We start from the raw sequence: 60,948 nt of genomic DNA, 5'->3' as shown, positions 1-60,948 counted from the left end.
GAAGAGGGGCTCATTTTCTATTTGGAGATTGCCTGACACCCCTGGCTTTCCCGATTTCTCTCTAGAGATAACTGGAGACAGGAGCAGCCTGCCTAAGGTAAATTGACATTAATTAATATAGCTACCGATTTGCAAGCAGCCAAAGACTTCTCTTGCTTTATTCACAGGCTCCTCTGTTATTCTACCCCAGTGTGGGTGAGACACAACTCTCTTCCTGAAGTTCACGAAGATAGAAGACAGACACAGTCACCAAATGAACTTGGATGTGATTGTTGTAATCTTTTTCCCTCTGTAGAACTGCCACTCCTGGCCAGAAATGGTACCCAAACTATTTAATTGCCTCTGGAGCTACAGCATGAAGCTAACAAGCTGCTCATTAATGCACCCATGGCTCTCTCCCTCCTTCCTGTGGCTTCTGTTCCTGGTTTAGAAGCAGAATTAACAAGTTTTTCTCCTAAGAAGCATATCTGTCCTACAACAGTCAGCTCTTTCAACATGTAGCTTCATCCTCCCATCATTACAGAGAACAGCTAACGGCTCTGCGCCCAGGCCTGACCCCTGCAGATCCCATTTGCAGTGACTGTCAAAGGCAGATGGATCGCCACCAGTAAGTCCTTTTTGTATTCGGCTTCCAAATATGGGAGCGGCTGGATAACTGTGGGTCATTAGACATTCCCAAATTAAATTGCTGCAAAGATCCATTTCACCCATGCAGTGGAGGAACACTGTGTGCCCTGATGGGTATTCTGAGCTCAGAGGGCAGAATCCATGCTCACGTGGGATATTTGTTGAGGACAGATGAGGAGACTGCCAGCAACTGGTTTCTTTTTCATCGTATTCATCATGTCCAGTGAGCATCAAAAACGATGCTCATATCTGCTGCACATTCCAGTGCAATTTACCAACCTGTTTTCAGTGAAATCAGCTGCACTGGTAATCTCCAGTTCCTGAATTAGTTTATGCTAAGGAGGCTGTCTGTGTCTCTTTGCTTTAGAACAGGGGTCCATATTTCATCATACCTCAGGATCTAGACAGTCAGTGTAGAACTATGCCTTTGCTGGCTGCAAAAGATTAGGGAACTAAAAGATTATAATGAACTGGAGCTTTCGGCCTGACCTAGAAGAAAGCAAATGTAATCGGGAAAACATATATATACTGTATTGGCCAAAGGAAAACATGTCATCTTAGGTTTTACTGAAGAGCAACCAGTCTGTGAGCTTCCCTTTAAATCAGTTCATTACATGTCTTTCCTAGAGACCGAATCGTAGAGGTTCAGGTGTGGGGTGTGGAGCCGGGCGGAGCGGCAATTACTTTTTGAAGTCCCTTGTGGTTCTGATACCCTGCCGGCCCCTTTGGTTAAAAATAATCAAGTTTAACATTAAACAGTTCTCGCATAAAATCTATTGGCATCAAGGCATGCTTGTTCCCACTTGAACTCGTGACGTGCTTCCCCACGTGGCGTGTGTATCTGCTCCTAGCTGCAGACCCAGATCACATTAATAGAAATTCAGTGTGATCTGAAAAGGAATCAGGCGGCTCCGGTTTTGCTGTTGACTGGGGACAAAGACTGCCTACCTGCTGAATTTCAAGTACTTCCAGCTACTCTCTGTGGCCTATTTTGATCACGCTGCTTTTCCTTGGGTTGGGGGTAGGAGGGAACGGTGTGAAAGCAGCCGCCCTTATTGCCACAGTACTCGGGCTTGCCTGTCACAGGCCTTCATTCTGGGAGTAAGAATGGGCAGGCTATCTTTAATTTGCTAATTTTACCTGAAAGCTGTCAACAGAAGTTGAAGAATGATTTGATTCTTTTCAGTTCACTTTCCTTTTTTTTAACTGGTTAAATGCTAAATTATTGTGGGTACGGTGAATGTTTGGGTTGTGATAAGTGAAAACAAGAGAGCTATTACAAAACTGGAATGGTAATGCATGGGGACAGATGAACTTCTATCACTTGTTCCATATGACAAAGAATGAGATCAAAGACTGAAGGCTACATCCCCCTCAGCTTGTCCTGATGCCTGTGTTCAGAGTCCACTGCGCTCCACAGTTCACCGGTGTCACAGAGTGAGAGCTCTGCATCCCATCACTTTGGAGACGGAGTTTCAGCTACTCCTTGGGGCCCCACGGGGAGTGTTTTTCATGCCCTTTTAGGTGGACCAATTCTTCTACATGAGCACTTCTCTGCAAATATCCCATCACCTCCTGACTCCAGAATCCTCATTCTCTAGCTGACATCAAGGCTCACGATTTTCTCTATCATTTAATTTCTAAAAATATGGAATTTATCTGGCTGTCTTCAGCATTAATGGTGATACTTGTTTTGAGAGAGGGATGTGAATGTAAAGTGGCCCCTAAACGCCAGAGAAGCTGAGAGATTGATGGGTGAGGTAGGCAAGTCCAGTTTGTCAGTCAGTGAGTGACAGGAGACAGTGAGGCACACACAGTCTTGGGCCTGGGACCATGTCCTCCCCCAGACACACGGTTTTGTGGCCGAAGTCACGGGCCTCTGCACCTTGAGAGGAATGTGGCCAATAGTTTGCCTTTCAATTAAAAATATCTTCCTTCCCTTTTTAAAAAAAATAGAGCAGTCCAGGTTTGAAGTTTGGTTGAGTAAGGTTGGGATTAATGAACAAAGCTTCCATAAGGTGTGAAAGGTGACTGTGATAAAAACACTCAGATTAAAAGGAGTCTGAGCCCAAGTTCAAATCTAGAGAAAATACAACTAAAGATATACTTTTAGTGTCTTTTGTCCCAAGTGTTCAATGGTCAGCTGACTGGTGACAGCAAGTCATCCCCCAATATTCTATATCTTTTATCTCCAGAATTATGGGATTTTTGAATTTTAACCAGGCCCATGGTCTCTAAGAAAAAGAAGAAATATTTCAGGCCTCTTTTGCAGCTTAGTTATGGCCATGTGACTGAATTCTGGACAGCAAGGTATCAGAAGATATAAAGAGGAACAATTTCTTGGAAATGTCCTTGAGGAGGTATGTACCTTTCCCCTTTGATTTTCCCACTGGTTGAAATTCAAGTGGTAATGGCAAGAGCTAAAGCAGCCACATTGGGCTGTGAAATTTAGGAAGGAGTACCGTGCATAATGGAGCAAAAAGAGTGGTGTTCATACTGCCCCTACCATAATGGAGGACCATGCCAGAGAATGCCTGGTTCCCCTATCTAGACAATTACCTAAAAAAGAAGCAAGCTTCTGTCCTGTTTATATGACCTGTTGAGGTGAGTTAAGAGCAGGGGAGGCAGGTTTTACCACTCACAGCCAAACCCTATTCCAAACTACTACAGGAAGTCTCAGCTGGATGCACAAAAGCAGGGCCTGGACATTCCTCACACTGTCCCTTTGAGGCACGGGTTCACACAGAATCACTATGTCGGTTGTGGGAAACACCTTCAGGAAGGCTGATCAAGTGCTTCATTCCGTCTTCCTTCTACTGGAGCCCCTGCCCCTTCTTTCCCGCCTAGGTCTCCAGCAGGTGCGGTTCTCACCTTTCATTACTCTCACCTCACAGCACTTAACTACGTTCTGCCTTTTACTCTTGTGTTTCTGTTTGCTGTCTCAGTAGACTGTGAGAACTTGGGGACAGAAAATGTCTCTTTTGTGACCCTCTCCCACTTAGAGAAAAACAAAGCATTACTTAAGTTTCCAGTTGGAGAAAGACAAGTACCTTACTATTTTACCCGTTTGTATAATCTAATGAACAAAAATGAGCTAACAAGCAAAATAGAGACAGACTTATAAATGGAGGGCAGGCTGACAGCCATGAGGGAGGAGTGATGGGAAGGGGGGAGGGGGGAGGGAAGGATTCAGCAAAAAAGAAAGGAGAGAAAGAACTCATGGACATGGTCAACAGTGTGGTGGTTGCCGGGGGAGGGGGATGGAGAAGGTGGAGGAGAGTACGGCGGCATAATTGGTGATGGATGGAGACTTGACTTGGGGTGGCGGACACACAGTGCAGTGTACAGATGATGTGTTGTGGAACTGTGCACCTGAAACCTGTAGAGTTTCGTTCACCAGTCTCACTCCAACAAATCCAATAAACAGAAAAATACATTAAAAATAAATAAATACACAAATTTCAGAATACTCTGTGAACAATTAATTTGGAGTTGGAGTGTATCTTTGAATCCCACTCACTACACCATTTCCTGTGCTTTGTCACTCTCGTCCTCAGACAACGGTGTGTTCTCCAGACGACCTTCACAGGGGAGTGAATTATAACACTTTCTAAAATAGTGATTCTTAACTTGAGAGGAAGAAACAGGGAACTTGAGGAGTCCATCACCTCTGCAAAGTTTTGTATGTAGGAATATGAGTTTTTGTCTAGAGGAAGGTCCACAGCTTTCATCAGAATTTCCAAAAAAATCATGACCCCTACTGGCCTACAGCAAAACAAACCAAACCAAACCAAAACAAAACAAAACAACACAAATCTTTAGTTAAAGGATACTTAAAGTGTGCTGTTGGGTGGGGATCAGAGAAAGAACCAAGCATGCTTAGACAATTCCATTGGTAACGAAGATCAGTCCACATACAGATCTGTGCGTTTCCTGTATCTACATCCTTCAGTGTGCAGGAAGACACTCCAACCAACCAAGCCACCCAGTCAGGGCTCTGTATCTACATTTTTTTAAGGTTCAGCTTTCTTTCCATGGTTTTAAGGAGTGACCTTCATCCTTAACCGCAACTGCAGAAGCAACCAACAGAAAAGGTCAACGTACACCAGGAATCAACTGAAGCAATGCTTTATTGCAACCACAAAGCACCAACCCAACAAGGCATCGACACACGGAGGTTGAACAAATGTCTCTTTGAACAGAGATGTAGCAAGCCCACTTCTTCAAGTTTTTAAAAACAAGTGCTCAAACCAGGAATCAAACAAAGCATCAGAGCAATTAAAAAAATATTACACCATCATGAAGGAATATATATAAAAATATTCTGTGCTAGCAACAAGGCTTTTTGATCTGTAACTCTTGGCAAATTTCTTCAGAAACAAATTATTATAAATACAACCATAAAGTGAAAAAATGCTTTCTCCAGAAACAAAGAACCCATTTAAAAGCCATTCTATACAGAAAATACCATTAGTCCCTGTGAAAGCTAGCTGAATATGGATGGATATCCCCAGTACACAACTAAGTTTTTCTTTTAGAGCTACGGTTTTCTCCTGAAGGGGCCAAGATGCATGTTCATTCCACACATCGCGGCATATCCCAGTGAAACCTTAATAAGGTCAAGTGGAGGACCCTCTATAAAAAAGGGTGTCAGCAATTCCATCCCAATAACACAAGCTCTAAGGAGCAGAGGGAATCAAGGGAGACAGCAATCTTTTTCTCTTTTTCCTCCTTCCCAAGTCTAACCAAAAGATGTTCATTCCATTAAATTTTTAAATGAATTTTGGGAAAGCCATCTACGAAGAAATGAAGAAAATCCTTATGACTTCAAAGCTTTTCTGGGGAAGGGTATCTAATCATGTCAAAGACTGATTTCTTTCACTCTCTTTGACAAACCCCACAAGGAAAACTATCCTGTCCACGTGTTCTCATGTTCTCCTTGCTCCTCCTAACTGAATTCAGGTCAGCTGATGGATTGCCTAGTCTATCCAATAGGATAACGTTTCATTTGGTTGAAATTCTTTACATATACACATGTATGTATTCTGTTTACAAAGTTTCATCACATGAAACTGAATTATGTCTTTGTGCATTTTTTGAGGTCTGAGACCCCAACTGGACCATACTACGAGGAGTTGTTCTTTAAATGCTTTGACTGAAGAGGTTTTACATGGTACTCGTAGATCTTCAGAGCAGGCCCCAGTTTTAACTGAAGTCCTGTCAACACATCATTTCTTGTCATCAATAGCAGGGATTTTCCATCAATTTCCTATAATGGAAGCAGAGGGTAAAGCCAACATGTAAGTACAAAGCCTCAAGAATAAAAAAGAAGGAAGTTCAAAGGAAAAAAGTCACACTGATTATCTCCAAGCTAAAATCATTACTTTTCCACTTAGCCAAAATGAAAACTTCTATTTTTATCTTGCATCTTCTACTTTTATTCTCAGATTAAATACATTTCATAGTTGCTCTTTTTTTTAAGATCACACCACAAATGTCTTAAAAAACTGACAGCAAGTTTGGAGTATGTACCCTTAAGTATACATACCCAAAGATATTGCTTCCAAAAAGAATGACACTTCCCATTTATAAAATATCAATAATTTGTGCAGAACTTTGTGTGCTTAGTTCCTAAAATAACTCTATAAATTAGGACAGGCAGGGATTATCATCTTAATTTACAGGCAAACCAGGAACTAGGCAAGAAGGGAGCCATCAAGAATGAAGATCAAGAAGTCAGGAAAGGATGGGACAGGGTTTGAACTCTCGTCTGCCCACAACCAAAGCCTATGATCTCTTCCTAAGTCCCTCTGTCTCTCTTGGCATGTGCAGAAGTACACGTGTGTTGTTTAGATGGACTAATGGGGACTAGAGTCTTAGTTTTCTGGAATCTTGTCACTCACATCAATGAACATTAGGAAAATGACTCACTCACTCTGAACTTTCTTCCTGCCCTTTGAAAGGAGAATCACCTGCCTCTATCTGAAAACCACCCTCTCTGTTGAAGGCCCTGCCCCGCTTCCTCTTAATGGAGCTTTGACATTCCAAATAAGGTAGTGAGGGGCAGGGCTCTGCCCACTGCAATTCTCTCCCCTTTTCTCAAGAGTCCACTCCCTACACCCTTCAGGTACCCAACCAGGCATCCTTCACTCCAACTAACCTGAGAACTACAAACCTTTTGGGCAAAATAAAACAGACTTCTCATGAAAGATACAAGGACCCTGAGTACAGAAAGTGGTTTGAAACTTCTGGAAAGCAAGCACTGAGAATGCTTCCACTTTATTTTTGTAACCACTTACTGCAGAGAGAAGCTGAGTTAGTCCTTAGGGAACATGGGTTCGAGAGATGGGCCAGTTGTGTATGCTTGGTAAACCTCAACATATCTGTTTCATCATTCTGCACACATACATGCATACCCACTCTCCCACCGAGGGAGAGAAAGGGGACCCAATGTGCAACTGTAGCTACATAAAACTGTGTCTCCCTCCTGTACCATGACCAAGGGGGCCATTCCTCCAAACTCTCTCAAGTACTTGCCAGACTGTGAAGAAAATGTGCATAGAACATCTCTGTGTGGGGGAGAAATAGCTGGGCTAAGGGGCTGAAGAAACACCCACTTTGTGACCTTAGGCAAGTTCCCTTCCTCCTCTCTCTCCTCCGTGGGTAATAGGGGGTAAGGGGATTTTGACAGGATCCCATGAGGTAACACCCTTGCAAATGCTCCCTGTCCCTGAGCAGCAAGTTATACAATCACTTGTCGTTATTCCTTGACAGGATCATGGTCCTCATTTCCCTTGTCAACACCTAATAGGAACCAGAGCAGAAGGACAAGGAATTACTTCTAACTGGTCTGTGGTATTTTTGAATGTTGGAAACCTTTATTTTGTCATCTACTAAAAACCAAAATATCTCTCATTAATATGTAGGAGACAACTATTCAAAACCATAGTGCATTAAAAAAGCAGTTGGTTAAACAGGGTAAGAGGGGAAAATTAAGGACATAGGGACTGAATTTCCAACCCTAAAGTTTTTTTTTTCTAGTTCAGCGGCTAGTAATCCCAAAGAGGGCCCATCAGTACAACCTGCAAGTCTGAGAGTTGGCAGAAGGGCTTCTGACACCTGGAAGTCACAGTGGCTATTCTGAAGGCACTGTGAGGTGACAGGAACCTGAATCACAAGCACCTTCAAAGCTCATGCTCTAGCTTACATGCTGAGATGAACTCTGACTCACTTGAAATGCTTAAAAAAGTGGCAAAGCCTTTTCCTCTCTCCATCTTTCCTTTGCTGGTATTTGCTCCTACTTACTACATATTTTAAACAGGCATCAGGAAGAGATGTCACTGCCTGCATTTCTATACAACAAGAAAACTTCCTTGATTAACTGAAAGTGAATTTTTAAACATCTTTGCTAGCGAAAAGTCCTCTACAACTCAGCATTTCTCTCAGAAGCCAAGTATGTCTACAAAAAATGCTGAAATTTGGATTTTATTTAAGACAAAATGAAAAATCATGTTCCAGGCTCCAATTAGATTTTCCCTTTCTTCTTGCGGTTCACCTCAGACTAGGGATTGTAAAAGGAAGCTCTGTTTGGAAATTGTCACTATAAAAACCCCTCATATGAGGACATACTGATGAAAGAGAAAGTCAGAGAGAGATACAGAGAGTCAGAGACATCACTCAGTTGCCCCCCACACACGTCCCAACTAGGAATCGAACCCACAAAGTGTGGATATAGGGATGATGCTCCAACTAACTGAGCCATCAGTCCAGGGTTGGAACTCCTTATTTAAAAAATTTGAAATGCATAGTGCTCATACGTACAACAAAACTTTCCTATTACATCGTGACTGGTAGTTCAGGCAAACAGGAGCATATTGGAAACTAAGCTTCCAGGTCAAGCAAATCACAGGCTGACCCTTGTTCTCCACAACTTGTTGTGTGACCCCTGGTAAGAGATTTAACTTCCTTGAGCCCCAGTTTCATCACTTGTAAAATGGAGATAAACCCATGAGGGATTCCGGAGATTCAATGTGACGCTGTCATGTAAGACAACTAGCATAGTGCCGGATGTATAGGAGGTTCTCCATGACTACTGAGTGGAAATGTATGGCCTTTGAAAGAAACGAGTTATGTATGTTCTCATTTCAAATCCTCCTTCTGTTTCCATTCTGGAGCAGTGCTCTGTACCTGAACGCTGCCCTCTGCCAGAGTGATGCAGGAATATTCCTGTTCAAGTTCAAAACATCTATTAAAATGTTAAAAAATTGAAAAACTACATAAAAATCACAAACACAGGAGTGTTCCTTGAATTAAGAAAGCTCCTCATTTGTTACATAATTTGTATAAAAGTCTGTGATGCAAATGAAACCCGAATTGTGCCAGTCAGCATGGTGAATGTACTAGACTGAGCCTAAGACTGGAAACTGATAGAGTGCTAATGCAGACTCTGTCAGTAACTTCCCACAAGGAACCTGGCCTATGAACCCCATTCAAATGAATGGGTTGGAGCATGACCACATCCAGTTAAACAAATAAAAAATCTCATGACTGCATGAATATCATGATTAAAGCCAAAACAAAAAGATAATTCACATCTTGGCATCCAATTTATATATCTGCATTAGGGAATAATCATTTGCTGGTTTTCACTGAAACTTTTTACATTGCTTATATCTTCTGTCTTCATGTAAAAGTAACCAAGCACCTGTTGGGCAAAAATATTCAAAATGTTTGCATACTTAATAAGTTCCAGCAAGTACTCCTGCATGGAAGTAAGATTCAGAGATGACAGGTGTAACTTTCCAGTGAGGGCAAGACCCTAAATCTAAAGATAAATGAGAGGGATCTATAGATGTAAGACACTACTTTACTGCTTATTAGATGGGGCCTGGAGCAAGATACTTAATCAAAGTCTCATTTCGTTATCTATATGATGGGGAAAGTAGTTACTATATTTCACTATGGAAGTATTACTGAGATAACATATGTGAAGTTGAATTCCTGACATCAGCTGAGTGCTCAATAAATGCTAGCTATTTAAAAAAGGTATATAAAAGTTCTTAACCCATTTACTTTTCACTCTCTCTGCTAACGATCTATATGTAGATAACTCTTTCAACCGATCTAATTGTGCTATAGTTCACTGGAAACATATAGGAAGAAAGAAGATGAGGTGGGGAGAAAAGAAACTAAGAGGAAGGCTAGAAAGAGAAAGAGTGACCACGGAGAGAGAGCGAACTGCAGGGTAGCGGGGTGGGGCAGAGTAAGCATCGAGAAGTCAGCGCTTACGGCAGCACTGACTCAGGAGGCTGTGTCTGTGGTGGCGGTCTCAGCATCCCGACATAGCACAGGGAAAAGAAGGGTCAATTTAGAATCAGAAGACCCGGTCCTAAGGGCCAAACTCTGCTGCTTTCCAGTTCCTTGTAAAACATATGGAGCACTACTCTCTTTCTCTGTAAAAGGAGATGTTTGGACTAAGCTCACCTCTGTCCGTTCCAGTTCAACACACTCTCAGATTTTGATTCTGTCTCTGGTGAGCATCAGACTCACCGGCCTCTCAGGAAAGTCTGCCTGTGAAAGAGTTCACAGCAGCTCCTTACCAGTGACGTAGAGGAATCTGACGGAATAGGCTTTCTTCTTCCACTTCAGTCTTCTATTTCACATTTTCTACAACTTTCTTTGTAACAACTCTCTTGCCATTCACTATCTGGCTACAAGTGGTGACCAGTCTGAAATTTCCCATCCCACTGCTTACATAGGGGACAAATGTCCTAGAGGAAGAAGAACTTGGTCTGGAGCCCGGGGATACAAAAGTAGAAAATCCTGTGTCCAAAATGGGGGTCACGTCAAAGAAGGAGGAGCGGGATCTGGTTCTACCCATGTAGCCGGTGGGAAAAAAATCTCCCAAGAAGAGGTCCTCATCTTCAAAGACATTTTGAAAACCACAGTGTGGCCTCTCAAACCACAGTTCCTTCTTCAAATAGTTTTTGTCTCCACCGTCTCCTCTGTTTTCCCTTTTGATGTGGTTCCCTCTGGACTTGTCATAGTTGTTGCGTTTCTTGGGATCCGACAAGACAGCATAGGCTTCAGCTACTTGTTTGAATTCCTCCTCAGCTGCCTCCTTGTTTTCCGGGTTCTTGTCTGGGTGCACCTGAAGAGCTAACTGATGATAAGCCTTCTTAATATCACAAGAGGAAGCATTTGGAGGCACCCCGAGAACTTTGTAATAATTCACCATGTTTCTTTAAAGGATCTTTCCTCACCAAGACACACAGTTTATTTTCTGAAGAATTTCCATATAGTCTTGAAAAGGAAGGTGGTGAATTATTCAAGTCTAAATAAAGACCCTCTGAATCTTATCCCATGGTTCCTGGGGACAGAGTCTATTCCGGGGGAGGAATTCCTCGTTGGTAGGGGGGCCTGGACAGTGCCTCTGCCCGCGCCTGCCCTCCCAGCATACTGTGGGCGGAGTCATTGTGACTCAACACTATCAGGCAATGACCCTCAGCTGATGCTGTGCTTGCCTTGCGTTGTTATTGGCAGAGAATTTGGGGTGGATAATATACAGAAACTAGGGAAGATTTCACCTAGTTTAAACATTCAACACTGAGCAGCTTGTTAACAGAGATAAAATATTTATGTAGCTCAAAAAGAAATCTCACTCATTTATTAAAGTAACAGTACAAAGCAAAAAGGGCCTTGCACTTAAATCAGGCACAAAATTCATTTTGGCTTATTTGTAAGGGCTAGTGACTTAATGGGTGCCTGCCGGTGTTTAATATTTGCTGCTAACACAAAATGAGTGATAAAGGGGCTCTATCATACACACAAAAATCTTGTATGCATTTCTGATGAAGGAAAAAGTATGAAAGTCAGTTCACCAAATGAGGAAACTGGGTTATAGAGATGTTTGCCTAGATTTAAAAAAGGAGTAGGTTTAAAGAATAGAATTAGAAATGAATTCTTCCCATGTATGGTCAGATAAGGCTTCTTCACTTCTTCACTTCAGTTGATTTTTTAAAGTTAGCCTTTTGAAATTTCTCTCTGGACTTAACAAAACTAAGTAGCAACTATCACAACAGCAAATGCTTTTAAAATGGCTTTAAAGCTCAATTATAGCAAGGGCTGTTGGTTGTTCTTTTTTTAAAATTTTTATTTATTTATTTATTTTTAGAGAGAGGGGAAGGGAAGGAGAAAGAGTGGGAGAGAAACATTGATGTGTGGTTGCCTCTCATGTGTCCTCTACTGGGGACCTGGCCTGCAACCCAGGCATGTGCCCTGACTGGGAATCGAACCAGTGACCCTTTGCTTCACAGGCCCATGCTCAATCCACTGAGCTACACCAGCCAGGGCTGGTTGGTTTTTTTTTTCTAGGCCACACAACTACACATTTCACAGACTTTTTTGCAATTGGGCGTGGCCATGTGACTATGTTCTGGCCAATGACATGTGAAGGGATTGGTGTGTACCTCTTTCAGGTCTGGCCAATAAAACCACCTACACGGACTGACTCCTCCTTACTACCTACCCTTACACGAAACTGTCACCCAGATGACCTTGAAAGCTTCTGGTTGACGATGACAGAGTCTCCATCCTGGGTCCTTGAATTATTGTGAAACAGACACCCCATTGACCAAACTTGGATTATTCATATAATCAAGAAATAAACCTCTACTGTAATTAAGTCATTACACACATTTTCATCTCCTTGTAATGGCAGTTAGTCTACTCTAATACACCCACCATTTCCACAATGTCACCTTCACTTTTAAAGCCTAACTCTTATGTCATCAACCAGAAGACTCTCACCTCTGCAACCCTGGTTGTTCAGGATCTATTCTCTCTCTCACATCTCACTCCCATTACACCCACTTTTCATTTCAACTCCACTTTCTCTAGGGTCATAAGTGCCCTTAGGCTCCTCTTTTGTACCAAGTCTGTGCCCGCTGGTCGGCCCTCTCAGGCCATGAGCCCTCTATGCGCCCACATCACAAACACCGCATGCAGGGGCAATCCAGCTTTTCTGACTCCTGGACATGGTGCCGCCGGGAAAGAAAGTCAAGAAGCCGTGAAGATGAAACAGCATACATGAGCAGTGTAGCAGCATCAGCTGGGTCAGGAGAACACTTGAACAGTTAGTTCTCTTGTTTACTCTTGGTCAGCTCCTTCTTCCATTTCCCTTGGTGGCCATTCTTAACCTTCTTCACTTGCTTCTTCTTAACCTTCTGCACTTGCTCTCTCTGAGTTCCTTATTAAAGTTGTACCCACCCTGTCCACTGTAAGCAGTGGAGTTTATCCCTTGTTTAGCGAAGGAAACAGAGACTGTCACGAATTCTGTTAATGTCCTAAGGACAGAGGCAATATTCCCTGTATCTATGTACCTCCTCACCCAGAGCATTAGAAAGACAAAGGAAGATGGCGCTGTTTTGCTCAAAATTAATCCTTCATATTCTTTTTGTGAAAAAATATAAAATAGTTAAACTTTTTATTTATTGATCAAATTGAATCACCATGTATATTATGGCTGACATTACATTTTATTGTGGGAAAATATATATAACACAACATAGGCCACTTAAACTATTGTTATGTGTATAATTCAGTAGCATTAATTGCATTCACCATGTTATATAATCATCACCACTGCCAATTTTTTTAAGTTCTTCTATCACTTCTAACAGAAACTCCATTAAGCAATAACTCCCCTTCCTCCTAGCCCTTGATAACCTCTAATCTATTTTGTGCCTCTATGAACTTGCCTATTGTAGATGTTTCATATAAATGGAATCATATATTATTTGACTGGCTTATTTCATTCAGCATGCTTTTAAGGTTCATTCATGTTGCAGTGTGTGCCAGAAGTTCATCCCTTTTTATAAGCAAGTAGTACTCCAATGTCTGTATATACCATGTTTTCTTCATCCGTTCATCTGTTCGTGGACTCCTGGGTTGTTTCCATCACTTGGTTATTGTTATTAATGCTGCAATGAAGATTGTGTACATACGTCTGTTTGAGTACCTCTTTTCAGTTCTTTTGTGCAGAACTGCTGGGTCACATGGTAATTCTATGCTTAACTTTTTGAAGAACTGCCACACTGTTCTCTACAGCAGTTGCACCATTTGTATTCCCACCAGCAGTGCACGAGGGTTTCAAGTTCTCCATATCCTTACCCCTTCATACTCTTTTGATCTCATCCCTTTCCTTATCCTGAGGGAGTTTGCTTTATTTAACTGTCCTCAATTTCATTCCATTTTAACTTATCTAATTCTTTTGGTTACTTTCCTACATGTAAGTAAGTTTAAGTGTCTCCTCTCTCATGAGGAAAGAGCCCTCATGTCTATGTGGCCCTGTAGGTACTGATTCTTCCTCCACTTGCCTGTCTCCCATTCACTCCTCACCAACTCAACTGAAAGGAGGAAAGGGTCATCCATTTTCGTCCTCCCAACTCAACTGAAACTCCACTGGTACGCACGGATGTCTCTGGGCGTCACCTTTTTGCAGCATTTGATCCTGTTAATCATTGCATTTTCCCTGAAACTCTTCCCTTTATGAGTTTCTATACAACCTCTCATTACTGGTTCTCTTCCCCACTTCCCTGAGTATTCTTTCTCAGTTGCTTTTACTAGTTGCCTTTTTTTCTCCTAACAATTAAAACTTTGGTGTTCCCCAAGGTGCTGTCCTTGGCCTTTTTCTAAGATCTCCTTCTAAATGTCCCTCTCATTCTTACTCCTCCTGTGAGTGCTGATGACTCTTAAACATCCTCTGTTTCTCGGGCTCATCTGTCCCCTGAGCTGTGTACTAGATATACCCACTTGCATGACCTATAGGTCCTCAAAGTTAACATGCCCCAAACCGTGCTCATTACAGCTCTTTTAAAGCTACCTCCCACAAACATCCTGGTTAATGGCAGTACTTTACAACCAGCAAACCTGGAAACCTGGCAGTCACCCAAGCTTTCACCATCTCCCAATCGAGAGCACTGAGCTCAGTCCTGGGGCTACCCATCAGAGAACCAGAATGGGACAAATCTACAATCTTCTGTTAATGATCCAGTAAGTTGTTTTGACTGCCTTCCTAGACTCTCTAACCCATCTCTTACTGTCCATCGCCAATGGAGCCACTACAGCAGCTTTCTCACCTTTGGCCTCCTATCCTCCAAGCCACTCTCCACACTGCCACTGGACTGATCTTTTGAGAACATAAATCTCATCATGGCACTCCCTGCTTACCACGCTTCAGCCATTCCTTAGTGCTTGTCAGGTAATGTCCTCTTCTGCCAAGCAAACAAGACGGTCCCCTACATCCCTATTTACCTTTCAGTCCAATCCCTGGGTGTTCCCTGGACCACTCGTCTTACTCTAAGGTACTTGGCGTTCACAGGATAAACCATGTCATTTGCACATCCCCACGCCTTGGTATTGGATCCTCCCTCTGCCCGAAATCCTCTGTGCATCCTTCAAACGGTTCTTGTACTTATAATGGGTTCTGGTGACTTTATTCAACTGAAAGAGTACTTGTAACAATGAGCATTATTTACTAGGACAGTCTTATATTTTAATGAATGTTAGTAAAAGCTATAACAACCAATGTGGATAAACCAAAGAAGCACCACACACCTGTCTATCTTATAATGTCTTAAAACTATTCCAATTTCAAATGAATGATTTAAACAGCTTTTTAGAATTTTTGGTTTATGGAAATCTATTTCAATAAAAAAAAATCAAAAGATTCTTTTCTTATCAGTTTTGCTTTCAATTCTCTTGGCTATTTTCGTATTGCTAACATTACCCGTTTGCTTTTTAACTCTTTTCTAAATTTTTGTGGGCTGAAGAACATATCAGCAGTTAAGTTGCTATTTCCTCTGTTCACTATATGCTATATTTTAAGCATTTCAGAAGTGCTCTATTGTTAAGAAATATCAAGTATCAAAACACCTTGAATATTTTCAGTACTTAGTACTATGAAATGCTGATAAAGTAATAAAAGTTATTTCTAATTTGTGGGGTTTCAGCCAGTCTAATTCAGAGTTGGATTTGCCACGAAGCTAATGAAGCTCAAGTTTTGCCTCTGCAATTTTGTATTCATAATTTTGTAATTTTTTCCCTCGAGGCAGTCCGTTAGAACTGTGTAAGCTTTAGACCCCCCACAGCCTAGATTTCTTCTGGGTCTTATTAGGAGTTATCCATTTAAAATCAGCACAGTCGAAACCCATCCGGCTGTGATTTGGAACGCGTGCTTCGGGCGGCTCCAAAGGGCCTCCCTGCTCGACTGCTCTGGGTGAGAAGGCTGGTTAGTTTTACTCGGCACTCTGTAGCAGTAAGAATTTTTGCTTATATTTATTAAGTCAGTGGCCTTGGAAACATATCAAAATTTAGCAAAAAACAACCTGAAAAGAAATGCCAATTTCTGCATTTCAAATGAATGGCTTAAACACCCAGTTGGACATTTCAGAGTAAAATCCTGTTCCTAGTCATGTGGTTTGGGGAAAATAAGGAGATAAAAGAGTAAAATTAATCTGACACCTTGAGTTGCATATGATTTCATCATGATACTCTAATTAAAAGATTATGTCAGTGATACATATGTTCTAAAAACAGAATCACTGATGTCATTCACTCATAAGTTTGAGGAATCTGAACAATGTAAATTATATGACACTGATTTCATGGCAGCTCTCTGTCTTCCATCTTCTTCAGAGTATGTATTCAGTATATATATTATAAGTGTGTGAGTCAGACAAATACAGACAGAAATGAAGTGACTTCACTGCAAATGCACAGAACTGTCTTTGTGACTCGCAGTTAGGGTCCAGTTCAGGGGGTGACATTGCCACACTGCACTGCCAGAATGGTGCTCATTTAGCCTTCTGAGTTTGACAAAAATGACCTGATCCTTAATGTTCATTGTGAGGAAAATGGTGATGTTTTTGAATGAACTTAGTCAAAAGGTTCCCTGTTACAGACTAAAGCTCTTAGAAAAGTAAAATTTCTAAAGTATCTCTGACTCTTGAAAACCAGGCAACCTGTATCCATGAGCAAGTTCCAATTTTTTTATCAGCTAGTCATGAAAGTTCAACTGTGTATATACAACACCTGAAGTGGGTTTGTGCCCTACCTACGCTGTGCACTGAAAGCATACTTCATGAGGGCAAGTTCTAAAATAACACCTGACTATTAAAGCAGGAGTTTGAGTAATACTATGCTTGCTTAAGTCCACATGCACTACAGCAACCTGAGTCCTAGAAAGGCGAACTGTCCAGGACCGTCCAGTGATGATGTGTCAATTTAAGAGAAAAGAAACCAGGAGTCCTGACTCTCACTCACACCCTTCACCACAGCCTAAGTCTGTCTGCTAGAAAACACTTAGGAAAATTGCCACTGTGCCATGATGTCTCTGGGAAAGAGAGGTAGCACTAACAGTGCTGGAATCACTGCCTTGCGCAGGAAGGGCTCCCCCTGGCTCCCGCTCTTATGGGCCAGTGAATGCTCTAGAGCACAGTGCAAACGTGGCCAGGGGGCCCGAGTCCCTTGATGATACAAACCACAAGCCAACCTGAAGGAGACTAACATCACTGATCGTGAAAGGAGACTGACCAGAACAGTAACCCAACCCAACACACACACACACACACACACACACACACACACACACACACAATTAACATTAATTCGTTGGCGGGGTATAGGCTGGGGGCTGTGCAGGGGTCTTCCCTTTGACAGTTCTTTCAGCCTGTAGCTTCAGCTCACACAAAAAGCTCAGAAAAGGTTTGCCAGAAGAAAACTGAATGGAGATAACTGAACCAGAGGGAAATTTAATGGAGATAATTGTCATGTGGCAGTTTACCTGCACGGAGAAAAGGAGGTTACAGAGCAAGATCACTAGCATAATGTGGGTGCCACTCCATACCACAGGAACATGGGACACTATTCCTGCCCTTTGGATGAATGTTGCTCAGTGGCCTGACAGCTTCCAAGGGAGCATGCTGCTAGAAAGCCACATCCCAGTCTGGTTGCTAGAGCAACGTAATATTCAGTTATGTACTGGGAGACCACATACACTCTCCTGAAAGTAGCCTGTGTGGGTAGACACATCTGGCATCAGTGTCAGCATCCTGCTCAGCTCAGGCTGCTGTGACAAGCTACCATAGACTAGATAACTTAAACAGTGGAAATGTATTTCTCACAGTTCTGGGGATTGGAAGTTCAAGATCACAATGGCAACATGGTTTGATTCTCGGTGAGGACCCTCTTCCTGGCTTGCACATAGCTGCCATCTTGCTGTATGCTCACATGGTAGAGAGAGAAAGAACTCTCTGGTTCCATGCTTATGACCTCACCTAAATCTAGTTCTCTCTCAAAAGCCCCACTTCCTACTACCATCACCTTGGGAGTCAGGGTGTCAACACATACCTTTTGGGGGGACACAAACAGTCCATAAGAGATAGCATGAAACAGCTCCCCACATCACTGGCAACTGTGCTACCCTTTCTGGACTTTTCCTTTTCTAAGGTGGTTTAGGGGATGTTCTCCATCCCCACCTGCTTACATTTAAAGGCAGGACAAAGCCTTCCCTGAGGAGATCAAAGGATGCGCCTGCTGTGACCTAGAAGATATGCTCAGGAAGGTCATGTGTTTTGGGCTGGGGGTGAACTTGGTAAGTGACCGCTGACTACTTGAAGTTCATTGCCAGGAAGATCCTTGGAGGTGGAACACTAAAGGCCTCTGAACCATGGTGGAAGAGGGAGGTTAACATGTTAGATATCCTAATCTTCAGTCCCCCTAAAAATCATAGCAGCTACTTGTCTTATCAGCTGGAGCCTGTAGAGTAACTCTCTTCTCACCCTCCTTTAATGGGCAGAGGAAAGACAATGATAAATTCACAGCAGAAGGAAGTTTTGCATCACTTCTAGAGAATAATTCAAGGCAGACTATTTCCCCTGCTCAGCCACCCTTCCATGAGAATGAAGGAACTCCAGTTTCTAGACCATGCTTAAGAAACTCCAGTCCCCTGGGAATTCTTTCCCAGGCCCCTGAGTTGGCGGGTTCAACACAGTAGCAAGATGATGTTCCTTTCCCTCCACCCCTTGAAGGACTTCTGAATGAAATGCTTTGGGAAAATTTGTTCCCTTTTGTGTCTCTCAAAGGCCTCAAAGTGTCTCTAGTGCCAGAATGATGCCATCTGTGTGGAAAGGGCCTGCTCCTGGGCCAAGCTCAGAACTGGCCAGTTCCATTTCTGAGGTCCTTTTGAATTCTGCGCAGACTCCAGAAGGCCCAAAGAACAGCCCCGACCCAAACCCGAGACCTATGCCTCAGGAATCTGAGCAGAAACTCACTCTAAAAGCACTTTGGGCAGCTGGGAATGCAGCCAAGAGACCTTTTAGCCAAGTCCTTTTCTGTTTTTTGTTAACCTTTCACAATATTGTTCAAATTCAGAGGTGTAGTACTCAACTGCAATGATACAAATGAACCTTGTACCATTACAAACCAAAATCAAATATATTCCAGTTGATCAACCTTCTACTTTCCAACCTGAGCTATTTTCCCTACAATTTTATTATAAAAATTTTCAAACATAAAGAAAAGTTGCACAAATATTATAATGAACACCCCGTATTCTCAACACTTAGGTTCTATGATTAACATTTTCTTCATGTACTTTATCATGTCTATCCATCTACTCATCCCTCTATCTAATTGTGAGTCCACATGTTGATGCATTTCAGTTTTATACATCAATAAATAGTAAACTAACTACTTCAGTTTGTATGTCATTAACTGTTTAATTATTTTCATAATTCTTTTCCTTTTGAGGTAAAATGTATAGGTTATGCAATGCAGAAATCTGAGCCATTTGCATATACTTGTGCACAGGCAGTGACCAATACGCACACTTATAACCCTAAATCTTATCAAGACATAGGCACTATCATCACCAGAAAGTCCCCTCATGTTCCATCCCAGTCATTCTCCTCTCCCATCCATCCAGAGGCAACCACTGGTCCGATTTTTCCTACTACTCACACACTTTCCTGTTCTCAACCTTTATCTGAATGGAACTGCTAATGTGGGAAGGTTTGTGCCCCTCCAAATTCATATGTTAAAACCTAGCCCCAAGCCATAGTAGGGGTATTAGTAATGCTATGAATAGGTGAGGCCTTTGAGAGCTAATTAGGTCATGAAAGCAGAATCCTCCTGAATGGGATTAGTGTCCTTATAAAAGAGGCCCCAGAGAGCTCTCTCACCTCCTCCTCCATTTGAGAACATAGCAAAAGGATGGCTGTCTCAGAAGCGAGCATTTGTCAGACATGAAATCTGCAGCTGCCTGCATCCTGGACTTTCTGGCCTCCAGAATTGGGAGAAATAGTTGTTTATAAGCCATCCCATTTATGGTATTTTTGTTATAGCATCACAAAAGGACCGAGACAGGAACTATTAGTGTAAAATCTTTTGTGTAAGGCTTCTCTCATTCAGCATGATGTTTGAGACTCACCCAGACTGTTACGGATCAGTAGTTCATCCCTTTTCATTACTGGGTAGTGTTCCACTGTGTGACTATACCACAGTTTGTATATTCATTGTCTTCTTAATGGACGCCTAGGCTTCTGGTTTTAGACTATTATGGATAAAGCTACTAAGAACAATTTTGTACAAATCTTCTGTGGACATATGTTTTCATTTCCCTTTGGTAAATACTCAGGAATGAAATTACTGGATCATGGGGTAGATGTATCAATGTTTATGTTACACTCGCACCAATGATGTAACAGAGTGTGGTTGCTCCACATCCTCACCAATATTTGAGTTTATCAATCTTTCTCATTTTAGTTATTCTGGTGGGTTTGAAGTTATTTAAGCTGTTATTTTGCCAAATGTTCCAAATTAGCAAAAAAATATACAGGGATCAACTTTGAAAGAAACATTGGTTGAAGGAAACCTAGAGGTTGGCATATATGATATTAGAAAAGTTCAACTATCCAAACTCAGCTGGAGAGAGTAAGAGCGGGCGAACAGGATGTGGAAGAAGCAGCCTGATATATTCATCAGTTCACAATGTCTTCGAGTATAATACTAGATTTAATGCTAGGAAGATGGCAGCCTTTATTGACGGGGAGATAGGAACTCTGTGTTTTCTTACAGAGCTAATCTGGTGTGGACCACAATATGCTTCCCCAATTTGCTTCTTCATGGGCAAAGCACCTCAAGCACCATCCTTATTGATCCAGCCTGAAAAATGGGGCCAGGAGTCACCCAGACAGTTGGAAGATACCCCCTGCTTTTCCCTCCCTCGTTCCAATGCTAACCCTGGACCTAAGAGAAGGGAATTAACGTTTGGGGAGCATTAACATTGTGCCAGGACTATCGAAGGCACTGTGCGTACACTATCTTTGAATCCTTACAATACCACCCAATCAAGTGAGGCATTGATAGCTTCATGTTATAGATGTCAAACCAAGACTCGGAGAGATGTAATAACTTGGCTGGGTTATACAGTGTTAGAAGAACCAGGATTTAAATAAATCTTGTGCCCTTACCACTCTACTTTGCTAAGCACTTGGAAAGCAAATTGGAAGAGGCTATTCGCTCAGCTGGGGCAAAGGCCAGTAGTAGACAAGGCTGCTTGTCTCTAAGTCAGATTAGTCACTCTGTTTTCATTCTTTTCTGTTTTCTGCTTTCTAGTGTGTTTATGTTGAAGGTGGGGCTGTTGGTCTCTCAGAATTTGCAGCTGCAAATGGGCTTTAGCCCTCCTCTCTGCAGCTGTGACTGTGTCTCGGGGCCTGGGTTTTCCTCTTGCAGGAAGGAATCATTAGCTTGTCACTTTTCTTCTTCCATTCCCCACCCTCCTCTGTATCTTGGGGCTTGATATGATTAAGACCTGGACTGCAGGACAGGCAGAGAGCCTTACTGATCCCTCACTGCTCCCTGGCCCTCTTCCTCCTCATTCCTTCCTGCCTCTGTGGGGAAGGGAGGTGAGCAACTGTTGTTCATCACGTGTTTCTCTAGACTCAGTTACCTGTTCCTGAAAAGCACTAGCTTGCTCCTCAAATCCCGCTGTTCGGAAATAATTGACGACGTCCATTACAGCCCAGTCTGCAGGATCGGGTGGTCTCCCATTCTCCACCGAACTGCAAAACACAAACCCAGACTGTTGTCACGGCAGAGCATGCCAGCGTGCAGCCAGGCCCAGGACACAGGCTCCCAGTGCAGGCCAGGCCAGCCCTTGGGAACCATGGCCCTCTCTTCCCTAGAGAACCAGGTCGCTTCCCTCAGGACCTTAGTCATTCTTCAGTCTCTGGGATTCAGAACATCATTAGTTTCATTGGCTCAGTCACTGCTTTCCTAATAAACCATTAGGCCTTCAATGCAAAGTGTTTCTTCATGTGCTATTTTTTAATCCACAGATACTAAGAATGGTCCAGTGATTTCCGGCAGCCTACAGTATGATTCTCCTGAGTCAAGAACACTAGTCCTGTTACAAAACAGCCCCAACATACCTGTTTTTTTCCATCTCCTACTACCCTCCTCATTCCCGTTCCCAGACATCCTCTCTGCAGCTGTGAGACAGCAGAGCTAATGCCACTCCCCAGTGTGCCACGCCCTTTTACAGCTCTGGGCCTTTTACCTGTGCCTTTCCAGCCAATTACAATGCCCTTCCCATTCATTTCTACCTGACAAAATCCACCATTCCTACCTAGTTTATCCTAGTTCAAGTGCTTCCTCCTCTGTGAGGCATTTTCTTGCTGTACCAAGGAATTGTTTTAGTTATAACTTCTGTCCTTTGAGAATGCCACTCAAACTCCCAAGGTGGCACTTCCACGCAGGATTTCACTCTCTGCTCATCAAACACTTTCTCCCACCAGAGTGAGAGACGTGGACTGGCGATACACATGTGGACCTGGACCATTTCTCACTTTATTGTTCCCAGTGTGGAGCACATGGTTAGGAACTCAATCAATGCTCAAGTGACTAGATATGATCAAGCACTTGACTGCGAGGATCGGTGGGTAACCACCTGGGCTGGACTCAGAGAGGAGGGACAGAAATGGACTAGAGAAAGACTGGCAGTGACCTGCCACTACTGTGACTCTCTCATTTCTGTTTTGGGAGCATCTGTCTGGATTTCTCTGCACCTCATCCAAGATGATTCTTCCAAAGTGAAAATCCAATCGCTTAAAACTCCTCCAGAGACTTCCCACTGCTTTTAAGGTAAATTCCAAATAGCCTAACTTGGCTTAAAAGATCCTTCAGTACAAAGCTCCTGCTAGCTCTCCAGCTAGAACACATGGCGCCTGTGGGCCTTCGGTCCTGTGGGGAGACACTGGTCAGGAAGCACACAACCAAGTGTACAGCTGCACGTCATGGCAGGTGCAATGGACAGTTTAAGGGGCTAGAGTGGGCTTTTCTGTGGAAGTTTCCTCTGAGGTAAGGTCTAGAAAGCAGCCAAAAGTTAACCAGATGAAAATGTCAGAAGGTTAATCCCGGACCTTTGGCAGGAAGATACACTACCAAGGGAGCCATGCTGCTCTTGGAGGCCACACCGAGGACTCTGGGTTTCTGTGTGCAAACTATGGGGCCCTGCTGAATGGCCCTACACAAAGCAGGAGACCCGATCAGATTCACATTGAAAAGAGCACTGGAGAGGAGCCAGAAGGGAAGAAGAAGTGACAGTGAGAGGTCTAGTTGAGGCATCCAGGCAGGAAATCATGGTGACCAAGGCTACAGCAGTGACTATGGAAAAGGAGAGAAATGTATGGATTTAAGAGAGATTTAACCAATAAAATCAGCATGACTGAAGCAGTGCACCAGAAATTTAGCATGAGGGACATGGAACTTCATAAATAATTAATTCACTTAGATGACACCCCTGGCTAGTTGGACACGCTGAATTTGGGGTACCACCAATAATCAAGTAGAGATTTAACGTGGGACATGACTCTGAAGGTCAAAGCAGATGACTGGGCTCGAGGTACGCAACTGGGTGCCCAAAGCATTTAGATGGTAGTTGAAATCTTGGAGAGGATGAGAAGCAAGCTGGGCCTACAACTGAGCTTGGGGAGGTTCGACATTTAGTGAAAGTTGAAAAGATTCATGTTACTTTTAATGGAAATGATATTGCCTAGATATTGGGGATTCCTGAAAGTCTTCAAACATCCAGAAGTCCAGAGTCCAGCTGTACTTCTGCTGCCCTCCCAGCACAATCTTTTGCTCATAGTAGGAACTTAAAATATTTGGTGAAAAAATACAAACTTCTGTCTTAACTAAAGAAAAGGGAGTCACGAATGATGCAGGTGTGATCAATGGTTTATCAACACAGCACTTCTTTTAAAAACGTTTAGAGTGAATGCTTACTGGTTAGACGTGTTTTCTATTTGGGGTTTAGGGGTTGGGAATCTATAACCAATACATGCCCATGGACATGCACACCTGTGTGCACACATACCTTCCTACCACTCAACAGGCAATGCACATGGGAAAACACTGTCAAACATGAATGATATATATTAATATCAAAGCTACATGGGCTTAAAAAATTACCCACAAGCTGGGATTTTCTACCATGCCATTAACATAAGCAACATGAGCTGACACAGGGGACTCTCTTTAGGGTACTATTTTCCTTCTCTCTCTTGCTTAAGGTGGGCTTGGCGAATGTTCAGAAAGGAGTTTGTTGTTCTAACAAACCTTTTAAGTTTTCTAATCAGCTCACTTCCAGCAGTGGGCACAGAGTGCCTTCGGATGTACTTTTAAGTCCCCCAGAAAACATCTGAATTCACTCTCCCCATGGATGGCTTCAATTAGCTGCCTTTCCTCATAAAGAATAGTTATCTAATTATAATAGCAAAGTATGCTACATTCTAATTTTAGGGTGGGAGGCTTTCCTGATTCTTATTATGCTGGGATATGACATTATTCCATCCGTAATTCTGAAACATTCTTTAGTACTAGCAAAGGAGCGGAGAACAAGAACTTGGGAAAACTGCTGGCAGTGCACCATGAAGAACAGGAGCGATGGGGAGCTAGGTGCTCTCTCATTCTTAGGTGAGGGGTTTACACAGAAGACACCAGTCAATGCATTTAGTAAGTGATCTACCCTAGTTTAAGCCTCATAGTTCCCTCCCCCGCAAAAATAATTGGAAGGAAAATCACAATGTTAGACTACTCTCATCCTGTGAGGAGAAACCTACCCGTCCATCTTCATCTCTCCAGCTCCTAGCACAGGTCTGATGATGCATAATCAATACAGAGAAAATCTGTTACACTAATGTACTAACAACCAGAGAGTTCTTAGAGTCTACAATATACTTCACACATGACTTATTTGCAGCCTCCCAGCTATGTGCTTGTGAACTGGCTACTGTATTGGTTTTTAGGAAACTAAGGCTCAGAAAGGTTAAGATACTTACCCAAAATCACATAGTAAGGTAGATAAGCCAAGAATGGATTCCATACATGTTTGCCTCCAAATATATGCTTTCTACTCACTGATACAACAAACATTGACTGAAAGGCTACTGTCTTCTCAGGACAGCGGTAGATGCAAGGTTATAGAGCTCGGAAAGCGTGGGCAGGCCCCACTGCCCTCAAGAAGCTGGCTCTCTGGTAAGGGGAGCAGACATGTGAACGGTGAACTCTGTCGCACTGGAACTGAGGGGGAACAAATGCTAGTAAGGCCGCGTGCGCTGGAGGGCCCATACAATTCTGCCTGACTAGGACACTTAAAGATTTTCCATGGCAATTTTGAAAGATGTCCATTGCTCCAAACATACCCTAAACTTGGCCCTGAGAGAGGATGGCTTGCAGAGGCAGGTACATGCAGGCACACACTGTCATTCCCAGGCTGTTTAGGTTAAAAGCACGATGGATGGTTTCACAGGGCCCTCCTGGTGGTTTCAGCACAGTCTTGAGGGGAGAGCTAGAGACAACCCAAAGCAACCTGACAGCTGGGGAGGCCAGTGCACCAGGGCCAGGCAAGATTATAACATTTCAGAGGACGGATTTAAGTGTCACTTTTCCCCACTAGCAAAGCTATACTTCTCCTCAAGGACTGCTGTTTGTTCCCTTTTTAATGGACCATTTTCTCCAAATCTTTTCTTAAAACACACGCATGTCAAATTCCAGAAGGAACTGAAATGGTGCTGCTTAAAACAGTGCCCAGCTGGTGATTCCTATTGTGGCTGTTAATTTTGTGCTGATGAAATGAGATGGCAGATACAAAAGTTCCACTATCATTTAATATTTATTATTCACTGTTATCATAACAAAATGCTTCTTAGAACATAATGTATAAAGATGATCAGTTCCTGAATCAATTTCCAGGCTCAGAATTTTAAAAAACATATATGCATTTTACCTTATTAAAAATTAGCAAGAAACCAGAGCAGAACTTGTCTACTATGCCACCACTTAATTAAATTAGTGCTTCCATTTAGTCCCTGTGCATATGGTTAGGTGCATCATGCACTGATAAAAATTATATCATGCGTGAATAATTCACACAGGGAAATGATTACCCCTAATTAAACAATCACCTCACTTTTAAAGAGCGCTCGAGAGACATCATCGTGGGAACAGAAATGCAATACCATAACCCATTTGGCAGATGTATGCAGACTGGGACCTTACAATGAGCGTTTTCATGTTGGCACATTATCCTTTTAAGTGCTGGCAGAAAATAGTCTCCATTTCCCTCTGTATGTCAGTGAAGGCATGTGGAAAACAGCCGAAACTCTTTCTCTGAATCTAGTATGTGTATACTTTACAGTACTTACGGTATTATAGGTTGTGAGGGATGATTTGACCAAAAGGAAACTCTGGATAAATGCAACCCATATGTGATTCAAAATCCCATTATACACATTAATTGCATTTCTGCTTTAAAGTTCAGAGCAAAAGTTACTTTAGACACTGGATAATATATTATGGTGATATATTTATCACATTACTCTTTTTATAAAGATAATTCTCAATGCTACATAAGTTCCCACTCAGAAATGCACTCTAACTTTGTACTGCCTTGATATTTATAACTTACTTTCAAAATTAAATTAATCTACTCTTTGCCCCTGTTTTAAAACAGCCTTTGGCTAAAAGCAGTATCATCCTGATTGTAATAAATTAATATTGATCTCTTTGCTTATGACATAGCTAAGAATGAAGCAACTAAGCGAGTTTTAGTTTTATCTTCATTTTTTCCTCCCTCCCCCTTTATCCTAACAAGTAGGAATCTGGCTACAAGGCAGGGAGGTCCCCCCCCAAAAAATGATCCAGTGGTTTTTGACAGGCCATTTTTCATTTTTTAATATTCAGATAAATAAACATTGACTGCATTTAGCTGCAGCATACTCAAGCAATGAAAGCACTGAAAAAGCAAATAATTCTTTAAGACTTCTGTAAATCCTTCAGCTTGGCATTCAGGGATTGGACTCAGACTCGACTTCCCGGCCTTTGTACCCATTCCAAGTATGTACTGAAACCCAACGAGCACAGTCCTGGGCTTTCCATGGCCGTGGCTTTGGTCGTACCACTCAAAGCGCTGTCTGTTCAACTTCCAGGATTAGCACCCTACTTGTTTTTAAAAGGTACTGGTTCAGTGTCCCCTTCTGAAAATCCTCAGTCAGTATTTTATTCCAATCATTAATTAATTTTAACCTTCCTATTATGAGTCAGGCATCTGAAGAGCCTTAGAAACTCAGAGTCTAGCAAAGAAGAAAATCTCAAGTTAGCAGTGGGATAAAGAGGATCATGTATATTCCCTGCCTTATTCCAAAGAGCAGTTAAAAAACAGGAGGAAGAGATAGGTGGAGGAAGGAGGGCACAGACATGAAAGTCGTGCTGGCCCATGAATCAGGCCGTGCTAGGTGTGTGGATGAAAGACTCTGGAGCCCCGAATCAGCAGCGATGCCAGGAGCAGGTCCTGGGAACAGAGGGGCATCTTCCTGCATCACTTCTTTCCACTGTAACAGGAATCTCCCCCCAGGCTGATGGCTTTCCTCTGAAATGGCAGGCACTCTGTCCTTAGATGTGTCTGCTGGGAATGTCTCCCTAACACCCTGCCTAATCTTTCCGAAAAGAAAGAATCTTAAAATTGCCTCTTTCCCCACCTGTTCTTAACTTTTCATACAAATAAACATCTCTGAACCTGTGTAAATAAGGACACTCCTCTCAAGAGGACTCGGTGAATTTCTGGTTTTATTCACTATAGATACAATTCATGCCAAGATTTTTGCTAAACACAAACATATGAACATATCATATCCCAATCATGAATACTAAAGACAATTATATAAAAATGGCCTGAAGACCTTCCCCTCCCCTCTCTGAGCGACAGCACAGTGGTACCATCCCAGGGGACTAAGGTGTGGCTTCATTGCTCAGACTTCCTCAGTTTTCCTTTCGTAGGAATATCGAAGCACACCAGAAATTATGTAGAAAACAGCAACTCTTCAAGGTTATTGCATAAGATAACCTTGCTTTTGTATAATATTTATATAAGTTACAATTTATTGTATAAAAATTTATACAATTTATTGTATAACATTCCCTGCTACTATATAAAAATATATGAGATATGTTTGTGAATTCTGCTGGCTCGGATTGAAATTCCTGCTCTTTTCAAGCTTAAAATGTGATAGTATGCTTAGCTGACTGTAGTTTAATCTCTTTTGAAATGTATACTTCTTTTTTTTAAGATTTTTATTTAATTATTTTTAGAGAGAGGGGAAGGGAGGGAGAAGGAGAGGGGGAGAAAAACATCAAGTTGCCTCTCACGTGCCCCCAACTGGGGGTGTGGCCCACGACCCAGGCATGTGCCCTGACAGGGAATCAAACCAGTGACCCTTTGGTTCACAGGCCAGCACTCAATCCACTGAGCCACACCAGCCAGGGATGAAATGTATACTTCTTTTAGGCAGTGTCCTTAGATGTGTCTGCTGGGAATGTCTCCCTAACACCCTGCCTAATCTTTCTGAAAAGAAAGAATCTTAAAATTGCCTCTTTTCCCACATGTTCTTAACTTTTCATACAAATAAACATCTGCAATGGGCATATTGGTATAAATCAAAACAGTAAAGACAATGAATTTTTAACACAATTTATCATTTAATTTAAGGGAATAATCAAACATTTATCTAAGACTCAATTGTGTCCCCCACCCTGATTCCTATGTTGAATCTCTAACCCTCGATGTGACTGTATTTGGAAACAGGGCTTTTATGAGCACATATGGGCTGGGACTGATGCAATAGGCCTGGCGGTCTTGTAAGAGCCATCTACAAGCACTGAGACTATAAACCATCTACAAACACGGACTACAAAAGTCTGCGTGAGGGCATCGAGAAGTGAGAAGGCGGCCATGTGCAAGCCAGACGGAGAACCTTTTCCAGGGGCTGAATCAGCCAAAATCTTGATCTTAAACACCTCAGCCTCCAGAACTGTGAGAAACAAATTTCTGTTGTTTAAGCCACCAGTCTATGGGATTTTGTTATGGCAGCCCAGGCTGACTAATCCACAGAATACATTAGTATTCATAATACTACAGACATAATACTACATAATACTACAGAATGAAAACAGTAAGAAATGAATTTCAGCTTCATGAAGAGAAATAAAACTGTACCAGTTACATACTGCTATTAACTCTCATATAGTATCTGTATTCAAGAAACATAGCACTCTAACTTATTCCACCAAACATATCTGCAGGAGGATTACATCAGATCCTTGGTTGGAAAGGTCATTTTTTAGGTTTAAATTAGTGGCTCTGTTTACCTCCCCTCCCTTTTCCTTCCTTCCTTCCTGACTTCCTGATTTCCTGCCTTTCTCCCTCCCTCCTCCCCTCCCCTGCTTCCTTCTTAGCTGTCAGTTAAGAAGTATTAGGTATTAGCCACTGTAAACATCTTAGGAGTTTTATTTTCTTTTTCTATGCCTTTAGTGTACAGGTATCTTACCATCATGATCACTCCCTGTTCCACACTGCTGTTCCCTGGAAAGAACAGCATCCCAGGAACCATCACTCATTGCATTCAGGTAAAGTTGGGCGGCAGTGTAGTTGTGGGGTCTGGGAAAGGTAGACAGGACAGGTGAGGGGCTTGTGATGGGGAGAGAATACCCAGGAACTACCTAGCAAACTGGATACAATCCCCTCATTGCTTTCAAAGAACACACATCTAAGGACTGTTGATTATTCATGTGACACCACAAAAGGACAGGAATAGGAGTAAATGAATGAAAGCTAAAGCCAGTGATCAGACACACAATTATTTCTGAGATTTCTCTCCTCTTTCCTCAGGAGCCAGGCAAGGCTTCCAGGCAAATAACCAAATATCCTATGAGGTTATTCATCCAACCCTAGATGTGACTGCTTCCCTTACAAATGGAGACCTGACTACTTTGTAGATTTCTATACATGTAAACGTCATTGTATCGGTTTTAATGAGGTAAGTAATAGTAGTTATTGTCATTATTATTATTGTTATATGAAAAACCTCTGATAATTCTACACTGAAGTCAAAATTTTGAAATTTTAGCAATATCAATATAATTTCTAACTTGACCCTAATATTTTACTTCTACCATTCATCTCCTAATAATGTAATTCACATGGGCAAAAAAAACTTATTTAATGTAATACTTAGCTTAATAATTAATACAGTTAACAGCCTTCAGAGAGGGTTATCAAGTCATTATTAATCTATATATGGTCAATTAACTTATGACAAAGGAGCCAAGAATATACAATAGGAAACAGCTGTCAATAAATGGTGGGAAAAACTTGACAGCCACATGGAAAATAATGAAAATGGACCACTACCTTATACCATATATAAAAATTAACTCAAAATGAATAAAAAATTGAACATAAGACCTGAAATCTTAAAACTCCTAGAAGAAAACATAAGTGATAAACTTCTTGATATTGGTGATGGCTGTTTGGATCTGACTCCAAAAGCAAAATCAAAAGCAACACAAAACCCCAAATAAACAAGTGTGACTATATCCTACATCAAACTAAAAAGATTCTGCAAAGGAAACATTTCATCAACAAAATTAAAAGGCAACCTGCCACAAGAAAAAATATTTTCAGATCACATATTTGATAAGAGGTTAATATTCAAAATATATAAAGAACTTGTAAACTCAATAGCAAAAAAAAATTCAAACAATCCAATTTAGAAATGGACAGAGGAACTGAACAGACAATTTCTAAAGAAGATACACAGATGGCCAGCATACGTATGAAAAGGTTCTCAACACCTAATCATCAGGAAAATGCAAAACTAAACCACAAAGAGATAGCACCTCACACCTTGTTAAAATGGCTACCATAAAAAGACAAGTAATAACAACTGTTGGTGAGGATATGGAGAAAAGAGAATCCTTGTCCACTGTTGGTGGGAATGTACATTGGTACAGCCACTATGTTAATAGTATGGAGGGTCCTCAAAAAATTAAGAATAGAACTACCATGTAATCCAACAATTCCACTTCTGGATAGTTACATATCTGAAGGCAACAAAAACACTAACTTGAAAAGATGTATGTACCCCCATGTTTATTGTAGTATTATTTAAAATAGCCAAGACATGGAAGCAATTGTTCACCAAAATAGCCAAGACATGTCTACTAATGGATGAAGTGATAAAGAAAACATGGTATCTATATACTGGAATGCTATTCTGTCATAAAACAGGAAATCTTGCCATTTGCTACAACAAGAATGGACCTTGAGGGCATTATGCTAAGTGAAATGAGTCAGACAGAGAAAGACAAAGTTGGTATGATCTCACTTACACATGAATTATAAAAGTAAAAAAATTAAAGAAAATTAAAATATCCAAACTCACAGATAGAGAGAACAGATAGGAGTTTGCCAGAGGTGGGAGGAAGGGGGCTAAAAGAAATGGCTGAAGGTTGCAATAGGTACAAACTTCCAGTTATAAAATAAATGTCATGGGAAGGTAATGTACAGCACTGTGATACAGTTAGCAATACAGTATTGTATATTTGAAAGTGGCTAAGAAAGTAGATCTTAAAAATTCTCATCATAAGAAAAAATTTATAACTCTGTATGGTAATAGATGTTAACTAGACTTATCATCATGAACATTTTACAATTTATACAAATAATCATTACAATGTACATCTAAAGCTTAAATAATGTTATATGTTCATTATTTCTCAAATTTCTAAAAGTAGCAAGAGATCCAAGATAGCAGAGGAGTGGGTGGAAATTACACTGACTTCCTCCCAGGACCAATCTGGAATTACAACTAAATTGTGGAGAAGTCATCTGGAACAAAGAACTGAACAATATTGAGTGAGAAGTCTTATAATAATAGAAAGACAGAAGAAGCAGCTCAGCACAACCTGGCAGATAAGGAGTGTGGTAGAGATGCAATAAGACTGGCCGAGCACCCACAGGAAGTAGCTAGTTGGATCCCCCTGAGAAGTGTGGGATCTAAACCCTAAGCTGGGATCCCCAGCCTATAGCACCAGAGCCCAAAAAGTACACAGATAACATCCAACTGTGAAAAGCAGCAGGATTTCTCTCTGCCAGAGATAGATAGCTGGAGATGCAAAGGGCCATTTAAAGAGCCAATGAATAAATTTTCATTTGCAGCCACTTACCTTGGGCTCCAGCAAAGGAGGGATGCAGAGTGGACTAGAGCACTTGAGTAGAAACTGGGGATGGAGACTTTGGGAAGAGAACTGAGAGAGTAGCTGCTGGGATCCTGCTGCTGAGTCATACTCCATACTGCAACAGCCATCCTGCTCAGGCAGACTACTACTCCCCTCAGAGCAGCAGCAGCCTGAGGGGAAACAGCCCCAACCCAAAGAGGGACTCTGCCCCACCTGTGGTGCTTAAGCCTGACTGCTGAATGCAGAGTGACTAGATTAACAACTGAAGGAAACAGCCACAGACAATAGATCCCTGGTATTCTTAAACAAGCTGCCTTAGGCCAGACAGGATCATCATCTGACATCAACAGAAGCAGATCCAGAAAGAAAACACAGTGGTAAATACCAGATGCTACCAAGATTAAATCCACTGTGTTCTTCTCCATAATTTGTGATATTTTCTTTCCTGCATAGCTTTTAAACATTCATTTCTTGTCCTTTAAGTTTGTGCATATTAAGTCACTAGGTTTTGTATTATAGTTTATTTCAATTCACATATTTTGCTCCTCCATTCTCTGACCCCATTTTACCTTTTTCTTTCCTCTTATTATTTTCATTTTATATTGTTTTCTCTTTTGATACACTCTGTTTGATTCCACATGCTTACTATTATTTTTCTCCCATCCAGCCTTTCAAAACAAATTTTCTTGTCAATAATCATCTCACATTCTTTTTCCCGCTCTTATAATACCTGAGTTCTCTCTCCACTTTTAGCAATCATTGTTGGTTTGGTTGTGCATAGGGTAGTTATTGCACTTTTTTCAGTTTTATCTCTGGATCTTCACTATCTCTGTATTTCAAATTGCAAATTTTATCATTCCCCTGTACTATGCTTTTTTTCATCTTAAATCTTACTTTTTCCTTGTCTTAGCCTATTTTTTCTCTTTCATCCTGCCCTGTTTTAAAATTTTTCTTTTTTTCCCTTTTCTTCTCATCTCAAGTTTTAATTTTTCCCTGTCCTATCCTGGCTTTCACTCCTCACTCTTAGCATTCCCTCTTCCTCTATTATTTCAAAATCACTTCCCTTTTCTCTAGATGTCTCTTAAGCTTTTCTTTCTTTCCTTCTTTCTTTCTTTCATCTTATTCCCATACCACTTATATTAATTTTAGCTCATTTGTTGTTGATAGAGCTGTGGTGGATTTTTTTCTCCAGTTCAGTTCCTATTTCTTATTATTTATTTGTTTTCTCACTTTATTTTATTTTTATAAATTTCTGTTTAAACCCAATACTATATGTTTCCCTTTTCTTATTCCATTCCCCTTTTTTCAATCCCTTTTTTATGATGTAAATTTTATGTTCTTTGCATTGCTCTAATTCCCTACTTTTATCAGCGCTCCTACCTCTACTCTCTCAAAATCATTTTTCCTTCAGTAAGGTTATATCATATTCACTCTCCTTTCTTATAATAGTCTTAATCTCTTTACACCCTTATTGATACTGATTCATTTGCTACTGAAGTGGTATTTGTGGGGGAAAGTTATTTCTGTGGGTGTGGGTTTGTTTCCTGGACTTTGTGGTTCTATTATGGCAGTACCTGCACAATAGCACATAAGAGATGGTGGGTGCATGACCGCCAGTCAACCAGCTGGAGGGAAGGACCCAGCAAATAATGACCCAACAACAATCAAAACCCAGCTACATCCAGAAAGCCAACATAAACAGCATAAAGGGCATCCTGAGAGCATCATGTTCAGGAGATCAAGGAAACTGCAACACTGAATCTCAGAAGTCTCCTACCATAGAAGTGCACACCACAAACTCAGGGAGTCAATCAATGTAAAAAGCAAAAGCAAACAAGAAGAGTTTCCCCTAAAATGGGGAGACAAAGATACAAGCCCCAATGGAAAGGAAAGGAGGAATCCCCAGAAAGAGCTCTGAATGAAACAGAGGCCAGTAAACTATCAGATAGTTCAAAACAACAAAAAACTACAGGGAAGCAACAAGTACTGACTGCAAACTACATCAGCACGAAAAAGGATATAAAATCTATGAATAAGATCCAGGAAGACATGAAGAATACAATTGATTACTTGAAGAACACAGTAGGAGAAATCAAAAAGCTATATGAAGCAGAGGACTGAATCAAAGAGCTGGAGGACAAGGCAGAAAAAAATTCCCAGAAGCAGCAAGAAAAGGAAAAAGGACTAAAAAAGAATGAAGAGGGGTTAAGGGAACTGTAGGACATGAAACATAATAACATCCATATAATAGGGATACCAGAAGGAGAAGAGTAGAGCAAGGTATAGAAAACCTGTTTGAAAAAGTAATGATGGAAAACTTCCCTAATTTGATGAGAAAAAGTCACACAGTTCAGGAAGTACAGAGGGTCCCAATCAAGAGGAATCCAAAGAGGTCCACTCCAAGACACATCATCATTAAAATGGCAAAATTCCAAGACAAAGAATCTTAAAGGCAGCAAGTGAAAAACAGGAAGTAACATACAAGGGAGTCCCAATAAGGCTAGCAGCTGACTTCTCAATGGAAAAGAAAGGTATTTCAAGAAATATTCCAAGTAATGAAAAGCAAAGGTCTGCAACCAAGACTACTTTATCCAGCAAGGCCCTCATTTAAAATGGAAGGTGAAATAAGGAGTTCCCCAGACAAAAGAAGGCTAAAAGAATACACCTTCACTAAACTAGCATTGCAAGATATGCTAAAGGGAATGCTTTAAGAAGAGGAAGAAAATGAGTAAGAGAGGAACACAGGTATAAAGGGGGAAAATGGCAATGAATAAGTACCTATCTATAACAACCTTAAATGTAAATGGATTAAACACTCCAATCAAAAGAAATAGGGTAGCTCATTGGATAAGAAAATATGACCCACACATACGCTGCCTACCAGAGACCCAGCTCAGAACAAAAGACCTACACAGACTGAAAGTGGAAGGTTGGAAAAAAATATTCCAAGCAATGGATGGCAAAAGAAGGATGAGGTAGCATCACTTATATCAGACAAAATAGACTTCAAAACAAAGGCCACAAAAAGAGACACAGAAGGACATTTCATAACACTCAAGGGATAATCCATCAAGAAGACATAAACATTGTAAACATATATGCATCCAAGATAGGAGCACCCAAATAAATAATGAAAATCTTACGGGAGTTCAAGAAAGATATAGACAGCAACACACTTAGAGTAGGGAATTTTAACACCCCACTGTCAACAATGTATAGATCTTCCAAACAAAATATTAACAACGATATTGTGGCACTGAATAACATATTAGATCAAATGGACTTAACTGATAATACACAGGCCTTTCATCCCAAAGAAGATTCTTTTCAAATGCACATAGAACATTTTCAGAGATAGGCCACATGATAGGACACAAAACAAGCCTCAACAAATTCAAGAAAATTGAAATCATACCAAGCATTTTCTTGGATCACAAGGACTTGAAACTAGAAACCAACTTCAAGTGAAAAACTCAAAAACATTGAAATTTATAGAGAATGAATAGCATGCTGTTAAATAGTGAATAGATTAACAATGAGATTAAGGAAGAAATTAAAAAATTTCTAGAAAAAAATGAAAATGAACACACAACAGTCTAAAACTTATAGGACACAGCAAAGTCAGTCCTGAGAGGAGAGTTCATAGTGATACAGGCCCACCTAAAAAAGATGGAAATATTTCAGATAAACAACCTAATACTATATCTACAAGAACTGGAGGAACAATAACAAACAAGGCTCAGAGCAAGTAGAAAGAAGGGAATAACCAAGATCAGAGCAGAATTAAATGACACAGAGATTAAAAGAACAATTCAAAGGATCAATAAATCCAGGAGCTGGTTCTTTGAAAAGATAAACAAAATTGACAAGCGTTTAAGCAAGATTCACTAAGAAAAAAAGGGAGGGGACCCAAATAAATAAAATCAAAAATGAAAGAAGAGAGATCACAATTGATACCACAGAAATACAAAGAATTGTAATAACTTGCTATGAACAACTATATGCCAAGAAATTTGAAAACCTGGGTGAAATGGACACATTTCTGGAAACATATAATATTCTAAAACTGAATCAAATAGAAGCAGAAAGCTTGAACAGACCAATAATAGCTAGTGAAATTGAAGCAGCAATCAAAAAACTCCCAGCGCACAAAAGCCCTGGACCAGATGGTTTCACAGGAGAATTTTACAAAACATTTCAGGAAGAGCTAACCCCTATCCTTCTCAGAGTATTCTAAAAAATCCAAGAGGGAAGACTCCCAAACTCTTTTTATGAGCCCAGCATTATCCTAATCCCAAAACCAGATAAAGACACAATAAAGAAAGAAAACTACAGGTCAATATTGCTGATGAAAACAGACAATAAAATCCTCAACAAAATATTGGCAAACCACATCTGGCAATATATTACAAAGATCATACACCATGATCAAGTGGGATTCATCCCAGGGATGCAAGGATGGTACAATATTCACAAATCATTAAATGTAATATATCACATAAACAAAATGAAAGACAAAAATAACATGCTCATATCAATAGATGGGAAAAAAAGAATTTAATAAGATACAGCACCCATTTATAATAAAAACACCCAGCAAAGTGGGAGTACAGGGAGCACACCTCAACATAATGAAGGCCATATGTGAGAGACCTACAGCCAACATCACACACAACAGGCAAAACCTTAAAAGCTTTTCTACTAAGATCAGGAGCAAGACAAGGATGTCCACTTTTACCACTTCTATTCAACACAGAATTAGAAGTCCTAGCCACAGAGATCAGACAAGAAAAAGAAATAAAAGGCAATCTAAATGGGAAAGGAGGAAGTAAAACTGTCACTCTTTGCAGATGACATGATCATGTACACAGAAAATCCTACAGAATCCACCAAAAAGGTATTTGAACTAATAAGCGATTTTGGCAAAACAGCAGGATATGAAGTCAATATTCAAAAATTAAAGGCATTTTTGTATACCAACAATGAAATATCAGAAACAGGAATCAGGGAAGTAAGTCCCATTTGCTATAGCAACAAAAAATAATAAAGTACCTAGGAATAAACCTAACTAAGGAGGTAAAAACCTATACTCGCATCACTAGCCACCAGAAGGACACAAATTTAAACCACGATGAAATACCATTTCACATGGGTCAGAATGGCGATAATAAACAAATTAACAAACAATGAATGCTGGCTAGAATGTGAAGAAAAGGGAACCCTAGTACAATGTTGATGGGAATGCAGACTAGTACGGCCACTGTGGAAAACAGTATGGAATTTCCTCAGAAAACTAAAAATAGAACTGCCTTTTGAACTGGCAATTCCACTGCTGGGATTATACCCTATGAATCCTGAAACACCAATCCAAAAGAACCTATGCACCCCAATGTTCTTAGCAGCATTATTTACAATAGCCAAGTGCTGGAAACAGCCTAAGTGCCCATCAGTAAATAAGTGGATCAAATAACTGTGGTATATTTACACAGTGGAATACTACACAGTAGAAAGAAAGAAGGAACTCCTACCCTCTGTGACAGCATGGACAGAGCTGGACAGCATTATGCTAAGTAAAAGAAGCCAAGTGGAGAGAGACAAATACCATATGATCTCACCCATAAGTGGACCCTAATCAATAAATCAACCCAATCAACAAAACAAACAAGCAAGCAAAATAGAACCAGAGACATGGAAATAAAAAACAAACTGACAGTAACCAGAGGAAGGAGGGTGGGGGATAATAGGGGAAAGAAGGGGAAGGGTCAAGTCAAGTATTGTGTATAAAGGAACCGTGGACAAAGACAATGGGGGGGAATTCAATGTGGGAGGTGGGTAGGGGAGAGTAATGGGGAGGAAATGGGAATGACTGTAATTGAACAACAATTAAAAATTATAATAAAAGGTAGTAGCATAATATAAAAGGCAGTTTAGAACTTTGTAACATTTGTTACTAAGAAAAGTATCACTTTACTAATTATAAAAGGATTGTTATTCTAAAATATAATTTTTTCATAATGAAACACCACACTGAATACAAAGACAGAGAAAGATAGTGAGATACACATGCAACAAAAGGCATGGCATTAATAAGAATTAGTTTCTTTTTTCTTGCTAAACTCTGTTGCTGTGAACTTTCTATTGCAGCAGAGCTCCACCGAGGAGTAAGGGGCATGGTACTGGGGAGATAAACTACTTCCCGTTGAAAAGGGAAGAAGGAAAAAAGGACCAACTGATGAAAAAGAGAATAAGACTAAGTAAATGACAAAATAATGATATTGAATACTTGTAATTTATACGGATATAAATGCACATGTAAAATACCTAGAACTGGTTTTATAATTTAGTAAAAATTCTAACATGGATCAACATAGCAGAACATAGACCAATGATAAGAATGTCAAGGTTTATGATTAATTCAAAATCTGTACATCTGAAATCCATCAAAAGAGAATTTAAAGCTTATTTATATGTCCTTTGAATTATGTGTATATTCTGGTGTATGTACTCATACATGCATGTATATTCTTGAATACATGAGAATACACATGTACATTGTTCTATGCCTGGATAGACAGATAGATGAGAAATACAAGAATATTTGTATAGAAACTGTCTAGAAGGATATATTCCAAACTATTAAGATGGCTTACTCTTAATTACTTAGTTATTTTTAAACTTAATAAACATTCATGAACCTACCAGGTAAAATGTAAACTAAGAATCCTGACAGTAACTACATTTAACCCACCTCTCCCCAACCCGGTCTTCATCATCCTCCTGAGCTTCTCTTGGCTATATACCCATGCAATGCAGTATCCACAAATCACATGTGTCTATTGAACATTTAAAATTTGACTGAAGAACTGAATTTTTAATTTCATCTAATTTTAATTAGTTTAAATTTAGAAACTTGAACTGGTATAATATGTTTCTGTTAAAACAACTTCCTTGTTTTGGTGTGACATTTCACTTGAACTGTTGCATCCCTCAGTACACTATTATTAAATTGAAGTTCTCCTATACATGGCCAGTCTAGATGGTGTCAACAGATCAATTCAGTTCAAATGATTTTTTCTTTTGCAGCCATACAACGTTATAATGTGTTCGATGCAGACAGCACAAGTTACAAGGATCTTTGTATGTGGTAATTGGAAATTAAGTTGGCATTGTTACTATTTTAAGTGTAACTAAATGTCTTTTTAGTTAAAAATACATTTGAACAAATTTAAAAAATTTAAAAAAGAACTATACTACTGATGCAGCATTGAGAGGAAATACAGAAACTAGCACTAGAGCTGGACAGTACAGATAGAAAGAGACTAGTTAAAAGTATATTGGACACTGCATGATGAATAGCAATTACAATTTGTTGGAGTAAAACAAAAGGAAAAGCTGTTTGTTGTGTAAAAAATGGTAGAGTAAAATGGATAATATTAAGAGGCTTTCAGTAAATAGAGTGAATTTGGTAACTTCCTTCTCAATCAAAAAGGGATTGATCACCCTGGCTCATGTAGCTCAGTGGATTGAGCGTGGGCCTGCAAACCAAACAACCGTGGTTTGATTCCTAGTCAGGGCACATGCCTGGGTTGCGGGCCAGTTTCCTGTGGGGGATGCACCAGAGGCAACCATACATTGATGTTTCTCTCCATCTCTCCTTCCCTTCCCCCCTAAAAATAAATAAATAAAATCTTTTTTTAAAAAAGGGATTGATGAAATTAGTCCCTTGAAATCAAAATTAAATGTCCCATGAAACATTCTGAAGTTATTTGAAAAGAATCTGAGCTTATAAATTTATTGAGCTATAAAGAGGTAAGTTTCTTAAACAAAAAAAGAAAGAATTTTTTGATATATATGTGGTTATATTCAGATTTGTTAGAATGTTATGAGAAAAGCCTAAAAAGGTTCTTCACAAAAAATGAAAGATTCTTCAACCAAGCCACCAAAACACTGTGTGAGGAATACCAGGTTTGTTTAACATTATCTAATACCAACTGATTCAAAGTTTGAAAAACAATTACTTTTCTTCAGTTTTAGATGAGTAGTACAGCATGAAAGACACTGCTCAGTTAATATCTGGAGTATGCTTTGTCTCAAAAGACTCCCAAATTTATGAACAAATAATGTCAACTTATGGCCTTAAAAACTGAATTCATGATTTAAATATTTTAAAATATTTAAAATCTGTCAAGGAACTTCAGCTAGATTTGCAAAAATTAAATTTTATATTGATGGATTACACTTCACACACATTAGATATAAAAGAAAAAAGCCTAGTCTAAATTAAATTATATTTAATGTAATTTTAAAACAAGAGTTATGTTTCCCTTATTGCCTCATTCTACTACATCATATTCTTGTTCAGTTTTCTAAAACAGACTCTTAAAAAGTGTCATGGATTTGTTTGTTAAATCATTCAGTATATATTTACAAATGCTGTGGATGAATGCCAGATAATGTAACCCTTAAAAGAAATACAACACAATAAATTTAATAATCCATGTTCATTGTCAATCCTTCTTGAAAAAGTCATGGAAAAATTTTGCAAAGATTTATTGTACTGTAAAGTCCAATTCAAGATTTCATTAAAAACAAAATAAATGCTTGCCAAATATTCAATAAAAACAAAATAAAATGTCAGAGTAATTTATATTTTCTCACTGATATCAGACTACATGTAAATGACCTAATTTGAAGCTTCAAAAATAAAAAGAAAGAAAAATAATTAAATAAAAATTTTTTAAAAATTAAAAAAGAAGAACAAGCTAATGTGTGACTTAAACAGGTACAGAATTTTGTGTGGAAACAGAAACTTTTCGGAACACAATTCGACAACAATAATTTTACACATTTTTCTAACAAATCATTTTTTTAAATTAACAATTTATTGACATTAACAAACTTATAGTTGCTTATAAGTTTATGGAATACCCCTTTGAATTCAATAATAACAATACTGACATATGTATCAGTATATATTTTTAACTTGGGCAGGAGTAGTTTTAAAACTGCTAATGCTTTTCCTTCAAACTCAAATAAAACCTTCTATAAAAGAAGAAACAGTTGTGTTAATGTGTATGCACATATTAAAAGAAAATAATTTTTGGTACTTAATTCATACTGGAACTTTTAAGTTAGTTTGGAATGATTGCAGTATGTGATTCTACTTTCTTCAGTTGCAAATTTTATGAAATCTAATTCAGATCAAATATCTCTAATGAAAATTTTGTATCCAAATTGAACAATGCTTGAAGTATAAAATATACAATGAATTTAGAGAATTTAGTACAGACATCAAAATTCCAACTAAACTATAGAACAACCACCATTCAGAACTGTCAGACATTAAGTTGAATGGAAGTCTGACAACTACAGAATTAAAGAAATCACATCCACCCAGACTGGTAGGAGGGGTGTAAATGCAAAGCAAGCTGCTCCCACATCCACATGGGAGGGATATCTTGGGAGCAAGGAGTCCCAGCCCCACACCAGGACCCCAGCCCAGGGTTCCAGTGCCAGGAAGGTAAGTCCCTATAACTTCTGGCTGCAAAAACCAGCAAGGATTAAGTAGGTGGAAGAAACTTCTGGAGTCCCAAGCAGTTGCTCTTAAAGAACCCCCACACAGACTTAATCACACTCAATCCCTCTGAGCTTAAGCACCAGAATAGCAGCTTGAAAGGCACCAGTGGCCTACAATGAGGAACTGAAGTGTCTGGCATGAAGGCAGGAGCTGGGGGACAGCTTTCTTCCAAATAGAAAGGTGGGCAGAGGCCATAGTCCCTTTTCTGAACCTTCCCTGTATAGAACCAAAAAGCTGGCAAGTGGGTGCCATATCTGAGACTCCATCAACATGGTTAACACTTTGCCCCGCACTGGAGATCCTCTGACACTCTGTCCATCCAACTTATGGGTCCACCCAAGCTGTTAACTGTGACTTTGCCATGTAAATGGCTGGTCTCAACTCACATTTCACAACTTCCTAAATCCTATCAAACAAGCAACAGCCAGCCTCAGTGAGCCCCAGTCCCTGCACAACTTGCTAAGTGGCCCCAGGCCCAGCACTAGCAGCAGCTTGCCTGGATTCACAGCTTGCATTTCCCTGGGAGTCTCTAAGACCAGCACAAATAAGAGCCATCTCAGATTGCTTTATAGCTCAGGCAGGGTGGCCCTGGGCAGAACACAGGTGGGCACTGACTTTGGCTCACACAACCCAGGAAACCACTGGGTTTTCTGTTTATGCTTTTCTTACTGATTTGTTGGTCATTACTGTAGAAGACCCTAAACACAGAATTAAATATACAATTTACTTACTTTTGTATTTCAGAATGTGTTCAAGAAGACCTAGGCCTTGGTGATTATCATGCTAAATCATGTTGATTTATAATATTCAGAATAATAGAGATCTAAACAAGGATCATGATTAGAGATCTAACAGTTTTGTGTGTGTCAAGACCAGGAGGGAGGAACAAATGAATGAGGAGAGGGAGGGAAATCCAATGGGATGTTTGTTTAATATTGTCAAGATAGTAGTTATGTCTGAGACCCAATTTGATTTCTTGGAAAAAAGACTACAATAATATTTACCATATCAAATATTGCAAGGATTAAAGGAAATACGTTTGTGAAGACAATTAGTACAATGCGTGTCTCACATAGGCACTCTGGTGCTCTGTGAATGGAATACAAAGACTATCGCTGCTATATTACTCTACTGTCTAAAAGTACCCTCTTTTCACCCTCACAACCCTCCATCACTACTGTATTTTACAGTCAATGGGACCAAGTCAGAGAGAAATTAAGTGATTTACTTGGTAATTATTCTTCTGTTAGTTAAGCAACAAACCCGTCTTCAGAACCTGACTTAGGACTAAGTTGAAAGTTCTGTCCAGTGCTTCCCAATGTAATGCTCAAATTCTCCCTGGTGTCAAAACCTGGGCTAGGGGTCCCCTTTCATCTGATGAACTGGCTAGATCTTAAAAACATAACTTCAGATTTAAGCTGAAAAGTTGCAAGAGTGGTACAAAAATCCCATATACCATAACTCAGATTCCTTCAAATGTTTACATTTTACCATTTGCTTTATTCTTCCCCTCTTTACTGCCCCTCCTCTCCTACATAAAGCAAGAGGCAGAGGAAGTACCAAACTGAATTCATGGTCTTTTTAGAGTCTTAAGCAAAAATGACAAATATAAATATATGAACTAGTCCTGATACCTATAAGCCACCCTGTCACATATTCCTCATGCAGAGCTTCGCTTGGAGCAGTGGTTCTCAACTGGGGACATTTGCAATGTTTGGAGACATTTTTAAAAAATCCTGACCCAAGGATGTTCTTACTGAAATTAAAGAAAAGGAAAGGGGAGAGATAGGGAGGGAGGGAAAGGGAGAGAGAAAGAGAGAGAAACATCAGTTGATTGCCTCCCATATTCATCCTGACCAGGGATGGAACCTGCAACCTACGCATATGCTCTGAATCCAACCCCTGACCTTTTTTTTTTTTAATTTTTTTATTTAGTTACTTTTCAAGTACATTTTTTTTATCTATTTCTCCCATCCCACCCCTAACCCCTAACCTTTTGATGTAAGGGATAATGCTCCAATCAACTGAGCCACCTGGCCAGTGCTGGCAACATTTTTGATTGTTATGATCAGAGGGGTGTAGTACTAGCATCTAGTGGTAGAGACCAGGACACTGCTAAACATCCTAAAATCACAGGACAACCCCCCCCAAACTGCAACAAGGAATTATCTGGCAAAAAATGTCAACAGTGCATAAGCTTGAAAATGACCTAGTGCAGTGGTTCTCAGGACATCAGCATCAATATCACCAGAGAACATGTGAGAAATGCAAGTTCCCAGGTCCCATCAGAGATGAAGTGAATTAGAAACTCTGGAGGTGTGTCCAGCAATCTGTATTTCAACATGGCTTCCCAGTGCCACAAATTCACTAGTATACTTAGATCAGACATTAAAATATTCTGTGTTTATAAGAAGTACTCATATACTATTTTTGAAAGAAAAGTCCTACCTTTGTTAAATTATGGTCACATTATTAGATGTTTGCGTCCATCTACAAGTCTTTAAGACAAACGAAAGACGGGCTTCCAGAGCCGTACGGCAGCAGAAGCCATGCTTGCAGTAGAGGCGATGGAGAGCTACTTCGACAATTTAGGCACTGCAGCGCAGAAGAAAGGAGCTGGGCTTCAGAGCAGCCTTAAATCTGAAACCCCGCCTGACCACTTAGTAGCTGTGAAATCTTCTGGAGCTTTGGTTTTCTCAGCTATAAAATGGGAATAATAACACACCTCAAAATAGAATTAACAAGGTTTACACAAAGTGCTAGACACACAGAAGGAACTGCATAAATAGCAAGCAGCCTTGTAAAATGAAAGCTCTGATCAGAAGCATGGAGCCAGTGAATAGGGCTATTATCTTAGACTTCTTGGGAAATGACTCTTTGTAACAGTATATTTCCCAGTAAAGCAACTGTATTTTCCATACCTAGAAAGCAAAATGGAAAGGAAAATGTAAGCCCCAATTTTGGTAGATCTCAGAAATAACCTTAACACTCTGTTTTATGCCTTTGGTGATTCTGCATTATAATCTTACTCTGCCCTCCCTGTCCAATAGGTTAACCACTAATCACTTGTGGCTATGTGAATTAACTGGAACTTCTATTTCTGGCTAAGATGAAGTAACAGGGGCCGGATTTACTCCTCTGCCTAAAACAACTAAAAAATAGACAAAATATATGAAAGAATGGAACTCAAGTCACTGGACATAGGCAATAAAAAAACTGACCCCTCAGGAATGGGAAACAAGCAAGGGAAACACTATCCAGCTACTACCTGGAGAAAGATTTTAGGCTGTGCACAGGGCAGAGTCCTAGAGGAAAAAAAAGAGCTACATAAAGAGAACTCTGGTGATCTGAAGATCTCAAGTGCTTAACAGAGTACTGATTATCACGCACAAGCAAAGGAATTAACTGAGGCTGGAGAAAAACCATTCAAAGGAAGTAGAACAATCCTTGGAGATAATGCGGGAATGGGAATAGTGCCTGTTTTCATCTGCAGAGAGGAAAACCTCATAATCCAGGAGCATTGGTTAGAGTGGAAAGATGAGTCTTACCTCAATAAAAGGGGGAAATTACCTTTAGCCTAAACTATTCTTAAAAGCAAGACTTAACAGAATCAAATTACTTGTTCCCAAGTAATATAAGCACATCCCAGGACAAAGATAAAAAATATTTATAGGAACACAAAAATATCCAGCACTTAATGAGGTAAAATTCACAATACTAATATTCAAAAAAAATTATCAGGCACACTACTATGGAAAAAGTATGGAGATTCCTCAACAAATTAAAAATTACTACCATGTGTCCCAGCAATTCTACTTCTAGGTATTTAGCTCAAGAAAATAACAAAAGCACTAATATACAGGGTCCAGCACAAATAGTGCCCCTTTTTATTACATAAAAATCTTTTAATACAAAATCATGAGCATATAATTCTGGAATGTAACAATATCACACTCCAGCACACCATATACCATTTCAGGGGAAATGTTCAAATTGTCGTCCACCTTGTGTGAGACATTCACATACCCTACCAATCACACTCAATGGTGTTACTTCTGCTGGACCCTGTATATGAATCCCTATGCTCATTGCAGAATTATTTACAATAACCAAAATTTAGAAGCTACCTAAGTATCTATAGACAGCTGAATGGATAAAGATATGGTATATATTTATATGTGATGGAATATTACTCAGCAGTAAAAAATAATGAAACCTTGCTATTTAAAACAACATAGATGGACCTAAAGGATATTATGCTAAGTGAAATAAATCAGAGAAAAATAAATACTGTATGATTTCACTTACATGTGGAATCTAAGAGAATAAAACAAACAAAAGCAGGTTCAGAGAAACAGTACAAACTGATCGTTGCCAGAAGGGAGGGGTGTAAAGGGATGGGTGAAAAAGGTGAAGGGGAATAAGAAGTACAAACTTCCAGCTGTACAATAAATAACCCATGGAAGTGTAGCACACAGCACTGGGAATACAGTCAGCAATATTATAATTAAGTTGGTATGGTGACAGATGGTTACTAGACTTAGTGTGGGGATCACACTGTAAGGTAAACAAATGCTGAATCACTATGTTGTGCACCTGAAACTAATGCACTATTGATGTCGAGTGTAATTTAATGTAGTTTGAATAACAAAAATTACCAGGCATGCAAAGCAGAAAAATAAAACTCATAATGAGAATAAGAATCAATCAACTGGAACTGACTGAGAAATGACAGAATTAGTAAACAAGTACATTGAAAATTTTATTATAACTATTTCATCTGTTCAGAAGCTAGAGGGAAGACTGAATATGTTAAGTAGAGACATAGAAAATATTAAAAAATAATCCAACTTTGACTCTAGAAAGGGAAACTACATTGTCTGAAGTAAAAAATGTATTGTGTTAACAAGAGCTTATACATTTCCAGAAAAAAAATAATGAACTTGAAGGCAAGCAAAAGAAACTATTCAAAGTGAAACACAGAGATACAAGACAAAAAAATGAACAGGAATTAGTGAATTGTAGGACCATATCGAGTGATCAAGTATACCTATAGTGGAGGTCCCCAAAGGATAAGGGAGGGGAAACTAAAAAAACTGAAAAATAATGGTTGAAAAATTTTCAGATTTGATGAAAACTAAGCCACAAAATCCCCCACCCTGTAAAAAAAAGAAAACCAAATCTATTTCAAACACCAGGAAGATGAAGAAAACTATACAAATCTCATAATCAAGCTGCTTAATAATCAATGATACAGGAAAAGTAAAAGCAGACAGGAAAAAAAGAGACATTATGTACAATAGAAGAAAGATAAGAAAAAGATTAAATGTCTTCTGTTTAGATCAGGAACAAAACTAGGATGTCTAATCTCACCGCTTCTATTCAGCTTTTCATTGGAGGTCTTATTCTGCGTAATAAGGTAGGATAAAGAAATAAAAGGCATGCACATTGGTAAGGAAGCAGTAAAACTGTCTTTACTCATAAGACATAACTGTCTATGTTAAATATCAAAACCTACTACAAGTTTTAAGTGAGTTTAGCAAGGTTGTAGGATACAAGGTAGATATAAAAGAAGTCACTGTATTTCTAGAGAGTAGCAACAGACAAAACTTAAAATTTTAAAAAGCAAGACCATTTATCACAGAATAAAAATATGAAATACGTAGGGTTGCACAAAACCTGCACATTGAACACAACAAAACAGAGAAATTAAAGAAGACCTGAGTAAATGGAGAAAAATGCTGTGTTAATGAGTTGGAAAATACCGCATTGTTAAAAATGTTAGTTCTCCCTCAACTGATCTATAATTCCGTGCAATGACAATCAAATCACCAGTAGGCTTTTTTTTTTTGTGGAAATTGACAACCTGATTCTAAAGTTCATATAAAAATGCAAAGGACCTAGGAGAGGCAAAACGAGTTTCAGAAAGAACAAAGTTGGATAGATAGCACAAACTGATGTTAAGATCTATTACAAAGCTATAATTATCAAAATAGTGTTGTAGTGTCCTAAATATATACAAAATGAACCATGGAATGAAACAGCGACTCCAGAAATAGATTCACACATATATAATCAATCAATTTTTCAACAAACAATTCAACAAATGCTAAAATAACTGAATATCCACAGGCAAAAATACAACCAGCACCATCACCATAAATGCTGTTATCCTCATCTCACACTGTACACAACAATTAACTAAAAAAATCATAGGCCTGAATCTAAGAAATCATAAGAAAATTTCTGTGACCTTGGGTTAGGCAAATATTTCTTAGATATGACACTAAAAACACTATCAATATGATTTAAAAATTGATAAACTGGACTTCATCAACATGAAAATCTACACTTCGAAGGGCACTAAATAGAGAATGAAAAGACAAATCACATAGTGTAAGAAAACATTTTCAAATCATGTTTATGAGTACATAACTGGGAGGCTCACACACTGCTGGTGGAAATGTGAAATAGAATGACCAGTTTGGAAAATAGTTTGGCAGTTTCTTAAAATGTTAAACATACACCTACTACACAACCCAGTCGTCCCATTCCCAAATATTTACCCAAGAGAAATAAAAGCATGTATCCACACACAGACCTGTGCACAAATAATCAAAGCAGCTTTATTTCTAATACCTAAAAAATGTAATCAACCCAAATGTCTATCAACAAGTGGATGGATAAATAGTGAACAAATTATTACATATCCATGTAATGAAATATTACTCTGCAATAAAAAGTAATGATCTATCAGTACTCACTATGACATGAATGAATCCCACATGAATCATTTTGGGTGAATGAAACTAGACCTCCCTCCCCATTGAAAAAAAAAGTACTTTCTGAATAATTCCATTTGTGTAAAATTGTAGATAAAACAAACGAATCTATAGTAACATATAAGTGGTTGCCTGGGAATACATGGGCAGGGAAGAGTGGAGGGGTGGGCAGTGGAGAATACAAAGGATTATGAGGAAACTTTGGGGGTGATGGGTATATTTGTTATCTTAATTGTAATGGTTTCATGGGTGTATACAGATGTCAAAACCTATGGGATTTCATACTTTAAACACATGTAGTTTATTATATGTAATTATATTTCAATAAAGCTATTAACTCTTAAAATTGATTAAAATTGAATAAAATTAAAAGTTCAGTTCATCAGTTACCCTAGCCACATTTTAGGTTTTTAACAGCCACATGTGGCTAGCAGTGACCATTCTGGATAGCACAGAACAGAACTTTGCCATCAGTGCTCAAGTTCCCTTGCACAGCACTGTGGTCACGCATGCACGAAAGAGCTGTTTCTTTCATTTCTCCTACATCCACCTACCCCAAATTTCAAGAATGGGAATAAGGATGGCATCATGGCACTCATATAAATTATCTGAGAATTCTAAAAAGCAGTTTTTATTAAGTTTAATGTAACTGTAATGGACAATATACCTTCTATTTATAAACACAGATAGCACAGTGTTTCCTCACTCAGACATCACAGCTTCCATGGACTGCATGTAATGAGCTCTCTCCAAAGCTCAAGTTGAAGGCAATTTTAAAATAAATGACATGGAAAGAAATGAAACAGATAATATCCCTTTGGAAGTTTATCCTTGTAATCAAAGTGGTTATTAGCTTCAATATAACTCCTAAATGAGAATATATAATTTTTTCAGATTTTCACAGATATCTTAGTTAACTTTTGTTCTGCTTCAGAATATACTATATAATGCAACTGAATTTTCCTATTTAAAAAACATCAAGCATATAACTCACAATAAATACAATCAGAAATTTCAAATGTGAGAACAGACATTAAAATAGAATGCTATGGTATGTATTGAAATCTGCCACATTCAAAGAAAAGTTCATAAAATTAGCACAGGAAAGTTGTTAAAACTTAGTATTCTCACTGAAGGTTTTTTTCCTTCCTTCACTGCAGCTCACAGTTTTGAGAGAGGTGATTTTATTTAAAAAGACTTGAAGTCTCTTTTCTGCCCCCCTTGTCGCCTATGGACTTGGAAGGCAGAGTATGCCTGTTCGATGTGTTGGGGTTTTTTTCATGCAGAGAATGCAGGGCTGAAGTCCTGAACCATCCCTGTTCCAAAGCTTGATCCACTAACCCTTTTTGCATAGTTTGATGCCTGAGTCATCTGTCTTAGAAATGGAATACGAAAAAAGGCAACTGGGGTTAAGGGTGAGAAAAGAGGCTGGTGGCCAGTGCAGACCAACCAGAACAATTCAAGCCCAAACAGTGCCTTGTAGTAGATAAGCAAGAAGTATAAAAATAGAAACCAAGTCCCTCTGTTTGCAGAAGCAGAACTCACAAGCCAGTTTCACTTACTTTTTTACACCGACAGAGCCATTTTCCTTGTTTTCCATGTCAACAGATAGCATGGGAAGGCTGCAGGGTTCCTTTACTTCAGCAACTAATTAATAAGGGAGAAAAGCTTGTGTTTAATTCTTAGAAAGTGAGAGACGAATATATATTCTGAATCGGAAACATAATGGTTCCTTTTACAGCTTCACACCAGTTCACGTATGTTTGTTTAAATCTCCAATTCCCTCACCGATTGGAGAGATGTGATTAAACCTAAAGAACTGGAGGAGACGGATAGGGGTGCTTTCCTCCGTTCTGGCACTCCCTGCCTTGACAATAAGCATTTGCAAATGAAATTGAATCCTTGTTCAAAACAAGTTCTGTGTGAACTGGCACAGCTTCCTCTGGGTGCAAGCTCTCACTTAAGACATTGCAACTCACAAATTGAGGCAAAGTGGAGAAAAACAATCCCCCTTTTCCTGCCCCTTTCCTCCATGGGCTGTGATTTCTTTTTTCTTATTGCATTTGGTTGGGGGTTTTTTGTTCACTCCCTCTCTTTCTATATTTTTTTCGTAACAATGCCAAAGAGCACTTAAAGCTTTTGTTAGCAAGTATCCCCCTACCTCACACACTCTCAGTAAAAGGCTCACAAGCCCGTGAGATGGCCACGCTTTGATAACGCTGGAAGCTCACAAAAATGTCAGATAGCCTTTCTCATGAAAAGGTGGTGCTAGGATGTGTGTAAGAGAGGGTAGGCAGCTAATTAGATTTATGTAAAAATCACCAGAACATTCAAGGAGATATAACAGCATCCATCACTTTGTCTTTTTGTTTAGTAGGATGAGCACTGTGAAAAAATAAAAACCCTCCTCAACTAATATGCAATTAGCAAGATGAAAAAGCTATGAACAAAACTGCTTAAAAAAAAACTAGTTCTGAAACGTGCTTGCTCTTCTACAGCTGAAGCCATAAATTAAATACATTTCCTCTCAAATCACTTTATAGTTCGGCACCCCTTCTCTAGGGATTACTCTGACATGACAAGTGCACCATTTAGTATATTCACAAGATTTTATCACTGTTAGAGAAGTAGATGATTAACAAATAATACTGTAAGTGTGGGATTATCTGCACTCCACACACACACATACACACACACAAACTTCCAGTCGCTAAAGCACTAGAGCATTCAGAGAGAAACCCCACATTGCATATACATATAGGCATTAACATACATTCACACACCGTCACAGAGGAGACAGAAGATAGTGCTGCTGCTCCATGCCAAAAGAATGATTTCACTTCAGTTGGAAACTGTTCACATATTCACCATTTTCTAAGCATCTCAGAAAACAAAACAAAACAAAACACTCACAATGATACTCTCTAACACCACACTACATTGTCTTATTATTATTATTTTCTTTTTTTTCTTGTGGAAGAGTAAAAAGAAAACCTACCTAGAAGCAACTAAAACATGTCATTTTTTATAGGCTTATCAAGAACAGCCAAAGAAACCCCAATGTTTTCTTTCACAAAGTAGGCTGGCAAAGGAATTCAATAAGGAGGTACAATTTGACACAGTGAAATAAAACCAGGCTGGCTCTGAGCCAACATGACGTTAGGAATCACACACAAGCTGCACCAACTGCCTTCTGGTTCATGGCTGACTTTTTAAAGCTACAGTGTGCCCGTTCACTTTTGCAAACTACCTTCAGCCCAATTAGTGGAAGTGAATGAATCCCGAGTGCAAGAACTGCCCAATTCTCCCTACACCTCTCCTGCACATAGAAAAACAAGCTGTATCAATAGCTTATTTTTGCCCTCCCCTTCATTGTTGCTGCATGGTAAGTGTTTGCTATTGTTCTGAACATGAATGTCATGTTTCAAACTCTTTTTCTCCCCACTGAGAGAAAAAAATATAAGAGAAAAGAAGAGAAAGAACTTAGTGTTTATGCACTATGACTAGTGAACACACAGAAGCTGCAGTCCCGCGTTTCTCTTTTTTCCTAATAGAGACTTGTATACAAAGTTCCCAGGGCTGGCTTTTAAGTAATCTCTTTGTGAGGATAAGAAAAGCATGGCCCAACAGAAAATCCTTTTACTTCATTATGCAGGAAATAACATATTTCAGAGGATGCAAAGTAGATGACCACCAGATCTCTGGAGAACACCCACATTCTTTTATTTTGGTATTCATCCTACCAGATGAAGTTAGCAAAAATTAAAAATGAAGCAAACTTTATTCTCCAAAACAATTAGTTCTGGGAGGTTTAATTTTAACTGTTTATCCCAGTCGCACAGAAAAGCATAATTGCATACATTCAATTCACACTTATTATCTATGAGCACCTGGTACTCCATTAGTTACATATGAAAAAGAAGCTAGTATGCCAACCCTCGAATTCGTAGTATCTTCCACCATCCTAAATCTGAATTCAGGAAATTGGGAGGTGGAGTGGAGACTGGGCATGGTTTTTCGGTGAAGTTACCCTGATCAGTCTCATGGTTCTCTTGCTTGGCTGGAAAGAAGGATGGAGACAAACATGCCCATTCCATAAACATGCTGCAGACACATGAAACACATAATTGCCAACATTTGGGCACTTGTAGGCCAAGGTATGAACAGAACCACTCGAGATAGGGCAGAGAATACAGGCTCCCAAGAAGGATCCTAGAAAAAGTCATCTGCTGCTGTAATACTGTTTAGATTTCAGGCAGAATTGAAGAGAAACCTGTGGGTTATCCTTTTCCTTAGAATTTTTTAAGGTCACTAGATCAGGAACTATGATCTAAATTTGCAAACCAAATTTATTTTTTTGTTACTTATTCCAGGAATGATATTAGAAATTTTGAAATTCTTAAAAAATCACTGCTGAGAAAGATTTCTCTGGCCATCTTTGCCATTGCCCCCTTGAAAAAGCAAGTAATAATTTACGTGACACTTCTAAGTGTTCATATATTTTGTAGCATAATTTACTGAGCAAGGGTCAGATAGGTGGGTCTTTTACCATCGCTGATTAAAATGATGAACTCTGGAGATAGCTCTTTCACCAGTAGATTTTATAATGCTTTTGGAATCGATCTAAAATTCTTGAACTGTTCTTCAACTAAACTCAAATGGAACAGGGGAGGGCTGTGAGTCCTGGGGGCAAGGAAGCTGTATTGACAGTATCATCACACCACTCCTCAGAGCAAAACCAGATTCAGCTCTACTCTTGAAAGGAGGGGCAGTGAAAACGTGGTCACGCCCGATTCTTCCGTAGACACAATCACGGGAAAAAGGATTCTGTGAAGATTCTCCAAGAATTTCTTTCTACATATAGAGGACATCCCCTCCTGTCTTGCCTGCTGTGATCAAAGTTTGCCTGAGATGAGAGTAAGGGTTTATGAAGGTATAGGAAATAATCCCATTTCATAAATAATGAGCCACAAAGGCATTCTAAATCCTGACACTAGGAGGTTTCATGCATAAGCTAGTTTCTAACTTCGGAATAAAATGACATTTGTGGGTATAAGTATATATACTAGTGTTCACCCACTTCCTCTCCACTCCCTTCAACGAACTAATATTAACCTTCCTTTCTGCTAATAAAAATGATATGTATGTAGTGCATATGGTGTTCGTGGTGTGCAGCATAGATGGTGTAATGCACAAGGTGGGGACCAAACAAAAAACATGGAATTATCTTCTGGAGGGTAGGCCCCTTGTAGTACAGGCTTCCCAGGCTAGGTGCATGTTCTAGGAGCCCATCTGTATCAGGGTACCAGCAGGCATTGTTGTGAGAGGCTGTGTTTGGCTTCAATAATTTTTTTTGAAGGCTCTTTCAAGGCATTTGCCCAGTTTATGGTGGGTAATTTATGAGCATACACTGCGTTATGTTCAGTAGTTTTTGACCAAAAACATCATGACTACCGTGCTCCACCCTACCTATTCACGGGGTTGGAGCGACTTTTTTATTATTTCTCGAGAAGAAAAAAAAGTCCTCAAAGGTAAACGCTTTGCTGATGTGGAAAAGGTGAGACAAAAAACGGCAAAAGCACTAAGAGGCATCAAAATTGAAGAATTCAAAAACCTATTTTGGGCAGTGGAAAAAAGTCTCCATAGGTGTACTGCATCAAATAGAGGGCACTTCGAAGGTGCCTGAAGTTTAAACATGTAAGAATAAATTCACGATTGTTCATAAATAAATTCTGGTTTTTGGGTCCCCTCACGGATGTGTGTGCAATGTGTGATGAGTGTAATTTTATGCTATGTGCATTGTGTGTGCCTGTTGCACCTGTTTGTGGTGTGTGTACTGTATGTTTGCAGAATGTGCAGTGTCCGTGGTGTGTGTGTGTTAGTATAGGGTGTGAGAGATGCAAACAAAGAAGACCCTCCGATCCAGGCTACTACAGACAGTGCTAAAACACCTTCGTTGGTCCTCGGGTTGGGATTCTGGCGCAGCACTTCTGTGCACACTTGGGAATGGGTTCAGATGGGACGTGGGAACGGGTCAGAAAGGGACTGAATGGGGCGCGGGGATGGGGAGCCTCCCTTCCGCTTCTTTTATTGGCCAGGAGTCATCCCCCAGGATGAGCAGCTTTGCCCAGAAAGCCAGAGCCGTTCCACAGGTGCCATCGCCCCTGCTTCCCGCCGGGATCGGCCCCCAAGAGTGTCCAGCCCACAACCCAGTGCAGACCTGGGTCCATATGGCTGCTGAACGAATCTCGGGAAGTCTCCCCAAGGCATGGCAGAGTTCGACGGTCCCCAAAGGCGGCCCAAGGGAAAGTGAGGAGTGGCCTGGAGAAGGGGCGCTGGGTGCCGGACAGAGGGGAGGACCCGCGGCGCCGTCCGAAAGCCAAAAAGTCGCTCGTGGTACCGGCGACCGAGGGAAAAGTTTCTGGCCAAGACTTTCAAGAAGAAACGGTCCGCTCTGGGTTTGGGGGTCCCCCGGGGCAGCCTGTCTTTGGAAAAGGAGTGTGGTCCCAGCCGAGCCGCGCCACCACCCGGCTCCGTCCCGCGAACTCTCCTCCGCAGCCGCCGCCGGCCGGGCGCGCTTCTGCCCCCAGTTCCACTCCGGGGTGACACGCTCGTGGGTGCAACAAGCTGAAGAGGCACCAGACACACAGCAGAGACGACGGAGGGTTTTTATTGGGACTTTCTTCGTTCCCTCTCCCCCTGGAGAAGGGAGAGGGTCGGAGAGCCCTCACAGCGCCAGTGTACACTCACCTCAGCGCAAGCTCGTGCCGGGAGGGTCTACCCGGCGCGGAGCCGTCGGACGCGGAGCACCCGGCCCCCGAGCAGCCCGCGGGGCGCGCGCGGCACGCCGGGACTTGTAGTCCTCCCGGGGCTGGCGGGGCGGGGGTCGTTGGCTGGGCCAACAGGAACCAGGAAGGCCAGGGAGTGAAGTGGCCTTGTGAATGTAAGGGAGGACTGTGTTAAACAGTTAAATCCCCCAGGGGCTGGGGGGAGGGGAACACTCCTAGAAAGACTTTTACACTGGGGAGTTTCAGACGAAAACCACGTTTTATTCAGTGGGTTTTGGCAGTAATGAGAAAGCGATTTCCTAGACCAAGTTTATGTTATTCAGGGCCTTACTTATTCTTTCACCCTCAGAACACACGTGGCATTCCTGCGTGAAACACCGATTCTGTTGCTCACAGAGAACTGAGTTGAAGTCCTGGGTATGCAAAGGGAGGAAAAATCATTGCACCTTACATTTGTAGAGCGCTCTACAGTGTCTGATTTATTTTATCAGAATCACAAAGCAACACGGAGGCAGAGAAAAACTCAAGATGTAGGGCGGGTTTTTGTTCGTTTGTTTTTGTTTTTGTTTTTGTTTTTGTTAGCACCTACCAAGGTTGGAGCCACTTACACTCTCCATTTCCTTCCAGAACCCTCTCTATCGGGGAGGGAGGGAGGAGCTGCAGACAGATGTGGTGGGGAAGTGAAAGAAGAGGAGCCTGCTCTGAAAGACTTAAAATAGCTGAGGACTAGATCCTTGTTAAATAAGGATGTAAGTAAAACCAAAAGAAGAACCCGTGGACTGGAAGAATAGAGTGGGAAGGAAAAGCCAGGTGGGATAGGGATAGAGACCAAATAGAACGTTGTAATTAGTCTAGAGGCCATAGGAAAAGTTGTATACGTATTGTTTAAAGCAAAAACAAACAAGTTTTAGAAGCCAGATGGACCCGGAATCCTGGTGGTGGCACTTCAGAGCTACCTCTGTGATCTTAGGTAAGTTATTTAACCTCCCAAACCTTGTCTTTAAGATTTCAATAGTAGTTCCTGCTTTATGATGTGGCTGTGTGAATTAAAGGATATGGAAAGCACTTTGTATGGTGTTATTATTATTATTTATTATTAAATAAATAAAGTTAAATATATTAATATTATTATAGTGTATAAATATTATTTATACTTATTATATGCCAGGCACTATACTAAATATAAATAATATTATTTATTCATACTATTATTATTTGCAGAAACTCCTTTTGTGGAAGCATCAAAAGATAAATTGAAGTAAAAGTACCAGTTAGGAGGCTATGACAATTTTCTAAGTTCTGGGTAATAATAGCTTGAAGTACAAGGGTAGAAAGAAAGCAGTTACGAGACACTTTGGAGGGAAAAATGGACAGAGCAGTTCAATCAATTGGATGTGGGGAAAGAGGACTAGAGTATCAAAGATGGTTGTTTTTAGATTAAGTGGATGATGTTGTCATTCACATAAATAGGTACAAACTGAGAGAATAACATGGCTTGAAGGAAAATGACTACTTTGGTGTCGGACAAGTATAACTCGCAGCTTTGTGTATATGAATGTGAGAGTGCCATTTGGAAGTATGGATCTGGATATCGTGTGTAGCATGGAACTTTGAGAGTCAGTTACTTAGGAGAGGTAGTTGAAGATCACATGGAGAGGAAATAGGAAAGGCAGCAGAAATGGGGGGTGGGGGTGGGGTAAGGAGTTACACAATGACACCAGGCAGGAATTGGAGAGGGGGGAAAGGAAAGCTGTAAGAGTGCAGTGACAGGTAACCCAGGGGGTGAGGTGGAGTGAGGAGGAGTTCCTGGATGGGTCAGACACGACAGGGAGGTAGCCAATGACAACAGAATAGAGACCACTGCATTTACAAATTAAGAGTCAGTTGAGATGGAAGTGCCTCAAGCAGTTGTTTTGAAACTTACCAGAGTGATTTTGCTTGTCCCACTGATTGCAGAGGGGAAAGGACTAGAATGCAGTTGGTCAGCCAAAGACACTAAACATCTTGCAATGCTCAGGACCATCCTGCACAGCAAAGAGTTGTCCTGCATCCTGTGCGACTTGACTTCCCCACTACTCCTTGAAGTAGATGGAGAACCTGTTTATATTTACCTGAGCCTAGAATCTATTTTATATATAAACAAAGTGTTTTCCACACAGTTTAAGACATATTAAATTTTCCTGGAATGTGGTGGTATATTCTTGGAATTTTAATGACTAATACTGTCCATTTTGTGGCTATTTAATGACGATTCTAAGGATGGAGGCAAGCATCTGACTGTTTTATTGTGTCTCTTAGTTTAGGCTTGTCTGAGCAGTTCCATGTTGAATCATGCATTTACTTTGTCCTCTGTTATAGTTAAGGCTATAACTTTGAATTTTTTAAAATTACATGTGTAGGTAGGTACCTTTATAATGTTAAGCAGAATATTACCCCAACTTTGTTATTAAAAGGGCGTTAGGTTTGACAGGGCTGAGAACCATTTATTCAGTAAGTCAACAAGTATCTTTTAGGTGCTATGCGCTAGGTACCATTCTAGTTACATGAGATATACCAACAAATAAAACAGAAGAAGTTTACTGTCCTCATGGAGCTTACATTCTAATGTGAGTATGGGAGAGGCAGATGTTAAATAATAAACATAAATTAAGTAAATTCTTTGGTATATTTGAAAGTGATTTATTATAAAAATAAAGCAGGATAAAGGAGATTGGGGATGCGGGAGAGAGTGTAGATGGAAATGTTAAATATTGTGATCAGGGTAAGCTTTATTGAGAAGGTGACATACAAGGAAAGATCTGGAGTGGTAAGAAAATTTTCTGCTGGGTGTCTGCAAGAACACTCCAGAAAGAGAGAACATTTAGGCATAGGCCTCAAGGTGAATGTGTGTCTGGAGTTTTCAAGAAACACCAAGGATGCTGACTGACCTGTGGCTGGGCTGGAGAGAGTAGGGAGTGGGAGGATTCAGGACCAAGACTGGGTTGAGACAGGTGATGTGGGACCTGTAGGGCATTGCAAGAGCTTTAGCTTTCACGCTGCACAAAATGCACAGCTGCTGGAGAGTTTTGGACAGAGAAGTGACATGATCAGGAATAATTTTCACAGGATTATTCTGGCTGCCCTAGCCACGATAGGTCATAGAGAGCAAATGGTATAAGTGAATAGGCAAGAAGCTATTGCCGTAATCCCAGCAAGAAATACCATGGCTTGATCCAGAGTGGTAGCAATGAAAACTAGAGTGAGAGAGGAATCATGAATACCCGAGGGCACAGTGGAAGAATTTCAGGGGTTGGGGAGGGCTGCAAGATGGAGAAAGATCAGGAGTTAAGAGTTTGGGAGAGACCTAGGTGTCTGGGACTTCTTGGGGTGACTGACATAAACAGAGATACGAGGATATTGAAATCAGTTTCAGAGGAGTGAAGAAACGTTACAATGGTGGGGGAGGCTGTGAGTGTGGGGAATAGAGATGAGTGTTTGTGTTCCCTGGCTCTGGCCTTGGAGGTGAAGAGGTCTGATATTGAAATGGGCTCCTGATCCGTGTCGGTGGAACATCGAAGGCCTGGGGAGGGGAGGATTCAATCCGGGCAGTGACTCATGACTTCTGCAAGGAGAGGACCTGACTTTTGCAGAACATGTAGTATTCTCCACTTTTGCCCCTGATCTTTTTGATGGAGTTAACCCCTTTGATGGAACTTGGGATTTGGGAACAAGCTGATAATTACTGTAAGTACAAAAGCATAGAAACATTATTGACCCAATAAAATGTACATCTACAAGAGGTGGATTGTAACTGTAGCAATGGAGGATGCAGTATAGAATTTTGGTAAAGAAGGTCAGCAGGAAGCCGGGCCATTAAAGTGAAGGGGTGCTCCAGAATTTGGAACAGGAGACAGCGAACTGTGTTTGTAAGGTGAAGTAAGGAAGCCAGTAGAAGCTGAAACATGAAAATTCAAAGCAGATGGGATAATTGATGAAATAACATTCAAGAGAAGATAGAACTATGAACTGTTTATTCTTAGAAGGAAGGTGGAACAGTATTTCCTGTCAGAAATGAAATACAATGGAATGATTCCAGAAAATTCTAGAGATAAGAAGATGCAACATTATAAAATCCTATTTATTATGAAAAAGTAAGTATGTGGTAAAATATTAAAACAACCAAAAATTAGTAACAAAAAGTGAGAATTTCCAATAGATTCATTCCTAGAATTATCCCTGTTGAGTGTTTAGTACATATGGTCTAATTTTTTTTCCTGTGAATTAGATTTTTTTTTGGTAAATGTTACATGAGGAGCTAAAATATTAGTATTTTTTCTTTGCAGGCTATAAGATTTTCATCAGTATTTATTGAACATCTATTATATACCAGATATTATCATCAATCTTTTTAAATCATATTATTCGCATTCTCTGAATGTATCCTATTTTTTCTCTTTTTGATTTTTCAAGAATGACAAAAGAAATCACTGAAACCTCCTCACTGTTTTAAAACTTTTTCCTCTTATGTCTTGAAGTTTTGAATTTTGTATTTTAATACTACATTATTTGATACATAAGATTCATACTGTAATAACTTTACTGTGATTAGTGTGTTTTGCTATTATAGAGTGACTGCCTGTCAATCATTAGAAAAACTTTATTTTGACCCCCTTTAAAATTATTTCAATTAGATATGTTTAATTCTGTTATGTCTGTATTTTGAATCCTCATTGTTTCTTTGTTTTCTCTCTTGCTTTATGATCTATTCTGTTTGTTTTTGTTTTATTTTATTATTTTTATCTTCCTCAGCATATGTTATCTATTGCTGTGTAAAGAACCACCTCACAGCTTATCAGCTTTAAACAACACACATTTTTTTATCTTGTACTTACTGTGGGTCAGGAATCTGGGCATGGCTTAGCTGAGTCTTCTGCTTCACAGTGTTGTTCAAAAGCTATAGGCAAGACTGGACTAAGCTCTTTTCTCTGCTGAAGGCCACACTTGAGGGAGGATCTGCTTTCCAGCTCACCCCTCTGGTCATTGGCAGGATTTAGTTCCTCAGGAGCCCTCAGAAACCTCAGGTCACTGCCACGTGGGCTTTTCCATAGGGCCACTCACAACTTTACCAAAGTGTGTAGAAGAGTCAGAGAAGCAGTGTAAGCAAGCCAGAAGTAATAGTAACTTATAGCTTAATTTCAGAAGTGAAATTCATCATTGTGCCACATGTTCTTTGTTAGAGTCAAGCCATTATGTTCAACCAACACATAAGGCCATGAAGAGCAAGAGGTAGAAACCATTGGGAGCCACTTCAGAATGCCACCTACCATCCTCAAGCAATGCGGCATTGTAAAGTGCATTTTAAAATACATTTACATTTATATTTATCAATTCACCTTAGAAATGAAATGATGATGAAAGATAATTGATTGATCTATTTAGACTATCTCCTCCTTCCCCTACTTTTTTATTAATGTGGAGAGCAAATATGATTTTTGTTTCAGTCTGTTATCATCAGAATATTATTCTTTACATTATGTAATTTTTAAAGCATGATGACAAT

At 40.0% G+C, this 60,948-nt stretch overlaps 1 protein-coding gene across 3 annotated transcripts; it reads right to left on the bottom strand.

Annotated features, from left to right (window-relative positions):
• Nucleotides 1–4,749: 4,749 nt before the first annotated feature.
• On the bottom strand, nucleotides 4,750–55,445 carry SAMD13 (sterile alpha motif domain containing 13). 3 transcript variants are annotated; one of them, XM_037163969.2, is made up of 4 exons: nucleotides 55,372–55,445; nucleotides 50,184–50,268; nucleotides 21,638–21,749; nucleotides 4,750–5,896 (listed from the first exon to the last, which is right to left on the bottom strand). In XM_037163969.2, the coding sequence occupies exons 2-4, from the start codon at nucleotides 50,234–50,236 to the stop codon at nucleotides 5,753–5,755; spliced, it is 309 nt and encodes a 102-aa protein (XP_037019864.1). In that variant the 5' UTR covers nucleotides 50,237–50,268; nucleotides 55,372–55,445; the 3' UTR covers nucleotides 4,750–5,752. The 3 variants fall into 3 exon arrangements, with proteins under 3 accessions (XP_037019864.1, XP_037019862.1, XP_037019863.1); XM_037163967.2 differs by lacking the exon at nucleotides 55,372–55,445 and adding an exon at nucleotides 54,842–55,252; XM_037163968.2 differs by lacking the exon at nucleotides 55,372–55,445 and adding an exon at nucleotides 51,620–51,704.
• Between the last annotated feature and the right edge of the window lie 5,503 nt (nucleotides 55,446–60,948).

This window comes from Artibeus jamaicensis, unplaced genomic scaffold (assembly GCF_021234435.1).
Source record: "Artibeus jamaicensis isolate MK-2021 breed Jamaican fruit bat unplaced genomic scaffold, CSHL_Jam_final scaffold_1019, whole genome shotgun sequence".
In the NCBI taxonomy this organism is placed as follows: Eukaryota; Metazoa; Chordata; class Mammalia; order Chiroptera; family Phyllostomidae; genus Artibeus; species Artibeus jamaicensis.
Note: the sequence above shows the minus strand (reverse complement) of the source record. Positions and strands in the feature narration are given on the sequence as shown.

What these genes read in the sequence shown, in the direction of transcription:
- SAMD13 (XM_037163967.2), bottom strand. An exon ending in GGCTCTGTCGGTGTAAAAAA is followed by an intron (nt 21,750 to 50,183) that starts GTAAGTGAAACT and finishes TGTGTTTTGCAG; the next exon opens with TTCGGTGGAGAATGGGAGAC. An exon ending in CTAGTGCTTTTCAGGAACAG is followed by an intron (nt 5,897 to 21,637) that starts GTAACTGAGTCT and finishes CTTCCATTATAG; the next exon opens with GAAATTGATGGAAAATCCCT.